The sequence below is a fragment of the Vulpes lagopus genome, chromosome 10 (genome assembly GCF_018345385.1).
Source record: "Vulpes lagopus strain Blue_001 chromosome 10, ASM1834538v1, whole genome shotgun sequence".
NCBI classification, from domain to species: domain Eukaryota; kingdom Metazoa; phylum Chordata; class Mammalia; order Carnivora; family Canidae; genus Vulpes; species Vulpes lagopus.
Window position 1 is genome coordinate 84,019,095 of NC_054833.1, and position 70,405 is coordinate 84,089,499.

Sequence of the window (70,405 nt, forward strand, 5' to 3'; positions counted from 1 at the left end):
CTGGGGAAGGCTCCTGAGGTGACCACCCCTGGTCTAGGGCGAGGTCTCCCTGGAAGGGGGTGTGGGGTTTCCAGAAATGGGCTCTGTGAGGCCCAGACCCCTCGGTATTTAGTGACGGTGGCCCATGCTTCTGGGGGTCACATCCAGGCCTAGGAAGACCCTTCCCTGTCTGGATGCTGGTGCTCGCTCAGGGGCCCTGGCTCCCAAGAGACCCTCCTCGGACAGAGACATCCTAGTCCTTCTGAAAGTCTACGCTGAAGGGGCAGACAGCATCTGAAAGTCCCCAGCCTCCCAGGGAGCTGGTGGAAGGGCTGCTGGCCGTCCTGCCAGGGGGGTTCCCTGGGCCAGTCTGGAGCCCTTGGCTTGGCCTCTGCATTTCGGTTCTCCTTCCCCAAAGGCCAGCACTGCTGCCAGGCAGGCAGGGTCCATCCTCTGACCCACCTGCCCGGCCTCCACTGACCACCCTGTTCCATGGCCGTCAAGATCCATCTCGTTGGAGCTGGGGGCCAGCTGGAGAGGGGGTGAGCCCAGGTGAAGACCCATGCACCTGCTCCTCCCACATGGAGCTCAGTCAGAGGCAGTCTGGGCGTGGGCCGCAGGGAGCCAGGGGCCTGCCCGTATCTGCGTACGGGTCAGAGGACGCGGCTGAGAGCCTGCAGGACAGATGTTTTCTGGGGCAACAGACCCATGTTCATTTACTCTCCATAAATGTGGGCTGGAGAGGTTGGAGCTGCCTCGTCTGTGAGCTCCATCCAGTGTCCAAATGGAGGGACATTGATTTCTTTATCAGGTAGAAACGAGATACGAGTGCCTCCCAGTGGGGCAATTTGCACTCTGCTAGGTGCCCCGATCCGCACCCGGAGACGCCTAAGCACAGGGCTGACCCCGATACACTTCGGGAGCCACTTGGGGAGCCCCGCCAATGCCGGTGCCCGGGGGGTCCTGGCTGTCCTTGGTGCACTGGACCGGCACGGATTTCATTTGTTAAATTTAGTGTCAACTTTCAGGAGCGATCGATCCATGATTTTAAAGGTTCTGTTTGTTGGAGGCCGAAACAACAACATGTCAAGCTCTGAGCTGCAAATTCTTGAAAGTATATGCAGTAATGTTCACTTTGTTAGTGGTAGCTGGAAGGAGCTGCCCACGCCCCCAACCTGAGGTCAGGCCTCCCCGCTGCCACCAGCACCCATATGCCACATCTCCCAGTGATGAGATGCCCAAGGCCCACAGGGTGTCTGGGAAGGTGTTTTCCTGTCAGGCTGGGGCCCAGACTCGTTGTGGGAGGCCTACCCTTAGGGACCTGTCCCCCAAGGATGCCCCTTCCCTGAGCTGGGGCTTGGCCCTGGCAAGGTCTGTGGCCCCTAGGATGGGGGTGGGTGGGAGTGGGGTGGGAAGGGTGTGTGGGAAGCCAGGACCTAGTGGAGGGTATGGGACTCCCTCAGGCCGGGGCAGGACTGCAAAAACCAGGATGCAGGTCCTGGAGGCAACAGACAGTGGCTCTGAACCGGTTTGAAAATAAAATGCTGACTTATAAGGGTGGCAGTAGGAGTGTGTGCCCCATTCAGGGCCAGGGTGCCTGGAGGTGATGGGCTTTAGCTTGGCGTGGAGTGGCCAGGGGAGGGGGCGGGGCACATCCCCACTGATGCCTAATTGGGCCGCTGAGGTGGGCAAAGGCTCCGGGGGGCTTGTAGAGGGGCCTCTCTGCTTGGCACCCGAAGCCCTACCACCTCAGCTTTGAACCACGTGGGGGGGCGGGGGGGGGGCGCTGCTGATTCCAGCCTGTTTCCCTGGATTCAGAGGGGCTGCAGCTTCTCCAGGAAGAGAAATGGATATATCAACAGACTTCACCTGAAGATCAAACTGCTTCCTCCCGCCGCCCCGGATCTCACGTCCTCTCGGCCCCTGCCTCCAGCTCTGCATGTGGTGGCAGGTGAGGGAGCCAGCCCAGCCTGCCTTTGTAACACCGCCGGTCCACGGGGTCCAGGCAAGGGGGACACTCGAGCCAGGGCCTTGTCCACTGGTGCAGGGTCGGGGGGATTCTGAAAACCCAGCCTGGGGAGCGCCTGGTCAGCACAGCTAGGATCCTGCATCTCGGCCCTGGGCACCGGCTGCCCCTGGGGCACTGCCTTCTGGGCAGCGGCAGGCCTGCCCCCCGGGTCCAGGGTCCCCAGGGTCCAGGCGGCTCTGCACAGTCAGGCCGGGCTCCAAAGGCATTCTCCCCCTCACGTCAGCTTCCAGACACGCTCGTCTCCGCTGGGGCTGCAGGGCAGAGCGCTGGCCTCATTCATCAGGGCCTCGTCCAGAAAGTGGGCGAGTGTGCCGTGTGGGAGGTGCAGCCAGCCTGCGAGGCTCCTGTTGTGACAGGTCCCTAGGGGCTGAGGGACATGCCCAACACAAGTCAGGTAGGGTGCTGGTGCAGTCCTGGTGGAGTGTGGGCCTGGCTCAAGACTCCCACCCACTCACAGTCCCCCCCTTGGCCCGGACGGAGGGCTCCTTGGGGCCTAGGTGCGTGTGGCAGACCAGGCCTGTCTCTGGAGCTCCAGTGGAGCTCAGGGAAGGGCAGGGGGCAGCGTGGGTTCTGAGCAGGAGAGGTGGCCCTGGACCCCAGTCAGTATGGGCAGAGGGCTTGCGTGTCCCACTGGGGGAGGCCCTAGGGACAGGCCCCGGTGAGGGAGGGACCCATGGGAGGACCCAGAGGATGAGGGACAGTGGTGGCCCTCCCTGACCAGCCCTGAGAGTGCTGGGTGCCTGGGAGACTGCGAGGGGCTCCTTCTCACAGCTCATGCGGTGCTTGTGAGGAAGAGGGGGCACCCCAAGACCAGGTGGGAGTGCTGCCAGGCTGGCCTTCTACCAGGTATGCCCGATAGTGGGGAGAGACAGAGATGTGGGGAGAGACAAGACAGGAGGAGAGACAGAGAGACACGGGGAGACACAGAGATATGGTGAGAGACAGAGACATGGGGAGAGACAGAGACATGGGGAGAGCCAGAGATACAGGGAGAGACAGAGACGTGGGGAGAGACAGACACACAGGGAGACAGAGACACAGGGAGACAGAGACACAGGGAGAGACAGAGAGATGGAGAGACAGAGATGTGAAGGGAGACAGAGACATGGGGACAGACAGAGACACGGGGACAGACAGAGGAAGGGGAGGGAATGACGCTGCCCCAGATGGTGGTTCTCAGACCTGGCTCAGGGTGGCCTAGCCCCTGGGGTTCTCCCGACACATTGGGGGCTGCGGCTGGGGCTCCTGTCAGGCTTCCCCAGGAGATAGCAGGACCCGTCCCTCCCACCCATATCTGAGTGCTGGGAGGGCTACTGTGGAGATGGGATGGGGTCTGAAGACCTTGGTCACCTTCACCCAGCCCAGGCCTGGGTCCCGCTGGCCACCTGGTTGGGGGCGGGGTCATGCGGGTTCTCTAATGCAGTGCTGGCACTGGTGACCATTATGACGGTGACTGTGGCCAAGCGGCCTTAGAGGGAGGGCCCACTGAGAGCCTGGGCTGTACCCTGATCCCACCGCCCTACACGTGCACTCGCAGAGGGGAAGGTGGCAGCTCCGCGAGGCACTGTGATGCGCTTGGGGGGGTCACCGGATGCACCTCCAGGGGGTGGGCTCCCCCGAGTGGGCGCCTCCGGTCCTCTGGGCCAAGGCCGCCCGCCCGCAGGTTGACGGATTAGCTGGGCTGCCTGGCCTGGCTCGGTGTCCTCGCCCCTTCCTACGCCGGGGAGAGACGGCAAGCTCTGTTTATTTAGACTTTTCCTAAAGCTGACAGCTTGAATCAGGCTAATTTACCTGAAGTATACCAACCGTCCTTGTATTTATTTTACGATACTTCACCGGCGTAACCCAATCCCCGCCCTCTCCTGCCTTGTTTACGGGGGCTGCGCGCACATCTGTCTCCCGCAGCACTGCCGCCACTGCCCTTTGGTTCAAGGACAACAGAGAGGTTTCCAAAGGGGGGGGGGGGGGCCCGGGGTTGAGCTCGGCTGGAGCTGCACATGCGGGCCCCCTTCTGGATTTGGGGTGTGGCCAGGCCTCGGGGTGCCCCGTGAGCAGCAGGAGGGGATTGGCACCTGCATGGCCTTCCTAGCCTCACCTGGCAGGGGAAGAACCGCAGGTGGGGGCCCAGCAAGGGAGGGTGCGGCAGCCTCCCTGCAACACACTGCTGAGTGTCCCCCGTGCCCAACGATTCCTCCGTGCTCAGCAGTTCAGGGTTGTCAGCTCCTTTTACAGAAAGAAAAGACCCTCCCCAGAGTCACACGTTAGAGTTGGATTCCAGCTCAGGCCGGGTGCTCAGAAGGCCTGGCCAGCTCACAGGGTCATGCCCCTCAGGCGCAGGAGGCAGGTAATACGTGGGACAGGGAGCAATGGCACAGTGGAGCCGAGGGAAGGCCTCACCCTTGGGCCAGGAGCTCCGGTTCAGGAGACGCTGCGGCACCCACCAGGAACACGCTGCTCAGCCACCTGAGCGCATTGATGCCTCCCCTGCTGCCACGGGGCCTGGGCATCAGCTGGGCATCAGAGGGGCCCTAGAGTAGCATGTGGACACACTTTTAGGCCCGTGGACCCAACACTGGTGCTGGTCCTGACACAGGGGTGCAGTGACTACTGGGACACCCCATGCCTTGTACTGGGCCTGACCTGGGGGCGAGGCAAGCAAAAAACATGCCAATGATAGGTGGGCACACACTTTTCTAAGGATGGTTAAAGGAAACAAAATGCTGGGGCCTGGGTTGGTGGTAGTCAGGAAGGCTTCCTGGAAGAGGTAACATTTGTGCATGGGAAGGTCTGGGCAGTTCTAGGCAGAGGTACAAAGGCCTTGGGTGGGACTCATCTTGGCATTGGAGGAAGAGAACCTTGTTTCCCCTAAAGTATTAAAAACACACAAACCCTAGAGCCACCTGTTCCCAGACCCTGAAGTCGGAGCCCTGGCAGGGTGGGTGTTCCAGCTGGGGTGCTCGTCCGTGGGTGGCAGGGTCCAGCCTGCCTCTGGGGTCCCCAAGAACTCCCTCAGACCCCTGGCTGCCCTGGTCAGGCCCCCTCAGGGTCTGGCCAGGAAGGAAGATGGGCTTTCACCACCTCTCTGGTGCTGTGGATACCCTGCAAGACCCCAAGGTTCCATGCCTCCCCCACCCAGGCCCTGGGGGCTGACCGAGGACTGTAAGGGGCTCCTTGGTGGCTCTCGGATCACAAGCAGGGGTGGAAGCCTCCAGCCCTCCCACCCTCCACTCCCTGCCCCCCACTGGGCCTGGCTTTCTACATTGGGGGATGTTGAGCGAGCCCCTCCCCCTGATGGGGCAGGGGCCAGCAAGTGAACAGGGAGGTCCAGCCATGCCAGCGTGGGTGGGAGGGGGCCAGCCCCGGTGGACACCATCCGGCCTGCCCGCACGCCCGCTCCCCTGCTCTGCAGCGCACTCCCCCCGGGAAGGGGCCAGGGCTGCACTGTGCCATACATCTCTGTCAAAATCTCTATGAATAAATTAACCTTTTTAAAGATTAGTGCACTCTAATACCTCAGGGTTTTTAAACAGAACAAATGCTAAAAATATTTTGACAGAGCTTGCCGAGTTTACAGAGCTTGCCGAGGCTCATCGACAAAGCCTCGGACCCCAGCTCTGCTGGCCGGCACTCGTGGGTGGGGGCGTAGGCCTGGATGCTGACCTGCCCAGCCCCAGTGCTGGGGAGAAGGCACCCTGCAGAGGGGAGCGGGGTGCGGGGGAGGGAGGGAACATGGCTGTGGTGTCTCTGCCTCTGAGTCTCCACGTGGACCTGCCTCGCTGGTCCTGGCCAGCTGTCCCCGTCAGTCGTGGGCCGGGTGCCCGAGGAGCCTGCTTCTCCCCAGGGCCGGGGAACGCAGGGTGTCCCAGGCAGGGGCTCAGTGTGGACTAAGGCCTGGACTCAGGAAACAGGGTGGGACTCCTGGGAGCTTGGGGAGGGGAGGCTGTGCCTGGGGTGTCTGTGAGCCACAGGGTGTGGGGGTCTCTGAGCAGTGGGACAGGAGGACAGGATGCAGGGGGAGTAGCTGGACTCTCTGCTTGAGCCCAAGGGAGCTGGTGAGGGCTCTGGAAGAGGGGGTGTAGGGGAGAGTGGGGAGAAGGCATGGGAAGAGCAGGGGTGGTGTGGGCCCCTGGACCCCTGGGTCTCCCCCTTGCCCCACAGACAGCTGACTTGTGCCTTTGCGGGTTCTCAGCACCCCCTGGTGCAGAAAACTGAGTGTGCCCTGGGGCCTGAGGTCCTCCCTCTGTCTCCAAACCACCCATGTTCCTGGGGCTGGGGTTAACTCCCGGGGGTCCAAGTTCCTGGGGTCCTGGGTGGCCTGGGGGGTGACAGTGCTAACCCCCCTCCGCTCATGAGCTATCTGCTGAGAACCTTCCATGAGCCATCACCTTAGCTCTCGCCCTGGTGCCTCCACCACAGGGACATGGCAGTAGGGGGCGATTCAGAGGAGTGGGGGCTCTGAGGAGCTCAGGGCCCATCAGTGGAATGTCCCAGGGTCCTCTCCTTGCTGTCAAGAATAGTGTCCAAGGAGTGGCCACAGGGGCCGCTGGGGGCTCTATCCTCAGAGCCCACGGGGGCGGGGGGGGGGGGGGCTGCTTGGCCTACCAGAGGGCGCTCCTGCTATCCTAGGGAAAAGGCCAACCCTGGGGGGAAAGGGAGGGACACAGGGCAGGAGGAGGGGCCTTGGGAACACTGGGGAGCTGGAGCCCCCCTCTCATGTGTGTGAAGCCCCCCGGGCTGCACCCTAGAGGGCCTCTACTGCCCACCTTTGACAAATGCTCTCTGCTGCCTGCTGGGCTCAGCTCTGCTCCTCCTGGGGTGGTGTCAGGACCCCTTTCTAGAGGAAGTGAGGCCCCGCCCCTCACTGCTGGAGGCCGTAGGGCCTGGCTTGGACCCCTACCTGTCCCCGACCTTGCACGGCCAGGTGCAGACCCTCTCTGGGGTTTCCCATCTTCTGGATGTTGACTATCCTCCTCCCCACCTCCCCTGCTCCTATGTACCCAGCCAGCTATTCTCTTGCTTCCACCAAAATGCCTCTTCCTCCAAGAAGCCTTCCCTGATCCCATGAGGCTGAGTTAGCTCTCGTGACATCTCCATGAAATTACAGGGTCTTCTCTTAGAAGACTCCTGTCCTGGACAAGCTTTTCTGGGGTGGGGGCCTTGATTCACGGCCTTGATTTGAGGCCTTGATTCACGGCCTGGGGTTCCTCTGTGAGGCTGGCTGAGACCGTGCAAGGAGGCTTTCCTCTGTGTGTGTCAGGAATCTAGGGACAAGGCCCAGGCAGCCAGACAGAGGTGGGGCGATGGGAGAGCATTGCCCCAATGGGTTCTCCCAGGGAAGCTTCTCAGGGGAGCCTGCGGCCAGGCAGGGAGGGGCAGGGATTTGGGGGGGAGGTGAAGCTATGTGCACAGGTACCTCTTAGGCCATTATCCACCTGCAAATCTGGGACCCGGGAGCCAGCCTGCCCCTGATGCTGAGCTTGTGTTTCCTTGGGTGCTAGGGCATGATGGCTGGCCTGGCCCTGCTGCCCGGTGGCTAGCAGCCTGGGCACCCCCTTGTCCTTGGTGAAGCTCCTTCCCCTTAGGTCATGTGACTTCTGCCAGGTGGGGAGGTGGCATAGTGGGGGAGGGCCACAGCCTTCCTCCTCAGGCCCTGGGAGCCCAGCCTGGTCAGAGGGAGAGGTCAAGGTCAAGCCCAACCATCCTCATGTTTGCTCTGGAAGCGTTCCTGTCTACTCTCAGACACAGGGGCAGTCCCTGGAGCTGGGTCCACAGGCCACCTTTGCCCTTCTGGGTGCTGAGATACCTGCCCTCCCTGTGACATTCCCCAGCTGGCCACCCTGGGGAGGCTTTTAGTTCCTGAAAAATGTCCCAAATCGCAGCTTTAGTTAAAAGATGGTATGAATTTAGGGAACTTGGCATCTAGGCTGCAGCTCCACCTTGGGATCTCCCCATTCCCCCATCCCCCCCATCCTCCTCATTCTCCCTATCCCAGGCAGGCCCAGCTTTCCTCTGGTGGCCCAGCCACACCCTGGCCTACTCCTTGCTGTCTGTGTGTCCATCTGACTGCAGGTCCCTCTGTGTGTGTCAGAGCCTGGGGTTAGATGCTCTCCCTGTCCTAAACGTGTCTGGGGGAGGTGCTCAGGGATTCCTCCCCTTGTGGGCATTGTCTCTATGGGGACATCCCCTCCAGGAAGCCCTCCTGGAAGCCCTGGGACTGGATCAGCCCTCCTCTTCGAGTCTCTGTGGACTGTGAGCTCCCTTGGGTGTGAGAGGGCCACCACCTTGCCATGCCCCTCCCAGGCTGCCCTGGGGAGGACAGGGGCCACCACCACTCACATCCAGTCCCCCAGGCCTGGGTATAAGGGCAGAGGGTGACTTGTGGGCTGTGAGCTTGTGGGTTCACGGGGCAGCCATGGGGCTGATAACAAGGGGGCTCACGACACCTGCCATTCCCTGTTCAATCTTGAAGAGCCTACCAGGCAGGTGCCATCACCCAATTGTCATGGAGGGGGACATATCTCCTATCCCAGCCCTGACTGCCCTGGGAGGGCCATGCTGGGGCAACTGTAACAATCCACACAGGGGGCAGATGAAGCCCCCAAAACCCTCAGAAAATGAAAATAGAGGTAGTCCCTGCTGGCAAGTTTGCTAGAGTTACTGGGAGTTGGGACCCAGATGCCAGGTGTGGCTCTCTGAGCTCCATACAGGGGTGACGTCTGTCCATGTCAGATGATGTAGGCTTGGCAGGACACGGGTACAAGGTCAGGACAGAGCTTCATTTGTGGCAAAGGCAAAAATGTTTCATCCTGAGTTATTTTATTCTAAAAATGCACCAAACACTTTGATTTGGAAAATGACAAGGCCCCTTGCGGTGTACCTTCTGTGTGCCGGGGGCTAGGTATGGAGGTGTGTGGTGACGGTGGCAGGGCTGTAGGAGGAATGAGGGACAAAAGCACAGAGCCGCTTGGAGTAGGAGGGGTGGTCAGGATTGGGGGTGTGAAATCAGGGAGGCTTCTTGGAGGAGGTGGCATTTGAGCATAGGAGCAGCCTAGGCTTTTACTTTTCAGTGTTCATTGTCTCTCCTTCCTCAGGATGTTTAAGCCCAGGTTAGAGAGGGAGGGTCCTATGCTACCCTCACGGTCAATGCTCAGATGTGCAGGGGAGGTGGGCAGGGGGAGATGCACTTCTGGATGTTCTGTTGGAGCAGGCACCATGGTGGGACCGCACGGATGTCCTGGGCCCCACAGGTCAGGTTTGAGGACCAGGGTGAGGGAATGATGTGGGTGTTTGGGGGAGTGGGCGAGGGCTTCCTGAGTCCTCAGTTTTCTGTGGTGTCGTGGTGTTGGCCCCTCCAGCTGGTCTTGGAGTGACCCGTCAGTGACGGCCACCTGCCAGCACATTGTCCTACGACCCAATGTTGCAGGGGGGTGCGGGGCTCGGCCCACCAGGGGATGGAGAGACTTTCTGCTCCTGGGGAACTGCCCACTCCCCAGACCCCCGCCCCCATCCCTGCCAGAGATTTTCCGTCATTCACATCTGTGGGACAGCCAGATGGGGCACCCCCCCCCCGCCGCTGGCTCAGGTCAGGCCGCCCTGGAGGGTCCCTCCCGTGTCCACCCCAGGCTGGTGGCAGCAGCCCATCTCACAGCTGCAGGCAGGACAGCGCTTTCCTGACCAGCTGGCTCCCGTCTGTCGACTGCCCTCTGTGCCTCGTGCCCCCATCCCTGCCTTTTGTCGCGCCGAAGAAAGAGATCCATGTGGGCTCTGGGCCTCCTGTGTGTCTGTGCTGGGGCGGGGACCCCCTGGGAGGGATGGCCCAGCGGGTCCCGCGGGGCGGGGCTGCTCTGGGGGGGGGCTGGCCGGCGTCCCCCGGCCCCCGGCCCCACCCGTGACCGACACACACACAGGGAGTTCTCACAAAAGGTAATTCAACAAGCTCTGGACCGAATCCCGAAATTTGCTTACAAGGACCTCTATTTATAGAGCCTCCCTCTTCTCTCTGGGGTCGGTCAGCCATCCATACACTTTCAAGAGTTTATAACTCTATTATTAAATTTAAAGTTGGCTGCGGTTTTAATTCAGAGTGAAAACTGCATTCTGTGGGGGACTCACGGAATGTGTTTTAGGGTGGCTGCCAGCAAGTGTGTTTCCAGCGGTCCCTCCCCTGGAGGCGGCCCAGGTGGGTCCGGAGCCCCCGACCACGGGCTTTCCGGAACCCCCTGCCCGGTGGTGTTCCAGCAGCTTTTCTGACTAGGGCGTCTGCCGCCGCGGGCAGCCGGGAGGGTTTACAAGCCCGTGTCTGGTAGCAGCCGCTCTCAGGGAAGTTCCAGCCTGGACACTGGCTGCTTTCCTCTGCTTTGAAGGGAGCCTGAGAGCTTGTCACCACTGGCTGGGGACAGGGGAAGCCGGCAGGCTCCGGCCCCGTCCTGAGCGTGCGCCCAGCGAGGCCGCCTTAGCGCCCACTGTCTCCTTAGGGCCAAGCCGGGGGCGCGGGCCAGGCCCTGTGCGTGCTCGGTGTCGGGATGGGGCTCAGACTCTGCACCAGGGCCGAGGGAGTCCCTTCGGGTTCCTCCTGACTTCTGCTTCTTTGGGTGATCACGGCACACCGCGTATGCTCTTGAGACCTCAGGAGGACAGCCGTGAGGGGCTCCTCGGGCTGCCGCGGCCTGGGGTGGCCAGAGAGGCCGGCTGGCAGCAGCGAGGAGCCCTGACCCTGCACACAGCGGCCTGCTCCCGCCCCTGTCCTGGGCGGTGTGGATGGAGGCCGTCCTGCAGCCCCCACCCGACCCGGAGCCGCCTGGCTGTGGAGCCGCGGCTGCAGCTGCCACGGGAGGGAGCTGAGGGACCGCTCCAGGCCGCCAGTAGGTGGTGTTCCCGGCCTGCTTTCGGGCGCCACTGCCTGCAGCCCGCCAGCCGGCACCTCCGAGCAAGCTGGGCACATCTGGAAATGTTTGATTTGATAGAGTGTCGCTTTACATTGCAGAAATGAGCGTAAGCGGTTTTTTGACCCACCAAGTGAGAAATGTGATCTGGGTTTTACTGCCGACCCTTTAAATAAAAAACAGATCGCTTATTAAACCATTATCTATCAAGGGTGGGGAGGGGCCCGAGTGGACCCGGACGGGCGCAGATGGAAGTGGACGTGGGCCTGTCTCCCGGTGAGGCGGGTAGGTGGGGGGCGCAGGTCAGCCGGGTCGCTCCTCCGGAACGAGGGGACGAGGAAGGGGGCTGGCACCCAGCGGCCACCCTGTCGCCCCTCTGTCAGCCTCCTGGGGAGGTTTGTCACTCCCCCGCCGGAAAGTGGCTATCACCACCCTGCTCACAGGTCCCTGGATCTGGTGCTCCCGTTAGGGAGGCTGGACAGCCCTACCTGGCCTCGGTGGCTGGGACCAGCGCCAGGGTCCCCACAGGCCCTGGGGCTGGGGGCTCACTCCTGGCCGTGCCTGCGGGTTTCCCGTGCCAGGCCTTCCCGATACCTGTGACCTCAGCCCTTATGCACTTGCTCTCGGGGAACAGCAGGGTCTGGGTTGTGTGGACGGGCCCAGGTGGCCAAAGTGCTGGGCCCCTCCGTGGCTGCAGGCACACCTTTGTGGGGGGGGGGGGCTGCTCTCCTGTGGCCTCCCCGCCCTGTCCTGGGGGTCCTGACTACTGAGAACCGGAGGTGGGTGATTGGCCCTTACTCTGTGGGGTGGCTCCCATTCTGAGCTGTTTTGCCTGATGAATTGGGTGTCACTTTCTCGTTTTACAGCACACTCTAAACATGGTTCCTATATTACCTCCCCTTTTCCTGCAGCATTTTTGGTGAATGAGTCTCAATCTTGACTCTGTGGATATGTCCTGAGTCAGCTGACTGAAAGGCCACCTGCTGTCCTCCTCGGGCACATGGCAGGTATGCCATGTTGCAGCCTGAGCAGACCCCACCCGGCGCACCATGGTCCTCCCTAAGGGGACCCGGGGGTTTCCCGAGCTGGACCCAGAGGCAACGTGGCCAGCGTAGTCAGGCTAACCAGGCCAGGGACAGAGTTGGGTGACACAGAGACAGCAGCTTGGGGGCCTGTCCAGGAGGACAGACACAGAGTGGGTGGGCGAAGATGGGTCCAGGGACACCAGCAACACATGGAGGTGTGATAGTGTCGTTGAAGGAGCTGGGGACACATTCTGAAGATGGAGGCCTCAGGAGACATAGAAGGGACAGAGCCAAACCGGCCAGGCATGACCAGGTCTGTTCTGCTGCCCTGCTGGGGGCATGGCGGGTCCTTCATGTCCCAAGATGACTGCTAGGGAGGGAGGAGCCCCTGAGATGGGCAGCAGGATGCCTGGCACTACAAGCTGCCTGGGAAGGACTCACTGGGAGGCTGGGTGACCCCAGGACTTGGCAGTGTGGCTGGGGGCACATGGCTGCATCTCAATGCTTTGTTTTCAGCAAAGCCCTGTGGGGGTGGGGAGCCCTGAACTTGGGTAGTCTTGGGGATGTGGAGGGAACCCAGGGTGCTGATCATCACATGGCCCCTTTCCGGTGGGGACAATTTGTAGCCGCCCAGCCTGGCAGCTTGGGCCCATCTCTGGCTGGGCTGGCTGGGCCTAGGTGCTGGTATTGGGGCTCCAGACATGGTGGGTGCTGCTGCTCAGGGGTCAGTCAGGGGCAGCTGGGCAGGAAAGGAAGTAGACCAAGGGGTGGGAGGAGACCCTATGGTGGGGGGGGACCAGTGGGGGCTGGCCTTCACTGGCCTCTGGAGGGATTTATGGAGTTCACATGTGGGGTTTGACTGCGTTCAGTCTGACAGCAACAGTGTGGGGGGTCAGCACCCCACCGTGAGGAGGAAGGAAAGGTGTCCCAGAGAGAGTCAGTGACTGGCCCAGGGTCATACAGCCATTCTTAGCTGTTTGGGACAGCTATAAGACAGGACCCCAGGGGTTGGGCATCCCGGTCAGGGACCTGAGTCCCACTCCAAAAAGGCATCGCTGTTGGGGCAGGACAGGCAGTGGGGAGAAAGTGGCCTCCATCAGTGACACTGGTCACAAGGTCACGCCCCCACAGCCTCCCTATCCTGAGGGTCTTCGGCTTGCTAGCACCCACCTCAGGTGGCCACCACCTTCTCCGACACGGCCCGCTGCCCACGGTGGATTGGCCAGGGCAGATTTATCTTTGCTGTCATGACCAATAGAAATACGGCCCTGCCCGAGTCACTGTAGTTCCCGTGACAGCTGTGATAGGAACACGCGTGATGTATGGGCTGACACTCATGTGCCCAGATGCACCATGGTCCCCACTCAGCAGACCTCACGGGGCTGCGCTTGACCTTGAGCGGGGCCTGCAACCACGGCAGGGACTCTGGAGGGCGCGTGGGGCTGTCTGGTGCTCCCACACCAGTGGGGGCTGCATCTGGTGGGGCTTCCAGGCCCAGGGTGGCCAGAATTCGGGGTCTCCAGGGGGTGGCCTGGTCATGGATTTGCTCTGCTCAGCTGGGCACAATCCCCCGGCTCCAGGTCTGGGTTTGAGTCAAGACAGGTGTTCCCCAATCCTGCCCCCTGTCTGGGATGCCCCCCTTGCTCCTCTGGCCCATTATTTCCAGCCACATGTCTATCTTAATTTGGGGGGTGCACAATGAGGGTACCTCAGCTCATGGCCACACTACTGCTGTTCATCTATCCCTGTCACCGAGGATGGTGGACCTTAGCCCAGGTGTGTCCTGCTGTGTGGGCTACTCTGCACGGTGGCAGTGCCTGGTCGGTAACTCAGGCCAGTCAGGGGGCTTCCGGGCTCCAGGAGCACAGAATCCCATCAAAGCCTGTCTGGAGCCACACCGATTTGCTCCCTGGAGAATAAAACCCCGAGTGGTACTGGCTGCTCTGGGACAAGGCTAAGGAGTATGGGGCCCCCAGAGGCCACGCTGCTGAGAACTGGGTGGGCTGGCAGGTGGCTGAGTGCTCCGCAGGGCACTAGGAGGTGTGGAGAAGTCATGCCTTGCCCAGGAGGTCCCCTATGCCTCTGTGCCCCCATGGGACTTAGGAGGGGACACCCCAGCCGTGGCCTGGAGGTAGGCAGCCCCCTTCCCTGGTAGGTTTACCTTGCCCACTGTGCAGATTGGGAAGCAGGATCAGGACCCCTCCCCACTCCCTGACCCCCGATGGCTGCTGTGGAGGGAAGAGGTCAGGAAGCCAGCATCATGGGGTGGGGTCTAGGCTTAAGTGGAAGCCCTGCCAGGGGAGCCATGGGGCTGGCACCCAAGCTATGCCAGGTGGGGCAGGGGCAGAGAGTGTCCAGGGGAGGTGGAGTGATCCCTGTCCCTGGAGCAGTGTGGACAATGTGGGGCCTGATGCTCAGTCACAGGGGAGACCCCAGGGAATGCCTCCTCCAACCCCCACCTCCCATGGCTCCTGGTGGATGGAGCAGCACCTGCCATGGCCTTGAGGTCCAGAGGACACAGGCACAGAAGGACACTTGAGCCCCAGGGCAGCCCTCCAGGCAGAAGGGCAGTGAGGCCTCGGAGCGGGGGCGGGGGGGGGGGTTGCTGCACAGTGGAGCCACCGCCTCTCAGGTTCTGAGGGAGAAGGGAATTTGATGTGGTGGGTGAAGGAGGCAATGGAGGGCAACCAGGGCAGAGGGGCAGTGGAGGCAAGAATGGCCTCATGCACCACTGTGATGCCAGGCGGAGCTTGGGAGTGGCCAGTGGGTGGGCAAGCCAGAGCTGTGAGCTGGGGGGGCAGGGCTCATGGAGGGGCGTGCTGCCCCTCAGGTTAGGCAGTCACACTGGTGAATCATTCGCTGCTATGAGACACTCTCCAGTGGGGTCCCAGAGAGGCCGTGACCGATGTGCTCACTCACTAGGGACACCCTGGAGCTACAATAGGTGCTCAATGAGTATTTTCTGGAGGCACCAATGGAATGGGATAAGGCAGCTGTCTTGAGGGGCCATGTGAGCACCTCAGTATCCTGCACAGATTCCCGAAGCCAGGGCTCTGGGGTATCAAGCCCCAGACTCCAGGTCAGCAGACATGGACATGGATGCACACGCTGTGCACGCAGCACACTCATGCTATTCTTGCATGTGCACACACACTGTGAGGGCATGCACACTCACACACCCTTGTATGAGCACACACATTCACACACAAACACTAGTGACTGCTCACGACCCACATGAATGCACACTTGTGCACATGGCACACTCATCACCATACCTGTGCATGCATGTGCTCGTGAGGGGATGCACGCTCAAGCAGTTGGGTGAGCACACATAACCACGTGCACCCTTGTACATGTGCACACTCACACACAATCTGGAAGCACACACACTCGCATGTGCATGCTTTGCAAGCACAAGAGGCCTGGCTCAGACCCTCCTGCCACCGGCACATCTGTCTCTCTTACAGCAACCCCCCCCGCCGCCCCCATTCTGGCTCCAGGCAGTGTGCCTGGGTTAAACACCGGAGCATATTCAGGATGAATGATTCTAGTGGGAAGAGCCTATGTCTATATGGGGAGACACCGCACCTAGAGGGTTACCAGGCAGTTCTGCTCCTCAATGAACAGAAGAAATCAAGCTATTTCAGTGGCCAGACCCCGGGTGGGGCTAGGACTGCTGGAACGTCCCCCAGGGGATCTATGTGATGACTTGTGTCTGGGGGGAGGGCGGCCGTGGCAGGCAGTGATTGGGCAGGGGCTGTACGGTAGGCTCCTGGCCTGGCCAGAAGCAAGGACACCCACCCTCTCAGGCCTCCCCCTGCATCCAGGAAGCAGGGGGGGAAAGTAGGTGAGGGGGACAGATCAGAGTGTCCGCAGCAGATCTGTGGCTGGACAGCAGGGCCAGCTGGAGAGGCCGGGCACCCCAGCCAGTCCCATTGCTTGGGCCTGAGGAGGCCAAGCCCCTCAGTGGGGGAGACCCTGGCCATCCCTGAGAGGCCCTCTCTATCCCAGGCTGAGCACGAGCCAGGCCCAGAGACCAGGAGGCTCCAGGACACTCAGCAGGGACCTGGCCTCCACCCTGCTTGCCGACCTCAGGGGAGGTCTGTGATGAAACCACATTGTTGGGGCCTCTGGGGAGGGTGCCTCACCCTCCTTACTGCTGTGGCTGGGTAGCAAGGACCTGGGATGCACTGGCCAGTGCCAGGCTCTTGCTGGGCAGCCTGAGCGGTGTAGCCTTAGAGCAGGGTCCCCCCAGCCCCCGCTGTGTTCCTGGCCTGGTCACTGCTGTTGCCAGAGAGTGTTTGTTGATTGAAAGTACCATGAACAGTGTGTCTTCAACCCACCAAGATGTGGAGGGCAGAGCGAGCCCTGTGGGTCCACAGGGACAGGAGTGCATAGGGTCTTCAACATCCAGGCACCATGGAGCTGCGTGGGAGGTACATGATGTTCGCTCCTGTACCCCATCTCACTGAAGGGCTCCGGGAGCCCATGGGGGCTGCGTGGGGCCCGCTAGCTCTGCTCCATCCTTCAGGGGCCAGGGTGGGCCACCCCGTGGAGGACTGGGACAGTGTGGGCGCCTGCCCCAAATGCATGTCCTGGCATCCCCAGTCAGCAGCCCTGTGTTTCATTACTCCTGAGTGCCCCCCAGCCCCGGGAAATATCCCAAATGTAACCCATCCCTGCAGTGTGATCATATCGGGCCTCCGCAGGGCTGAAAACATGCTTCCTTCATCTGGTTTCCATACTTCACAGCTGTGTGGACGTGAGCAGGAGTCAGGTGGATGAGGTCTGGACACAGAACCTGGTCAGTGCCGTCCAGCCCGACCCGCCTCTGGCCACAGCAGAGGCAGCCAGCGGGGCACTGTGGCGGGAGGCAGCCCAGGGCTCCCCCTTGGACTCAGGGCACAGAAGGAGAGAGCCCTGACAGGGTCGGGGTGTCCTCCTTGAGCCCCTCTTTCTGGCTGGGTGTCCTGTTTAGCTGAAAGTATATCTCCGGCTGGTGTGAACGGGCCTCCTGGAGAGCCTGGGTCACAGACCCCTGTCACCCCAGAGGAAGGGGACACCTCAGGTCTGGAGTGGGTGTGTGGGTCACAGCCTGTGGCTGTCCCAGCCGCCCCCTGTGGGCACCTTGATTTACCGTCCCTGCCCCTTTAACGGCCTCCTCCGGGCGCGGGCTGCGAGCCCCTCCCGGCCGGGCTGCCCCGTGCGGCTGAGCTGGGAAAATCTATTACCGCCGAGTCATTAATCTGGGGCTGCCGCCGCAGGCGCTCAGGGCCCTCTGTTTAATGGGCTGCTTCCTGAGCTCCGGAGCCGTGCCGCTCGCCTCCCTTGATCAGCTTTGTTTAATTATCAAAATATTTGATGCAGAAAATTGACATTAGTTCTGAAGGTTCTGCCCTGCTCCCCCCACCCGGCTCCTGGTGACATTGAGTGCCTCAGCCACTGCGCCCCTCACCTCGAAATAGCAAGTGGGCCGCCCAGCCTGCGCCCCGCCAGGCGACACGGCAGCTGCCCGCCCGCCCGCCCTGTGTGTGGCCGCGGGGACCCCGACCCGGGCTGCAGTACTCGGCCACACCCCACGAGCATCCCCCGTGTCTGTGTTGTCCTGGGGACTCTCCCATGGTCGGGGCGGCCACGGGGGTGGCTGCAGCCAGGACGTGGCTTTGCCGGGCTGTCGTGGGAGCTCCCGTCCCTCTCTGGGCCTGCTCTCCTGAGCCAGAGCCCTGCCCGGGCTGCTCCTGGTGGTGGGCACTGGGCTCCCAGCTCGTGGCCGGCGGCAGCGCCGGGTGCCAGACTGTGTCCTGCTGTCTGGTTGTTGTCAGGACCTCACCCGTCTGCAGAGGCCCTGAGGGGCCCTCCCTGGCAGGGGCCAGGTCCCCCCAGATAGCTGAGCCCCTCCTTGTGGGACAGGACAGGCCCTCTTGGCCAGACACGTGGCCGATGCCCAAGTGGAGGCAAGGTAGACCCATGAGAACCTGGCTGTGTTGTTCCAGGTCTTCAAGGCTCAAGCAGTTCCCTTCTGTTTGCTGAGCCTGGAGCCCCGAAGGCTTCAGCACCTGGGCTTGGACTGTGGACAGACAAGCGGCCCTCTTTGCATTCTGGTCCATGGTGGGTGCTGCTCACCAGGCAGCTCTGTGCTGGTCTTGGAGCCCTCTCTGTGTGCATGCATGTACACGCGTGTGCATGGGTGTACATGCATGTGCATCTACATGCCCTGTGTGTACCCACTCATGTGGGCTCCATGTGTGTGCCGGTGGGTCCTGTATGTATGCACATGTATGTGGGAGACCACACCTGCATATATGAGCATGTGCAAGCCTGCACGTGCCCTGTGTGTCCTGGACACATACTCATATGTGTGCACACATGTGCCTATCACAGGACAGTTAATATCAGCCTCAGGGGGGCACTTGATGGGATGAGCACTGGGTGTTATTCTATATGTTGGCAAATTGAACACCAATAAAAAATAAATTAAAAAAAATATCAGCCTCTGGGAAGCCTGCTCCTGCTGCCTGATTCCTGATCTGGGGCCATCTGTCTGGGGGTCAGTCTTTGCTTCCAGAGGTCAGTGGCCCCCGGTGGCTTCCCAGTGTACCTGGTGCACTCAGTCCAGGTGGGGGCAGTGGGAGCCACGACGGGCTTTTGAGTGGGGGCGGGCACACCAGAGCACCTGGAGAGACGGACGTATTAGTCCAGTCTCACAAACAGCCAGATCAGCAGACCCGAAACTCATTTATTTGCTCATGGTTCCTCGGTCTTGGGTACACTGGCCAGCGTTTGTCCTCAAACGCAGATTATTTTTAGATGTCAGATAATTTTCAAAACAGAAAGTAGTTTCAAGGTTGAGAAGAGGCCATTATGGAAAACAAATAGTGCTCAAGCTCAGACTTGCGGGTTTCACTTGCACTCAGTGTCCCCCAGCGAGGGACAGGACTCAGGACGGTCTTGCGTTCAGGGAGGCAGAGCTGGGTGGCGACTTCAGGTCCACCTGTGGGAAAAGCAAAATAAGTAACACACGTACCGTGGGCCGCTGGAGGTGAGGGGCAGCTGCTGCAGTGGGCACTGGGGTCCCTCTGGGAAACCACACGGGCCTGTCTTTACCCCCATGCATACTGTGCATTCGTGGGTCCAGGCATAGGAGACCCTGACCCTGTCTCCTTTCAGGAGCTGGAGTGACACTGTCTTGTTCCTACCCCATCGCTGGCTGGTGGCACCCACTGCCTGTCTCTGGTGGCAATGGACACACCAGCCTTCCCACTGCTACAGCAGCTCCGCCAGCCCCATTGGGTTGAGACCAACTGCCATGTCTGTCCAGACACCTCCACATCAGGGGCCCTCCCAGGTGCAGTGGCAGCACACTGGGGCCTAGGAAGTGGGCGCCCTGTGTTCTGGGGAGCAGAGTCCTGGGGCCCAGGAATGGGAGCGGAGGGGGGGTCTGTTTTCTGCATCGAGTGGGTGATGTTCAGTCACAATGATTCCACAGGGCTGTGCTCACTTCTGTACAGCCTGTGGTGGGGTGGGGGGCTTGGGCAACCCGATGCTGGCAGAAATTCAGAAGGCAGGGACAGGCTTGACTCGGGCCACGCAGGTGCACAGGTAGGCCTGGCTGCACCCTGTGCTGCCCTGGGTACGACTGTCCTGGGCTGCTGTCACAGAGTCATGAAGTGGGGACTTAAAACCCTCTCAGTCTGCAGGCCAGAAGTCCCAAATCCGGGTGTCATCCCTCCAGAGGCTCAGGGGGGCTCCAGTGTCCCTCTGACCTCTGCTCCATGGTCACGTGGCCTTTTCCCTGTCTCCCCCTCCTCCATGACACCGGCCGTTGGATTAGGACCCACCCTAAATCCAGGATGATTTCACCTTGGAATCGTTAACTAACTACACCTGTAGGACCCTATTCCTAAATAAGATCTTATTGTGGAATTTGAAGTAGACTTGAGTCTGGGGGACCCTGGTCAACCAATTGCCCTGTGGGAAGTGGTTTCCCTGTGTTCACTGCGATGCTGACCCAGGGAGGCAGTCTGGGTGATGGATGGGGAAGCCACGGCTCTCTCTGCAGAGAAATGTGGGTACCAAGTGGCGTGCAGAAGGGAGCTCCCCCCAGAGCAGCGGGCCTGCACAGGGGTGCACGTGGGCTGCATCTATTACGGATACCCGTGCACGCACGGTGGACACTCTCTTCAGTCCTGGTGGGACGGAGCAGGGGGTAAATGAACAAACTAATAAATAACCATGGTAGCGACCTGCCATCCCGCTCCTGGCTGAGTGGTCTTTGATCTCATTATTCTGGATGTGGCTCCAAGGCCGTGGGCAGCTGACCTTTGTTAACACTCACCGAGGCCTCTGCATTTTTCCAGTGAAGGTACAGTCTGCTTGCCGTGTCGGGGCGTCTCAGTGGGTGTAAGGGGGGAGCATCTCCACACCCCCAATCCCTGCACCACTCGTATTCCTGACTCCCGAGCGACACCTCCAGCTGCCTGCATAGCCTGCCCCTCCTGGGAGCGGAGCCCAGGGGTGCTGTGTCTGGGAGCCAGGCACTGCCCTGGGCAGTGGGGGGCATTTGGGAGGCTGCGCTCTTGTGGCCCTGGAGGGGCCTCTGTAGCTGTCTCCGGGAGGGCTGGTGCTCTGGGCCCCATTGCACTGGCCACCCGGGCACTCGGGGGTTAAGCTCCTCGTGCATCAGCGCTGGCGCCCCGGGCTATCGTTTCCATATATATTTGTTTGTGGTCAGAAGTTGTCACAGACCAGGGCTACGGAGACCTTGACTTTTCCCTGACACTTACAATTACTGCCGCCCCGGGGACTCATTTTCTGTGCGGCCACCTGCTGACCCGGCCAAATGCAGGCCGTCCTGTTGCCCATAAGCCCCATCCTGTACTCTCCCCGTTGTCCCTCACCCTCAGGCCTGTCACAGTGGCTGGCGGCCTTGAGCCCCCACTACAGCATCTGCCCCTAAGATCCGCCCCTCAGGTGCTGTGTCCCCCTCATTCCTGTTGCAGGATATGAGGAGACCCCTGCCCCCAGAACCTAACTGGGTCCCTGGGCCCCCTGGGCACCTCTGCAGCCTTTTCTAGCTGGTGTCACCCTGGTGTGGGGGGAGGAAGGGCAGGAAGGGCAGGAAGGGGAGGGGAGTGTGTGGGATAGAGTGGGGGAGGGGGTCCTCATCACCCCATTGTGCTGGTTCCTGGCAGCGACATGTACCCCTGCCTGGCCCGCTGTGGCACCCCTTCCCTGACACACCCGGTCACTGAGGTCCTGCCCATCCACAAATCCAGGTTCCCCAGGATCCCAGTCAGATGTCACCCCCAGGGCACCAGGGCCAGCTCGGGGAAGACGGGTGCTGGGGGGCCAGGGCCTTGTGCCCAGGCAGATGGTGGCCTGGCCTCCCTTTGGAGTTCATGTCTGTGGTCCCAAGATCCTTGCTGACCTCAGTCCCTGTGGGCTCTCTGCCTGGGAGAGCTCCTGCCTGATTCCCCTCAGGGCTGCTGACAGTCCGTGGACAGACGGCCCCACAACCCCTGCCTGTGCCTGGACCAGCCCCGTGCAGGGGACAGGTGGAGAGGCTCTTTGAGGAGTGGCCCTCTGGGAAGGAGGGACAGCTGGGGCCTCAGCCTGACCCCAGGGATGTTCAGATACATCCTGTCTGTAGAGTGTCCTGTCCCCTCCACAGAAGGGGTGCCATGGCCTCTGCTTGGGCTAATGGGTGACCCTGGTGGGGGGCAGGAGAGTGACCCCCTGGGAGCCTGGCTCCCAGCACCCTGGCCACTCCTGTGATGTTTCTTTACCAGAAGTGCCAGCACAATTCACCAGAGACCATAACTCTGCCAATAACCTCTTCTCAATGTCCCCCATGAGGCCCGAAGCACCCCACGTCTCAGGCTGAGCTCGTCCCTGCCCCAAATGCCCTCCTGACCGACCTGAACCCTTGCAATGCCCTCCCTCCTGGTGCCTGGAGGGGGCGGGTGGTCACCGTTCCTCTCCCCTCCCCTGTCATGTTGGGTTGGCTGCGGAGTTCTGACGTTCCCTTGGCTGCTTGTCCCCAGTCCAGCCGTCATTCCTGCAGGCTACACCTGGCTCCTCTGCCAAGAGTCCTGCTGCCCTCAGTTCAGCTGGCTTCCATGTGTCACCCCTGCCCCACCCTGGCCAGAACCTCAGCTGTCCTCAGAAACTGGCAGGGCCCAGGGACACCACAGGCCTCAGGCTTTAGCTGGCTTCCAGGGCCTCAGAGGTTGCCCAATCCCTGTTGTAGCCTTCTGCCCACTGTGTCCCATGGGCCTGATGGCCCAGCCTGGCCGATGGCTCTGTGTCTCCTGTGTCCCCACAGGGGTCATTCACTAGCTCTGGGCATGCCCAGCTGGCTAGCCTTTGCTCCCTATTCAAACGCTGCCCCAGAGCCCCTTGCCCACCTCGCTGTGCATGTGGGAGCAAGGTCTCCCCCCCATGAGGGTGGGACTGACTTGTCCACTCTCTGATCGTTTTGTTAATCCACCCACTCATGTTCCTCCACAAGCACATACTGATGCCCCGTGTGTGCTGGGTGCACCCAGCCACTGAGGCCATGCGGTATGTGATGAAGACTCCAGGTTCTGGGCCCGGGATCCCCCAGGCTCTCTGGGAAGGCCAGAGAGGGTCCAGAGATGAGGCAGCATTTAGGGGGCACTTGCAAGAGGAGCAGCCCTTTGGTATGGGCTGGGGGAGGATAGGTGTCCCTGAGGAAGGGACAGTAGGAGCAAAGCCACAGGCTGCAAGCCAAAGTGAGAACAGGATGGCTGCAGTGATGGTGTCACCCAGGCTGTGTTCTCATCTGTGAGCTGGGCCAGGGAGGATTCCACTTCCAAGCTCACCAACACACGGGCAGCACTCATTTCTTCATGATTATAGGACAAAGGTCCTCATTTTCTTGCTGGCTGTCAACCAGGGGTAACTGTCAGCTCAAGGAGGCCACCTATAGCCCCTGCCCATGGGGCTCTCCCAACACAGCAGCTCGCTCCTCGGAGGCCGCAGGAGACCATCCCTCAGGATCATATGAGTCCTTCTTACCTAAGGGAACTACTGTCCCCTTTGCCATATTCCATTGGCCAGAAGTGAGGCAAAGCTATGTGTGCATTCCAGAGGAGGGCTCCTGTACGGCCATGACTCGTGGCGGGGGGTCATGTTGGGTGTGTCAGCCACACCCAGTAGCACCCCCAGATTCCAGACTTGGGGAAGCACTGCCAGCGCTGGAGCTGGGGTGGGGAGGCTGGTCAGAGGGTCTAGATGTACATAGGACTGGAAGCTGTAGTGACCTTGAGGATGGAGGCAGGAGAACAGTCCCCAGACTCCTGTATCCCCCACACTCTGGATGCCACCTCCCCCAAAGGCAGACAATGCCCAGGAACATGGTTGGGCACAGTCAGTATGCAATGGGGGACAGGGCCAGGGGCTGTTCCAGGTGGAACAGTCATGGCGCCCTGAGGCACAGTCTCCAAAGAGGCCAGCAGCGTGGTGAGGACCTGGCTCTGCAGACAGAGGCCCAGAGCTGGGCAGTGCCTGGAATGTTCCCCTGGCCCCCATACTCTGAGGCAGGGTGGAAAGCAGTGTGGGGGCCTGTCTGCACCCAGTGTGAGAGGGAGGGCTTCCTGTCCTCACCCCAACTTCCCTCTCTGGTCCCAAGCCACTTCCTGATACAGGTGGGGTTAGGCCCCATGGGGTCTCAGAGGGCCATGGGGTTCAGGTCCTGAGAGTTCTTTGGGGACATGTGTGGGGAGGAAGACATGGTGGGGAGACTCCTTTGGGGGCCCCAAATCAGGCAGACAGTAGAGGAGCCCCTCCTGTCCCCTGTCCCTGCCCTGAGGGCAGTGTTGGGGTGAACCCTCGCTAGGTGTGGGCAATGGTGGCCAGAGCCCTAACACAGGCCCAACTGGTAACCCAGTGTTGGGGTGACACAGGCCATGGGGGCTCAGGTAGGGAGGTTGGCCCCTGAAATTAGGGGTCATGCTCATGGATGGGCTATGGAATTGGGCCGGGATGAGGCTGTGTGGACAGAGATGGTACAAATCTGGGTTCTGGGGACCCTACCAGAAGAGGTTGGGGAGATAAGAGCCCAGACCCAGGAGGTGGGGGAGGGGGTGGGGGGGCATGTAAGCCGTGGGAGGCTGTGGCCTGTCAGATGTCACTGTGAGGTGACCAAGGAGAAATGGACATTGATTTGTGTGTGGAGGCCCCCACTGACCCTGCAAGGGTTGGGGGCCAAGGGGCTGGATCGCCAAGGACCAGGAGTGCCTTGTGGTATCTTCCTGGGGTGTCGGGGTGCCCAAGAACAAGACCTCATAGAGCCCAGGGGCCGGTGAGGCTCAAGGTGCAGGGAGATGGAGGGGCCCCAGCCAACCCCCTGTGGACTGTGCCCTCTGTGGGGACATCAGGGCCGTGGTGGGGCAGCTGCCTGGGAGGGCACTTCTGGCTCTTGGCGGAGCCTTCACCAGCCGGTCCAGCCCAGGGTGGTCCCTGTGGGTCACTCTCAGAGAAGGTTCTGATTTCTGTTTAAAGTTTCACGGGGTGGAGCCTTGGGCCGGCTCCTGCTATGCTAATCGAGCTGTGCGTATTCGCTGTATTCGCTGAGTGTGTTGGTCTGTGGCCGCAGGCAGGCCCACGCTGGCTGGTGGGTAATGGGCCCAGTGGGGGTCCCAGGCCTCATCCGTCAGTGCCCAGACGCACCCCCACTGGGAGGCCTGTGCATGCACCAGCCCCCAGAGGCGAGAGGACTCACCTCACCCACGTGGTGTTGGGAAGGGCCTTGGTCCTGGAAGCCGACCTGGTTCAGCTCCCTGTCTAGACTTCATGGCTGTGTGACTCTGGCACCACCACTCAACCTCTCTGAGCCTTCATGCCCTGAGCTCTGCTAGGGGGCCTTTTTTTTTTTTTTTTTACATATATTTTTTTTAATTGGAGTTCAATTTGCCAACATACAGCATAACACCCAGTGCTCATCCCGTCAAGTGCCCCCCTCAGTGCCCGTCACCCAGTCACCCCCACCCCCCTGCCTTTCCACCACCCCTTGTTCTTTTCCCAGAGTTAGGAGTCTCATGTTTTGTCTCCCTTTCTGATATTTCCCACTCATTTTTTCTCCTTTTCCCTTTATTCCCTTTCACTATTTTTTATATTCCCCAAATGAATGAGACCATATAATGTTTGTCCTTCTCCAATCGACTTCCTTCACTCAGCATAATACCCTCCAGTTCCATCCACGTCGAAACAAATGGTGGGTATTTGTCATTTCTAATGGCTGAGGAATATTCCATTGTATACATAAACTACATCTTTATCCATTCATCTTTCCATGGACACCGAGGCTCCTTCCACAGTTTGGCTATTGTGGACATTGCTGCTATAGACATTGGGGTGCAGGTGTCTGCTATGGGGCCTTTAACAGCACTTGCCTTCCAGCCTCACTGTGAGAAGAAGATCAGAGAATCCACATCCAGCCTCAGTCCAGCCCTAACACGCAGACTGGGGAAGAAATGGTGCTGTTTTAACAGCTCGTGGAGCCCCTTGGTGTTCCATGGGACATAGTTTGGGAAGCACTGTCCAAACGTGATTCCTTGCAAAGCAGAGAAGAAATGGCCTCCCTCACAGGCGGGCTTGGTGCTGCAGGGGCGCATGGCCACCAGCGTTGGGGGACCGTCCTCTCTGTGCATCTGGGACTTTCCGGAGGCTCCCCACGGAAGCAAGCATGGGCTGGCCCTTTCCTGCAGTGTGGGTGCCTCTCCTCAGAGAAGGTCAGGTCGGTCCTGCAGCCTGAGAGTGCCGGTGGCTGGAGCAGGGGCACAGGCCCGGTGAGGGGTCAGCGGGGGCGCTGGCTGAGAGGCTGTTCCGTGGGGAGGGTCCAGGGCTGGGTCCTGTTGTTCCTCCATCCAGGCTTCATTCAAGGGCAATGGGTCCCTCCAGGTCAGCCTGACACCACCGAGGAGTGTCTGCCCCTCCGGCCCAGCAGAAGGTCCGACAGCTTCGGAGGGAGGCCCTTAGCCTCTGTCCAGTCTGGTCACAGCACCCAGGACCCTCCATTAACATCTTCAGCTCCTGCTTTGGGGAAAATGTGAATCCTTGACATTTTTACACCCCCTAAGCACATTCCGCTATGTCTCCCGGGGTCTCCCCTGAAGGCGGCATTGTGGGTTACTAGAACGCCCCCCACATGGGATTCATGTGCTAGTGCTGTCTGGACGTGTGGCCTTGAGGAGGGATGGGAGGTGGCCAGGTCCATGTCCCCGGCAACCCCTGGGTCCAGCGGTGGCCACACGGGCCTGGGCTCCTCCCTGCTTGCACCTGACCCGGGGGCTGTGCCTTGCACTCCCCTCCTGTACCCTCTGCACCTGACCAGTGTTTGTGGGGCAAATGCAAATATGAGCCTGAGGGATGAAATCTGTCAGGGCCTGGGATGCGGTGGGGCCCTTTCCCTGTCTTTTTATGGCCAAAGGACCTTAGGGTTTGGAATCCAGAGAGAACACCAGGCCATTGGGTCCAGGCTTTTCCCATATGGGGAGGAAGTAGGCCCTGTCCCCACCAGGGTCACAGAGCAATGTGGGTGCCACTTGTTCCAGAGGAAGTGTCTTCCTCTGGGGGGCAGGTGTTGCTGAGCCTCTGGGAGCTACAGGCTCTCAGAGCCCAGCGTGAGGGGTTTGGGGCTGGGGGAGGGGGGGTGCCCCTGGAAGCCCGCCCTACTGGGCCCCGGTCATGGCCATGCTATCCTCCTGACAAGGGCTTTCCCCTCTGGTCAGCACAGCCCTGGGCAACGGGAACCAGGGACCCCCATGTTGGGGAGTGGTCCCCACACCACGACAGCCTGAGGACATCTGTGATGGCTCTGTGTAACAGAAGTCGGGACCCAGGCTGGGGAGTGTCTGAAACAGGATAGGCCAGAGCTTGGCCTTGGGGTCCAAGTGTCCTGCCCGTGGGTCCTGGGGGCTGGGGGTCCATCAGAACCCACCTGGAACAGAGTCTTTGGCGCAGGGAGGCTGCTACCCGCCCCGGCATCCTCTGAGGGTGTCCCCCAGACCTGCCCTGAGATGACCCCGAGCCCTTGCTTGCCCTGCTTTCAGCCTGTCTCCAGGACAAGTGAGTTCAGGCTTCTCTGGTGTGCTGGAGGGGACCCCCTGGGGGGGCCCTCTGGGGGCCAATGTGGTGGCTTACAACAGTGCAAATGTGTCTGCTCGCGGGAGGTCAGGAGCTAGACATTAGGGTGTAGGCAGGTCTCAGCTTCTCCAAAGTCTCCAGGGGGGATCTTTCCAGCTACTGTGGTCACATGGCTGCAGGGCCTGCCTCCCTCTACTTGTGTCTGCGTGTCTTCTTTAGGGAGGACGTGAGCATAGGATGGGGACCTAGTGTGACCCCACCTTCACTCGATCACATCAGGTTCACAGGTGCTGGGGTGGGGGCTCTAGTGGGTCTTTCTAGGAGATACAATTCAGCCCAGAGCAGGGAGTTCGCTGTGTCCTCAGCACACAGCTCCGCGAGGGGCCCCAGGGGAGGGCTGCCCCCGTTAGAAGAAGAAGAAACGGGTGCCTTTTGGGGCAGAGTGTACATGGGGGGCCCCAGGGGTGGCTGGGCAGCGGGAAGGGTGGTGTGCCTGGGTGCTCCTGGGCCCCAGGCATCTATGGAGAGAGGGGGCACAGCCCTGACTTCCTGCAGGTGGGGTAAGGTTGGCGGCCACTTGTCCACACAGGCCCCGTTCTTGGGAGGAGAAGCCAGCTCTCCAAGAGCATCGGGGGGCTCATGTCCTCACCTCCTTCCAGGCACCCTGGCTGGAGGAGGGTAGGGGCAGATCCAGGGAAATAAGACGCAGGATGCCCACTTGGATTTCTTGAGTAGAAGGACACCCTGATGTAGCGCAGGACATACTTCTGCTCCAATTCAGTGTCTCTTTGAGCTCCACACGTGCCGGTGTCCGGGGTGTTCTCTGGTAGCCCCGATTTGGACCTCACAGCTCTCCCAGGGCTCAGACCCGCTCCTGATCCTGCGATCCCTGCCCCAACTTCAGGCACGGGCCTGGGTCCCCACAGGCCTGGGGCTTCAGGTGGGGGTGCTGTCCCCCCTCCAGGGCTCCCAGCCAGAGCTCCGGGGCTGCGGCCCTGCCGTGTGGACCGAGGCCTTCCAGGTCGGGGTGGTGCCCGCCTGCCTGTCCTGTGGGCTTGAGGGCTCGCCCGGGCCCCACTCCTGACCCAGCACCCGTGTGGCCAGGACAGGGCAGACCCCTGTGGCAGGTTCGGCGCAGGCGCCAGGCAAGTGCTCGGCTGCTGCCCAGGGGCCGCGCTGCATCCTAAGCCACTGCGGCTGCTCCGTGGAGGCCGGACCGTCTCCGGGAGAGAAATGTGGAAGCAATTACTCTGAGAGCCGTCGTTTGAGTAATTCCCAAAGAGACACCAGGGCCGGTCCTTTCGAAGCCTGGTGCACGGCGCCCTAATGAAGCAATTAAGGCAAGGATCCTCCGACTTTGATCTCGATGGGGTAATTTTTACAAAAACATCACGGAGTGATAGATACCCATAACTCAGAGTCTTTAATTGTACTTAATTTGTTTGGAATACGAATGTGCATTTAATTAAAGCCCAGCTCGGCCTGCAAGCTTCAAGCAGGGCTGTCAAGGAAAATTAAGACCTAGTTTGCTTTCAAAGTTACTGGTTTTTATCAGGCAAGGACAGCGGTCTTCGAACAGAAGGTTAGAGATAATTAGGCTGAGAGCTCCAGCCGAGGAAAGTGGGGAGAAGGCACCGCAGCGAGGAGGGGGTGGGGAGACGGGAGACCCTGGCAGGGGGATCTGGGGGGTGGGCTGGAGCTGGGGGGCTGTGTCCACGGCCGGGGGGCTGCCCAAGGCCAGGCCTTCAGGGCATCCACCCTCGGCACCCCCATCACGCGGGACCTGATTCCCTGCCTATTGGCCTGGGAGGGGGGGACTCAGCCACCGAACCATTGCTCTGGGAGGGCTGTGATGACCCAGGCTGCTCCTCAGATAAGAGATGGGGAAGTTGAGGCACAAGCCAGAGCCTGAGCTCACCCAGCTCACACGGGCCTTCCCCTCTGTCCGGCATCTGCCATCACCAGTGCATGTCCCAGAGCCGGCGTCTTGCCTGGCCTTGGATGCTGGGCCGCAGTTGGTTGATCTTTGGGGGGAGAGTTGTGGGGTGGTTCCGAGCACAAGCAAGGGCCTGGGCTCCTGGATACCCTGAGGTTTGCAAGGGACCTGTGGGGATGATGTCACCACTCTGCTGGGAGAACCCAGGCCTGCTCTCCCCAGAGCCAGTGGGGTGAGGATAGGGAGCCAGGTCCATGGGGGCAGGGGGATTTCTCTCCTCCCTCATCCCAGACTTCTGCCAATGCCCTAGGCATCCCCGGCCCTGGAGGGGGGATGGTCCCACCCCAGGCTGGCCCTGGCAGGGTCTGCACACCCGGCACCAGCTTGGGTTCTGCCCCCATGTCCTTGTGATGTCACGCATCTTTGCGCCATGATGTCCCTCTCGAGCAACGATTCACAGGCCTGTTAGGAACCGTCTCTTCCAAGTGTCAGGAGGTTAAGTAACTGCCCAAAAGACCCAGCTAGTGACCAGAGGAGACCCATTCGAACTCCAAGTCTAGGGCCTCACATTGCTCAAACTCCTCGTGTCACTGCCTCAGCGGGAAAGGGCTGGTGTGGGGCCCTGAGGCCAGGACCATGGGGGGATGCTGTGCTTTGTAGGCCAGGCAGTTCCTGTCACTGTGACCCCTGAGTGCTGGCTCACCCCCACCCCTCCCCATGGGAACCCACTGCCTTGTCTGTCTGTCCTTGGGGGCTGCTGCTTTGTTGGGGATGTTGTTAGCAGTGACCCCCAGGGACACCAGTGCGTACCTGCTGACCTGTAGTACACAGCAAGCTCTGGGGTGCGGAGAATTTGCCAGTATCTAAGGGCACCAAGCACCGCGTACCTGGCTGCCCACCCTGGGCACTCTCTTGCTGTCCTTGAGGCTGAAGCCTGAGATCCAGGTATGGATCTCATGGGATTTCTTCCCATGTGTGTATCTGTGTCCACATTTCCTCTTTTAGAAGGACACCAGTGATGCAGGATTAGGGGCCCCTCAACCCTGTGTGACCTCATCTCAACTAATGACATCAGCAAGGACCCAATTCCCAAATAGGGTCCTGTCCTGAGGTCCTGGAGGTTAGGGCTTGACTGTGTGGACTTGGGGGACATGATTCAGCCTCTGACAGGATTCCTGGGCTGCTGGGAGGATTGAATGAGAGGCGTGTGTCAGGGAGGCACACGGAGCAGTTGCTGATACAGGGACAGAGGCATCAGTGTGGCTCCGAATTGCAATGTCCAAGGAGTGGGGCCTCCCCTGGTTGGCACCTGGCACAGTGGTCTGTGCAAGCACTGACTTCCTCGGCACTTCGAGCAGGGTCTGCTTGGCTGGGGTCCTGCCAGGAGCTCAGGAGCACCACGTGCTCCGGCTAAGGGGTTCAGAGTGCTGGAGGGTGGGAAGGGCCTGGGGGTGGGGACAGACGGCCTGGGGATAGGAAGTGCAGGGAGTTACAGAGGACCCAAGGGGGCACCTCTTTCCTGAGCAGGGGTGCTGGTGCCTCTGAGAGGGCACTTAGGCCGGTTCTGGGAGCACCAGCAAAGCTGGAGGCCAGAATCAACTCTGCCACGAGGACAGGGCCCCTGCTGAGGCAAAGGTAACAGGATCCACACACAAATGTCCTCCTCCCACCGACTGTGTCCCTCCTCCCACTGACTGTGTAGCCTCCTCCCAACAAACGTGTACTTCCTCCTATTGCCTGCCATCCCTCCTCCCACCACCTGACCTCCCTCCTCCCCCTGCCTGCCATCCCTACTCCCTCTGCTCCTCCCTCCTTCTAGGCAGAGCATAACCAGAAGCCAGCTGACAAGGGAGTAGCAGCACAGAGTACAGAAGGCTGGGCTCGGGGCTGAGGGACGGTGGATTGCATGGCAGCACCATCTACCTCCACGGCGGCCGTTTGTCTGTGCGTACCTTGTGTCTGCATGCCAGGCTCCAGGCCACACCAGCAACTTGGTCGTACTACTGCCTGACATGGTGCAATTACCGGTCAGAAAAACAGGCACCTTCCCCCTCTCCTGAAAGGGGATGAAATCACAGTCGTGGAACCATTTCCTGGTGACCGGGTGGCTCTTGTGTTGGGGTATGTCAGTTTCTCTTCTGGTTGGGCTATGATGTGAATTCTGTATCTTTCTGAGTGAATATTTGCACATGAATATTTTGTAGAACACAGAATAAATTGCCAAGCTAAGCACTGCCAACAGCTCATTGGTTAAATAATAATGGAAGAGGAAATGGGAGGAAGAAAGCAATCCATGTGTACACATGTACACGCACATACACGCACACACAGAAGCATATGCACGCACACACACGCACGTGTATACACACAGATGCACACTGTCCACATGCATGCACATAGATGTGCACATGCATACACACATGTACATGCACATAGGTGTGCACCCACACACAGAGATGCACACATGCACACAGATATGCACACATGTGCACATGCACAACATACACACAGGCCCTCCTCCCACACACACGTACACAGAACAGTATGAATATGCACAGGTAGTTGTCGCCATGGTTTCCATCACAGGCTTGAGGCACAGCCCATATTTATGGAATTCCCGCATCCTGCGACTCACTCTGTTCCCTTTGCCCTCTCCTGGCTTTCCCCTGTGGGGCGACTTGAGACTCGAGCTAACGTTGCTAATGTGTCTGGGTCCTCAGGGGCCCTCCTTTTGCCTCCTCCTGGCTGCTGAGGTTCCCCGCTGATTTTCACCCCCCTGCATAGAAGTGCCAGCAAGCACAAGGCCTGCCCTGGGCTCTAGCCCCATCTCCCCCCCTACAGAGGCCACACCCTAGTGTCCCAGAGGTGACATGTCCAAGAGGTGGCATCAGTGGCCCCCTGCTGGGACATATGGGCTGGGTGGCATGCAGAGCCACGAACGGCCAGTTCTTTGTCTGGACCGTAGTTCAGAGGAAGCATCGGAAGCAGTCTCCAAGCAGCAGGGACAGAAAGTGAAGGCTCTGGAGGCAGATTAGCAGGTGTCAGGGTGAGAGGAGCTGTTGGTTCTATGACCCGGAACTGTCCCTTCGAGACTGGGTCACACCTGATGATGGAGGCCCAACCTTCCAGGGAGTGGCAGCCCAGCAGGTGCTGAAGCTCAGCCTTCCTGGGCCCGACAGGCAGTGGGGATGCAGCAGACTGGGGACCTGCAGGGGAAGAGCATGCTCCGGCTCCACGACTCCTGTGCTCACGTCCTTGGTCAGAAGCAGCGTGTGTGCAGCACCTCAGTGGGGATGAGGCTCAGTGCTCGTCCGTGGATGCGGAACACAGTGGGTGGGGAAGGCCGATGCGGGTCCCGGGAGGGCCACCATCACCAGCGGGTGGCATGGTTCTCAGGAATACATGCCCCACGGTTGCCCAGTGGTGGCCTCTGCTTTGAGCAAGCAGGGCACATGGCAGAGGTCGTAGGAATCACCTGGGACAGACGTGAGGCCATGCATAAGCCTGGTCTTGTCGGCTGCGATGGCAAAGCACCACAAGCCAGTGGCTCAGAACCACACAGATGGATCCTCTGACATTCTGGAGGCGAGAGGACACTTCCAGCCTCTTGTGGCCCCAGGCTTCGGGCCACATCATCCTGTGTCCGCCTCTGTCATCACGAGGTGTTTTCCCTTCTCACAGGGTCCCTGGTCATGTCAGCTGAGGGCCCAGCCTGACAAGCTGCCTTCCCCGCTTATATCTGCAAAGACCCCACGTCACACCTGATTGTGCTGATGGGTGCTGGCAGTTAGGACTGGCCCGTATCTGTGCTGGGGACACAGATCAGTCCCTGGCAGCCACCATCCTTGCCACCACGGCCACCTTGTGAGGTGCCCTTGAGCAACCACCGGGGTAGCTGAGGGTTAGTGGCACTCCCTCCGAGTCACTTTGCCTGGATTTTGACAGCACCCTGGACCCGGGATGCCCTTTGGTGTCCTCCCACGGGGCTTCAACCTCTTCATGCCTGTGCTCTGCCCACAAGGCCCAGCCCACATCCTTCCCTCCTGCCCACCCCTGCCCCCATCCTCTTTCTAAGGCCCAGATCGTTGGGGCAACCAATGGTGCATCTCCTGACTGGTGTCCATCCATACCACTGTCCACCTCTCTGTTTGGACAGAGTGTACACCCAGGCTGGAGCTGGCCTTTTGCCTGGTGACAGAAACAGTTCAGAGCCATCTATAAACCAGGCCTGAGACTTTTGTCTTCGGTCCAAGGTCATTGGAGAATTCCCATGGGCCTGCGAGCATATGTGGGATGCCGAGGAGTGGCAATATGTCAGGAACAGGGGTTGCAGGTGCCCTGGCACCTCCCCAGCCAGCATGTCTGCGCCTTCTGGGCCAGCTTGAGCTCCAGGTTGCTGTTCCTGATGAAGAGGGACTGCTGTCACCATGCCCACCTGGGGCTTCCTGCCCCAAACACCACCGCTGGACAGGGAGCACTTGGTGGACAGGGAGCACGTCGGGTGGAGGCCACCTGGTGTCCCCTGTCGGCATTAAATCCCGAGCACCACAGGAAGCCAGGAGTGGGTCCTCCAGAGAAGAACCTGGCTCTTTGGCCTGCTGGCCTCCTGGGTCTCTGGTTCCTGTTCCAGCTTCTTCAGGATTCCAAGCAGCATCTGCTGATGCGAGTGCTGGTCATGAGGTCAGCAGAGCGGGGTGCACGCAGCCCAGAGCCCCCCTCAGCTGGACTCTGGAGCTGCCCGGCTGGGTGTGGGATGCTTTTTTCTTATGGCTTGCCAGGCCTCCACTTTGGAGAACCTGTGCTCTAGACCATGGGCCCCGGAACCCTCGCCCCTGCATCTGGGTTTTCATGGGTTTATTGCCTGCCTTTGGTGCGTGAGTCTTACTAAGTCATTCAAGACATTTGCCAGTTCCAATCACCAGCATCAGCCCATGGAATGTCGTGGCCAGATAGAGCAGGCCGCGCCCCCAGGGACCCCGGGTGAAGACCTGAGGTCTTCACAGGTAAGAGTGCAGCAACAGCAGGAGTCCACGAAGGTCCAGGGCAGGACGGCGGTGGTGGGCGTTCCATGTTCTGGGTGAGAGTGAAGTCTCCACACAGGTGGGGGAGAGCCGCCTCACCAGGGCACTCGTGGGCCATCCACAGGGCTTTTGGGGGTTTTCTTCAGCTCAGGAGCAGCACCTACCTTGGTCACCACCTGGTTGAGTGTAGAACAATCCAGAGCAGCGTTCCTGACTAGGAATGGCTCCCCCCTGCAAGAGGGCACCAGGCAGTGTCGGGAGATGTAGTTGGTTGTCACTGACATTTAGTGGGGTTGGGGCCACGACGCTGCTGAACACCCCACAGTGCAGGGCACGGCCCCCACCACATGTCCATAGTGACACCTGTCAGTCATTGTCCCAGGCCTGTCTGCCTTCTGCATGCCCAGGCCACAGGGGTCACCACCTGTCTATGCAGAGAGTGGTCCTAATTGGTCACTCTGGGTTCACGCTCGTGGGGACAGAGGAGTCCCAGGGCTTCCAGAGGCTCTTCTGGCGGTGAGACATGTATCTCTGGACAGGTGCAGATGACAGTTCTGAGAGTGTCTGGGGGACGGTGGTTCAGGGTCCTCCCTTAGGGTACCCATCTTCTCTTAAGCTGGGGCTCAGACTGTCAATGGCCCCGGGGGCCTGAGAGAGATGGGACTCTCGACGGTGATGGTCAAGGCAGAGAGGTGTCCTGTGGTGTGCATCAGGTTGTGTTTTGCTCGGCCATCATTTTATCCCCAGAGACGTTGCCATCGACTAGCCTTGACAAAGGGCACTGAATGCTCAACTGTCACCCACTCACAGCTCAGGGAAGCTCTCCTTAAATGCCACCACGTGTCTTGTAAGAGGGGAGGGACAGTATAGAGGAGGGGCCACATGGACATGGAGCAGACGCAGGAAGAGGCTGGTGTCAAGGCTGGGTGACGTGGCCACAAGCCACGGGATGCTGGCAGCACCAGGAGTGGGAATGGGGGACAAAGACTCTCCTCTCGAGTGTCTGGAGGGAGGGTGGTCCCACTGACACCTTGATGGTGGCCCAGTGACACCGACTTCAGACACCTGGCCTCCAGAGCTTGGTGAGAGTTTCTGTTGCTTTAGGCGGCCAGCAAATAGTCCCGTGTTACCGCAGCCCCAGGAGACCAGCTCAGGGAGCCCTGTCCCATGGTCCTGGCCTGCAGAGGATGGCAGTGACAGGCTGGCAGCCACACTGGGATCCCTCATGGATGTGTTTCCTTGGCGGCCAAGGGCAGGTGCTCCAAGCCCTTCCCCAGAGGAGGGATGCAGGATGCAGGATAAATGCACTGTCTCCTCCTCCTCCGCATCCTCCTGCCTCTGCTGCAGAGTGTGGACACGTGGGCCAACCAGTCAACTCACACAGCTGCTCCAGCCTCTCCAACGAGACCACCGTGTCTAGTGGGTAAACCCCGCCAGCAGGCTTGGGGGGAGTCAGTACCATGGCTGCAAGGCTCGGAAACCAGCTTTGAGGATTTCCCTAAAGTCTTTGTAGCAAAAAAAAAAAAAAAAAAAAAAATGCCCTTCTTAGGGCATTTAAGCTGTGTCCTCCAGGTCAGCACCCCCTGTCCCTTGTGCCAGCTGAGGTGGGGGCCAGGGACAAGACAGCTGTGGCTGGGGCTTGGGGCAGCTGGGAATCCCACCCCAGAGTGACTGCCCAGATGAGGTTGGCACAGGATCTTCCATGAGGGGAGAAGAGTTTCCCAGACACGGGGCGGCTTCTCTTCCCAGCCAGAGCCGCAGAGACACTCAGAGCGCCAGGACTTCTGTCTCTGCCCACGGCTGTCCAACGGTCCCGGCTCCACCCCAAGGCCCTGCCCCTTTGTCCAGGACGCCCTCATCTTCTTTAGGCTGAGAGTTTCAGGGAAGTTGTTCTGGGGACTGAAAGAAATGAGATTATTTGGTGCTGATGCGGGTGTCTGTCTGGGTCCCTGGTGGTGCCTGGAGCACATTAAATCCTTGGAGATGGAAGGCAGCTCCGCCTTCGTGCGGCCGTGTCCACTCCCACGTCACAGTTGAGTGCGGCCACCACGTGGTCCCCAAGGCATGTGCTTTGTGGGAACTTGATCACCGTCAAACAAAGGTAGACAAGTGCATTTGTTGCAACACCACCATGTGGCACAGACGGCTAGTGTCCTGTGTCTCCTTGGCAAGGACGCCCTGAGCTACTGGGGCCCCAGCTCTGATTGTTTAGATCCTCGGGGAGGCACCAGCCAGCCCCCACTCTGTGCTTCTGTAGACCTCCCCCAGGACCACCTCTGCTCTGTTGCTGCCCCGGCTCCTTGTCCTTGAGCGTCACGCTTGAGGGTCCTGCAGGATGCACTTGCCCCTCATGGTGTGTGGGACTCGGCTTCACCCTGTCTGCCCCATACTAACCACTCTCTGGCGTGTCTCTCCTTTGTTTGCTGAAACCCTCTGTGTCTCCACACCTGCCTGGCTACGCCCCCAGAATTGGCCCCGATCCCTGGGGCCCGGCAGGTGCTCAGACACATGTCTGCTGCTTGAACAAGTGAATGAACAGATGAAGGGGTACAGGTACACACATGGTGGATCAGGGACATGGCCTTGCCCTCCCCACTCCCGCTGCAATCCCCAGCTGCAGTCCTTGCTGACAGTCACTCACGCTGGGCACAGCAGGTCCCAGAGCAATGTGGCAAGTGGGTGACAGCCTCCAGAGCTGGCAAGCCCCCACCATGGACACACTGCAGCTGGACATTGCTCCTGGCTCTCCTCCTCCCCTGCCTGGCCCCGTGTCCCCAAGGACACTGTGTCACAGGGATGCCTCTGGTCGTCCTGCCCTCGGTGTCCTATGGGGACTGGCTAGGGAGAGGCTCCAGCAGGCAGTCAGATGCAGGACAGAGGCTTGGGGTTGGGGGTGGACATGGCTGTCACTGAGTCCTCATCCCTCAACCTTGCTGCACCCATATAAGGGACCCTCACAACCTGCCTGGGCCTTCTCTTTCTTGTGAGGACCTTGACTCGTCAAGACAGGTTTGAAGGTTGTGCCCAGGCCATGGCTGACCCTCAAGGCCTGGGCATCCATTCTCTTCTCTTGATGGCAGCTCAAAGACGAGGCAGTTGGGGGGCTGCCCAGGGGCTCCTGAGGGCCCTCACAGGGATGGAGATGCAGGGCCGTGGCCCCTACCTGGAGCCAAGCGCCACTGGACCACTTCCTCCTCTGCAGACATGTGGCCCTGAATCCACGGAGTGCACCTGAGCTCCCCGCTGGGGCTCATCTGCTGCTGTCAGTGCAAATGCTCGCCTGCACATTCACTCGGCTGTGGGGAGGGGCGGCCGGGGCGTGTGGGAGGGTCTGTCCCCACAGAGGGGCTCTTCCGGGGCACAGCCCCTAGCCCTGTCATCTGGGGATTTTCCTGGTGTGCCGCTTTTAATAGATGTTATTATCCTTTGGAGTCTGATATTCGGGCAATTATCTTCCTAGGCTCCATCCTGTGCCCTAATAATGCCATTAGGGGCTCGATGGGAGAGCCTTAAAATAGTGATTATTTATAGTGTGTGCTGTTCCATCTTGAACAATCCTGACTTCAGTGGTGCTGGGTCCCAGGGTGAGGCTGGGGCCCACGGTGGCTGTAGGAATCCTGCTCTAGCTCTGAAGCCTCGGTCAGGCCTCTGTGAGGCCGTGTTCACGCAGATCTGTGCCCGAGCCGCTGAGACAGAGCCGTTTCTGGCAGGGCCCGGGGGTGCTGTGCGCTGCTTCCCCCAGAGGCCACAGGCCGCAGAGAGATCCAAAGCGGGGCATCCAGCTGGCTGCACCCAGGACCCATGTGTCAGCTTAGCTGGCTGCTTTTCCTGTCCGAGTCTGTAGAATGGGCATAACCAGAACATCTTTAAAACTTAGATGCGGCCAGTCTGCCAAGGCTGCACGCCTCCAGCGATGAGGCATTCTGAAGAAGTCTGATCTCCAGAGATGGTAAAGAAACAAGGGGTGGTCAGAGGTTGGAAGGGGGAGGGATGCACAGGTGGACCCCAGAGGACTTCGGAGGCAGGAGTCTGTTCTGCATGATCTCTGATGATGGGTGTATGTCCTTATACGCTTGTCCAAACCCACACACTGTAGGTCGCCACGACTGACCCCAATGTCAACTGCGGGCGCTGGGGAATGGGGACACGTCACCGCAGGCTCATGGACTGCCACAAACACACCCTCTGCGGGGTGTAGATCATGGGGCAGGCTGAGCGCTCAGGCAGGGCGCACGGGGGCGTGCTCACATTGGCTCTGAACTTCGGACTGCCCTAAAACATAAAGTCTATGAAGAATAAAACCTACCTTGTCGGGGGTGGAGGAGGCCTGTGTGAGATGGTGTGTGCCTAGGTTATGTCACGGTGAGTCTCAAGGGCAGCGGCCAAGTGGTAGCTTGGCCCAGAAATCATTGCCTGTGGAAGCTGAGCAGGGGGCGGGGGGCGGGGACATAGACCCAGTTGTCCATCAGGAGGCTCGCAGCATGGGGCCAGTGGTGATGCTCAGACCCTGAGGGCCGGGAGAGCACACTGGCCCCCCCCAGTCTCGCCCCCTCCTCTGCGCTCTGCACCAGGGTGACAGGCTGCAGAAAGGAGTCCCCAGGGGCCGTGGCACTTGGCGGCTCTCAGAATCTGGAGCTGGTTGTGGAATCTTTGTTAGCAGCTTGGACATACATCTTTTAAATTATAAATCGATAAATAGTTAATTCAATAATAGAACTCTCTTGAATATTTCATGCTGCCCGTGCACCACGGAGCTCAGCCTGGATGTTGATGGAGCAGGAGCAGCAAAGGGATTCAAGGCAAACTTCCCCCAAACTCCCATTAGAGGCTGGGACTCGGCGAGGGGCAGGTATGCAGCCCCTCCGCTCCCCTGGGTCCCGCCGGCATTTGTGCGGTGCCCAGGAGATGACTCTCAGGAAGCTCGGCATCTTCCTCATAAACCACTGCTGCTCAGAGGACAGACAGAGGTTTGATGAAATGAGGTGTTTGGGGGCTTCCATCCCCCAAATTTGTATGTTGAGGCACTCAGTCCCAGTACCCCAGGATAGGTGGTATCTGGGGCTTTAAAGAGGTGATCAAGGTGCATGAGATCTGCTGGGTGAGCCCTGATTCAATTTGATTGGCGTCCTATAGGAAGAGGAGGTCAGGGCACAGACACAGAGGGACAGCCATGGGGGGGCACAGGGGGACGGGGGGGAGCACAGAGGCCTCAGGAGAACCTGACCATCCCACACCCAGCTCTTAACCCTAGTCCCCAGGACGTGGGAGCTCACTGGTCTGCAGCGCAGTGTGGCCTCCACCCCAGGACACGGATCCTGCGCCCCACTCCCCGACCCTGCACCTGTCCATAGGCCTCGGCCAAGGTGGTGTCTGTCTCCCTCCCTCTTGGAGACCAGGCAGGAGACCAGGCCCAGGCCCAGCAGAGGGGTCACGGCATCCAGGGAGTCCTGTCCCTGGAGACAGGTGGATCAACCAGAGTCTCCATTCCCGTCTGTCTCCATCACAGTCCCCAGGCCATCTGGCCCTGCCAAGGTCAACGTGTGGCCACAGGGAGAGAGAAAACCAGTGCTGGTGTCAGCACATCTGTGTGAACCGTGCTCCCCTCCGTCCCGGCTCCAGGCTGTGTGGCTTGGGGTCACCTAGGAACCTCAGGTTCCTCATCACTCTCATCACGAATGACTCTGAGCTTGGTGCAGTTGAGTGGGAGCCTGAGGCCATCCGGGGCCTTCAGCCTGGACCATGGTCCAGGAGTAGGCTCTGGTCAGGAAGGATAGGACCCGTATGTGTCTGCTGGGTGCCCATCCTGTGAGTCCGTGGAAGCCCTGGTACCAACTTGCCCCTATGGACCCAGGCTTTGCCCCAAGGAGGGTCCTTGGGGGAAGCCGCCATGACACGGGGATGACCCCAAGGGACGGAGGGATTGGCGGTGTGGTTTGGTTGAGCCTGGTGATTTTCTAGAAAGTCAGGGGGCCTGGGTCAGAGATCAGGCCCCTCATAGCTGCATGTGATTCTTGCTGGCGTACAGGGCACCTTGTAATGAGCTGTTTGCTGCTCACACATCTGCTTATTGCCTATGTCTCCAGCACACTCAAGGCCCCCTGGGGGTGCACCTGGCTGGTGGTAGGCATGGAGCACCTGGAAGGTGGTAGGCTTGGAGCGCCAGGGTCAGTCCGGAGGTGGGTGCTGTGGCACCAGCCTATTGGTGGGGGATCATGCCAGGAGTTGCCTTCCTGTCTAGTCAACCTTTCTGGCAACCAGTCTTCGTGGAGTCTTTGTCCACGTGGTTTGGATGGGGCTGCAGAAGCTTCCAGCTTGGTGCAAGTCACCCTCCTGCCAGCATGCCCCCGGGGTGGCCTACTACCATCTGTCCCCCCCAACTGACTCTGCTGCTTGTGTGGAGAGAGGGAAGGAAGTGACATTTGGAGGCTTCTGGTGGGCAGAGTGGACCCTGGTCTGGCACATGCGCCTGGGGTGGCCTCAGGTGGTGTCTGATGGCTGAAGAAGCCACGGAATGCAGGGTGCTGCCCAGGGTGTCTTGGTGGGTCATGCTCGGCTTGGGCTGCTGGTGTGGGAAACAAGGCCTGGCCCCTGGCAGTAGGACATGGGGTAGAGGAGCATCAGTCCAGGTGGGGGAGGGACAGCCAGCACCAGGCTCCCAAACCTTTCACTGGGCCCATCAGGCCGGCCTATGCACCCCTTCACTGCCTGACCTCTCCCCTCCCCCCAAAAAAAACTTGAGAGGGATGTGCCCCCCGGACTCCTGACCACGGGAGGCACTCCCAGGGGAGCTCGGTTGGCGAGATATTCAGTCAGTACCACGTCACGGCCCCACATGTCACCTGCAGAGCACTCTGCATCGGGGATGCTCAGGGATGAATGTCCAGACAGGAGCGCCCGCCCCAAGGCTGGCAGGGGTGAGGATGCTGCAGGTGAGGGTCTCTGAGGGAGTCTGAGCCCCCAGGGGCCCACAGGTCCACTCCTGCCAAACTACCCTGGGTTTGCTTAGCCTCTTACCCCTGTGGCCGGTTTGGATGCAGGTCTAGGGTCATGTGTGTGGGGATGCAGGGCAGGTGCATGGGTGAGCGCTACAGTCCGGGAGGGGCAGGCACCACCCCCAGAGACAGACAGAGGGACCTGGGACCTGCAGTACTTCCTCTGCACCCTCAAGGCTGAGAAGGATGCACATGATGGCTGAGGGCGGCCTCATCCCTGCGCAGGTGTCCTCGGAGCAGAGCGTGCACCGTGTCGCCTCTGTGCGCTGCCGTCCCCACAGCAGCCCCGCCTCCCCGGCCTGTTAGCTCTGCTGCCAGCGCTGTGACACTGACAGTAGATTAATGTCTCTTTAATCAGCCAAAATGAACGCGGCACGCTGCTGACAGTCCAATTTTCTGCTAACAGATTGTAGCCTAGCGAAGCCCGGTGCTCAGCTGATTTTTATTTCTGCCAGAGATAATTCAGCAGGAGGACCAGCCACCGTCAGCCCATCCGCCGCCTCGCCGTTCAATAAATCTTGCCACTGAGGCGTTTCTTACCCACCTGTCAGGCGCCGGCTGCCGGGGACGGATCGAGACTCCGCAGGCTGGTGGCATTTAGAGGCTGCGGTGGAGCCGGGAGGCACGTGGTCTTGGCTGCCCACGCTGGGTCTTGCCCCGCCAGGGGTCGTGCTGCTGAGGATGTCACAGGGCACCGGGGCCTATGTGAGCATGTGCATGTACCTGTGTGTCTGTGCACATGTGGGTGTGCATGCATGTTAGTGCACACGTGAGCATGTGTGAGCATGTACCTGTATGTCAGTGTGCTTGCGAGTGTGTGCATGTTAGTATACATTCAAGTGTGTTGTGAGGGTGTGTGTGTAACTGTATCTGTGCGTGTGTGAGTGTATGTTAGTGTACACTCACGTGTGTGTACCTGAGAGTCAGTGTGTACATGCATGTCGGTGTACATTCAAGTGTGTGTGTGAGTGTAACTGTGTGTCAGTGTATAGTTGTGCATGTACATGTGTGTTAGTGTACACTCGAGTGTGCATGTGTGTGTGCATATAACTATGTGTCTGAGTGCATGTGAATGTGCGGGGTGTGTGTGATGTGTGTGTCAGCATGCATGTGTGTATTTGCGTGAGTGTGTGTGGCATGTGTCAGTGTGCACCCCAGTGTGTGCATGTGAGTGTGTGTGCATGTGCCTGTGCACACGTGTGGGGCCAAGGCCCTCCCAGGTTCATGTGGCTCTCTGGCCACCTCTCCCGGCTGTCACCTCTTGTTCCTGTTTTCTTTGGGGAGAGTGACCCTTGGTCCACCTGCTCCAAGAAGAGCGTCCAGTGATATGGGAGGTGGATGCTGGGCGTACAGCTGGGCAGGGTGTCTTGCCCAATGACAGACTCCCCAGGGGCCTTCTGGGTGCTTCTAGGAGGCTCTTCCCAGCAGCGGCCTTCACGCTGTGCCTCCAAATGAGACCATGTCACCAGCGTGGCCCCTATATCTGCCTGCCGCTCCCCCCAGGGTGGTCTGGGCGCCCACAGTGTGCCAGCAGCCCGACCTCTGAAGGCCCCTCCCAGAGGCTGCACCCCACCCGGCTTTGCCTCGGGACCTGGTTCCTGGTGAGTCAGTGGGCAGATGGGGCCTCTGCCTTTGATCCTCCCCAGAGTCTGAGCCCTAATTCCCTGCTGTCTTTGCTGTGTGGGGTCTGGGCAGAGAGGGGTGCTCTGGGAGCTGGGCCCAGGCCCAAGTCATGAGAGCCCTTCGATGGGCCTGGTTCCCTGGGGAACTCAGGGAGCTTCCCTTCGGATCCTTGCCACTATAAATTCTTTAAAAAAAAAAAAAAAGGAAATGATTGAGCACAAGAAACAACTTCGGAGGCCATGCTTCCAGCGCCTCTCCTCTGCAAGCTGACGTGTGAGATGCTGGTGCCAGCCTCTGGCCAGGCTGCAGGCAGTCGGGGAGACATGTGTGCCGCCTCTGTGCCCAGGGCCTCTGTCTTTCCCACCTGGAACAGCCCCGAGCCCAGGCCTTGGGCCCACCCTGGCTGCACTAGGGGGGCATCCACGGCAGCTCTGCTCTCCTTGCGCCAGCTTTGTCCTATTCCTCTGGGGATGACAACCTGGAGGTGTCCCATCCCTTGTTCTACAGTTGCTCTGCCCACCCCCAGCGCTGCTGGACCTCCACAGGTGGAGCCCTCCAGAGAGGGGGGTATGGGACTGCTGAGGTGCTCAGCTGCCTCCCCACACACTGTCGATGGGCAGCTTCGCTCATTCGCTTGGCAGACTTTCCCTGAACACTCTGTGCTGGTGTCTCTGACCAGGTCAGGGTCCTGGGTGTGTTCACAGCCCAGCAGGGGGACAACACAGAAAAAGTGACCTCTCAGCAAACTGTCCCCTGCAGGGCTGCACAATTAGGGCAGGAAAGGCTAGTAGGTAGAACTCATTATCATCTCTGCCAGAGAACCTGGCTGTGTGCTGTCCTCGCACCGGGGCAGCTCACCCTCCTTCAGAAGCCCAGAGCTTTGTGCCCCAGCTCGGTCCCCTCTGCCCGGTCAGTCCACGGGTCTCCACTGGGCAAGCATGATGCACAGTCGAACCCAAACCTTGGTGGGGTGTGCACCATTCAGAACGTCTATGCTGCATACCTGCTGGCTCACAGCAGTGCTGCATCATGCTGGGCTCACCACAGCCCTCCCACCACCCCTGGAGATGTGACCTCTCACCCCAAAGGGGTCATGGGCCTTGCTAAGGTCACTCAGCTGGCACATGTGGCTGTGTGCCGAGGGCCAGGGCCAGGGACCTGGTGATAGCCTCTCTGGCCTCCTCCTCCCTTGGGCTCCCAGAGGGTGGGAGGGCTTCCCCAGTCAGTCCTGCAGGGAGCATGAACCTTCTGGCCTCCCACCTCCCCTGGACACAGATTTCTGCCTCTGGTGCCAGGGGTCCGCAGCTCTCAGGGCCCATTTTCAGAGCTGGTCCAGTCTCACTCTCAGCCACCAATGGGGACAGAGTTGGCTCTGCCCACTGGTGAGTCTGACAGCAGTCAGGCCCCTTTGGGGGATTCCAGGGTAGGACAGCTTCACCAGGGGTCGCTGGGGCTGGACCAGGGGAGAGGAGAGCTGGGGTCCTTGGCCACTCACACTCTGGCTCCAGAGCCAGCTCTTGGGGACACCGGACTCCCCAGCCTCCTGGGACCACTGGCCTCCTCTGAACCAAGTTTGGCAAGCCCTGCCTGCAGGGGTGTGGACCAGGGCTGCAGCGTCCTGGGTTAGGATTGGCAGGATTTAATGCAGATGACACAGGACTTGGCTGACCACTGGTACCTGAGCGGTCCATGGAACTGGATCAGGGGCACCCCCAGCTGGAGACAATGACAGCTCCTCAGTTCATGTGCCCTCCTGTTACCTCCACAGGCTCCTATTGGATGGAAACTTCTGGAAGCCATAGGACACAGGTGTCACTGCAGCCTCCACCAGGCAGGGGGCAGGAGTGGCCAGAGCACAGGTGTGAGGGGCAGAGGGGCAGATGTGCCCGTGGTAAGGGGGGCTCCTGATGGACTGCAGGCCTCCTTCTGCCCCCAGGAGCATCTCCCATGGGCACACACTGACCTCTGGACCCCCGCTCTGCAACTGTCCCCCCCATGAGGGTCCCGCCACCTGCCCCAGGGACACCTGGGCTGTCCTCCTTCTGGGTCAGCAAAGCCTCTTGTCCTGCTCCTTCTCCCAGTGACCTCTGCTGAGCCCCAGGGGGGAGACCCTAAGTGGGTGATTCCAGCCCTGAAGGGCCTCCCTTCTGCACACTGGCACTTGAGTGGACCCTGAACAGCTGGGCAGTGGGGGAGTCTACTAGCCACTTTATCCCCCCTGAGGACTTGTGCCAGGAACAAGGTGATGTGTCTGATAGGGACAGTGCAGGCCCAGCTCTGAGCAGGGTGGAGAGGCAGGGCGGTGGGCAGCGATTTCCATGAGGCTTGGCCCCCACCTACCCTGCCCACGGCCCTACAGACAGCAGCCAGCTGGCAGGACCCTCCAGAGTCGAGAACACTGTTTCTCCAGAAAGACGAATGTTCAGGCCCAGCCCCCCACCCCTCCATGAAGGCCCCGTGGCCCGCCCAGCTCCCCAGGACTGCAAGGACACCTGCTGCTGTGTGTTCCAGAAAGGCTGGGCCATGCTCCCTGTGGAGTCCTGAGTGCGGCCTTGGCTGGGCCACAGGCGGAGGCCTTTCCAGGAGGGCTGCAGGCTGTGCCAGACCCTATGATATGAGGGCGGGGGGCAGCCTGGAGCGGGCAGGGTGGGGTGGGGACCAGGTGGCATAGACAGACCACGCGATTGTCCTCACTTATTCTCTGGGACCCAAGTACCTGAGTTGCCAACTGGGAGCCCTTTGGGCGAGAAGCACCAGGTCTATTCTGGGATGTCTCCACCACATTTAGGTCCTTGGAAGGCCCGTCAGTTTTCTGGTTTGGGAAGCGCTAGAGGGGAGCACTGGCTTTTTTTTTTTTTTTAAGGGGATGACAGTTTTAATGACACAGCATGCACTCGCAGTCATGGCGGCTCCTCAGACAATTTGATCTTTGGGATAAGACTGTGCAGAGTCACGCTGTACACAGAAGCACCAGCAACGGAGGTGTTGTTCCAGCTTCTCGTGCGGGTGCGAGATAGCTACGATGTGTGATGCAAGTACCTGTTTATTCTTCTTAAATGAAAACCTTACTTGTTCTGGCCTCCGAAGGGGATCTAATCCCAGGCCCCCAAAGTCGTGTCAGACACTGTGTGTGTAATATTTAAACAACTCTGACTCTGGCCTGTACTGCTCAAAGCGTCTGCAACCTAGGAGGCCTTCCTGCTCGGGTCCCAGCCCCGGACACGTTGCCGGCCCAGGGCCTGAGAGGCAGCAGCTGCAGAGGCTGGGGTCCGTCCACCCCTAGATTCACCTGTTCACACATGCACATGCACATGAGCAGCACACACCTGTACATACATACAAATGCACACACACACGCAGGTATGCAGGCAACACAGAGATGCACACTTGCACAGTACACACACACATGGTCTCACATGCACACATACACACTCCTGAAGACCTCACCCAGGGCTCAGAGCCCCTCCAAGCCTCCCACAGATCACAAGCACAGATCCTCCGGGGGGCTGAGCACCACAGGCCCCACAGGGGACAATGCTGCCAGAGGGTGTGGGTGTGCGAGACTGTAGGTCTACGCGCGTATAAGTGCAGAAGGCAGGGACAAGCACACCATGGTGAGTCTGTATCACTACAGGCGTGCACCCACGCGGCCCATCCTCACACACCTGCCGTGTCACTTCTACATGTCCTCATCCTGGACTTGTGCTCAGGTGCCCGGGCATGGGACCGAGGCCGGCAGCCATTCCAGGCTGGGGGACAGCTGCCTGGGGCCCTCCAGGCCTGTGTCCACTCCACGGCCACAGTTCTGAGTCACCAAGGATGCGGGGAAGCCTCCCCTGCTCCCCCTGGGCTCTGAGCTGGTTGCCGCCCAACCCAGGGTCGGGGGCCTGGTCCCCACGGCAGGTCTTGACCCCGAGCGGCACCCCGCCCCCACGGCCCCATCTCGACTGACAGGTTGGCATTTCCCTTCCTGTTTGCTCTTTCTTCTCCCTGACATGTCGACAAGCACAGCCGTGTTCCCTGACAGACGGAAATATCAGACCCCAAGTACGAGGACAAAGCAGGCTTTAAACTTTAACGAGTGGCCGTAATGGAAATAAAATGTAAAACTCCCCTTCAAATGTGGGGTTTCCATTTTATCAGAGAAAAAGTGCCCTAAATAATAAATAAACTACGAGTGTTTTGGTTCTTTTACATGCGTGAATATTTAAAACATGCAAAAATGTGGAAGACGCATTTGCCGGGAACACAAGGAAACGCTTATTTAACTCCAAAAATGAATAAATAAAGGAAGGTGTGGGATGGGAGATGGAGAAAACAGAGCAGATGCGTCCTTAGCGGGGTGGCAGGGTGAGGATGGTGGGAGCGCCAGTTTGGGGACCTCCATGGCATGTCCCTGGGGTCCGTCTGCACCCCTCCAGCTGCTCCCCAGGCCTGGCTCTCCTGCCCATGGTCTGCTCGTCTGTTGGTCACACATATGCCCATCCTGACTCTCTGATCTGCTTTGTTTTCTGTGTCTTGAGGCTGAGCAAGTTCCTATAACAGGAACAAAGCCCCACAAACCGGGAAACCGGGACTCCAAACAGCAGAAGTGGACCCCCCAGTCTGGAGGCCAGAAGTCTGAAATCTGGGTGTCGGTCTCTCTCCAGGTCCTGGAGCCCTCCAACCTCTGACCCATGGTCACGTGGCTGCCTTCCCCCCATGCCTCCTCCTCCAGGACACTTCACACCCTGAGGACATCCATCCACAAAGACCCCATATCCAAACAAGGCCGAGTTCCCAGGTACCCGGGGTGAAGATATGGACACCTCTTTCAATTCACCATAGCACCGATACACCAGGAAGCTGCCTGGGACCTTCTCGGGTCAGGCTCCCTCTGCCTGTGGGTGGACTGGGGGGCAGAGAGCTGAGGTCCTCTGTGGGGTTCTGCTGGGGAGGCCCTGGGCCTCCACCTGCCCACCTCCCATCAGCCACGGGGCCCCTGAAATTAACTGGCATTTGCTGTCCCTTGGACACCTGGCATTCCACACCTCGGAATCTGGAGGAGAAGCTGTGGGGTCTGAGGATACTTGGGAACTGATTTTCAAAACCCTGTTAGAAGGAAGGTCATGGGGTATGGACGGAAGGCCCCCCTGCTCAGGGCCCTGTGCCAGCATCTGCAAGCACTTCAGAGTGGGCGTGTGGTGCATGGATGCTCTGTCCACACCCCGTTCTTCGCAGCGCCCCAGGGCAGGTGTGAGAGCAGGAGGGGTAGTGGGTGGAGCCAGAAGCCCTTCTGGGGGGTGGGTGGCCAGCAGGGTCACCACGTTAACCACCTGCACCTGCCCTTTCCTCATCCCATGGCCACGGCCTGGCATCCCTGCCTGCCAGCCACCATGTCCTTGGTTAAAGGGAAGGCAGGTCGGCCAACGGAACCTGTGTTCTGAAATCCAGGTGGGCTTTGTCAGGTGTCCTGCAGAGCTTCCTACAGGTTTGCAAGGAGATGCCCCCGAAGGGAGTAATCATCCTGCTGCTTGATAAGCAGGTTCCCTGGGGACGCTGGTGTTCTAGTTTTTCATGGTTCCCGTGGCACGTGTGTGCAACGGTCCTCGACGTCCCCATCCTGCAGAAGAGGAAGTGGCGCCATGAGGCTGAGCAGGAGGGCAGAGCTGGGACGGAGAGCCGGTTGGGCCAGGTGTGTGCCTGGGGTCAGCAGGGCCCAGTAACCTGGCAATCAGCTCTGCTCCATTACCCCGCAATCCTGGAAACCCACTATTGCTTTTAATGATAATTCCTTTTGCTCACCCACCTGAGAGTTTTCACAGAGTCACCGGTCAATTATTCATCGCCTCGCCCTCCCCGTGATGGGAAGGCGGCAGGCGGAAAGGCTCCTAGTCTGCAGAGGGCTTTCTGATGTCGGTGCATTAAATTTTAAACTCCAGCGCGTCTGTGGCTGGCCCCTTCCAGACATCAGGGAGGTCAGGCCAGAGGGACTGCGTGCACTTGAGTCTTTGTGGCGAGGACAGCCCAGGAGGGGAGGAAGGTTCCAGGCCTGCGAGCATGCTGTTCGGCTAGAGAGGGAGCTCCCGCAGGCCGGGCCAGCAGGCTGTCCTCGGGATTATCGCATTTGTTCCTGCTCCCCTCAGAGGTCCGGAGGGAGCAGCCCCAGAGCCAGAAGCGGCCAGTTTGCCAGTGGGGGAGCCGAGGTGTGGCTTCCTTTGGAAAGTCCCCGGGGGCCCAGGTGGGGTGTTTGCAGGGGCCCCTGTTCCCACTCGCAGGCAGCGGACACTCCTCCGCGGTTCCGCGCAGACAGACGGGAGGCTCCGGCGGCCGGCCCAGCCCGTTCTCATTACGGCCGGATAGAAGCCCGTGAAATTCTAACACTAACAACATCATTTCTTTCAGCAGCATCGCGGCAGAACAGCTTTACAATGGTGTTTTACGCGCTACATGTGCACCATAAATATTTCCATAAAAACATGCATTAAAATATAAAAGTGGGCCCCTGAATATCAGAAGTTGGGAGGGAGAAAACCCACAGCCAAGCCATGTGGCAGCCTGCTTGGCGGGAGCAGCTGCACAGGGGCTTCCCCGTGGGTGGGGGGCTGAGTGGCGCCCCTTCCCCTCCCCCGCCCGGCCTCTGCTCTGCCGGGTGGCTGTGTCCACTCACCCCAGGGGCTGCCCCTCCCTGGACCCACATCTGGGGGGTCCTGCCCAGCTTCTGCTCGAAGCAGCCCCTCCTTGGCCCTCAACAACCTACTCCCCCAGGTGAATGCTTCCCGGCCAAGCCCCCTGTCAAGGTGGCCCTGTGTGGCAGGGTTGGTGTCCCAGACCATGCTTGCTCGCCCAGGTGCCCTCCTCAGAGCCTGGGTTGTAAGACAGGGTGGTCAATCCTTTCACTGCACCCATGTGCACGTAGTTGACTCATCCATGCTCTATAGCTGCCCCACGTGGGAGGCTGGCACAGAGAAGTTAAGCAACTTGCCCAGGGTCACACAGCCAGGAAACGGGAGATTTGGAATTTGAACCCAGCCACCTGGTCCAGACTCCTCAGGCCCCTGAGGACCCCATATGCCCGGAGGCTCCTTCTCTCTGGCCACACCATGCTTCATCATTGCTGCCCCTCTGGGGGTTTCAGGCCAAGGTGTGGGACTTTGCTGCAGATTCGGTACCCTGAGGTCTCCTGGCAGCTGAAGGTTTTGGTGCACGGATGTCCATCTCTGCCTATTCCTCGGGGAAGGGGGAGCATCCACACGGTGGCCCGGGCAAAGCCCCCCCTGCCCACAGCCTTACCCAGTGCTCTGGCCTCCCCTCCCACAAGTGCCAACCGGCCCCGCACACCCCTCCTTCCAGGCCTGGATGGTGTCCCCGACATAGCCTCTGAGACCCTCCCGTCCCCTCACACCGTCCCACTGCAACCCTCCCTGCCTCTTCCCATCCAGGGCTGCAGCCAGAGACCCCACATGGGATGACGGGTCTGACCATCTGTCCTGTTGCCCCGGCCCCTCCTTTCTGTCCACACTTGCAGGACACTTCTCTGGGTCCCCAGAGGCCATGCTGTCGCGCTCACTGTGGACAAGTTTGGGTGCTGACTTGAGGAAACAAGGGGGAGGCGCTGGAGGAAAGGCAGCTGGACCCCACCCCCACCCCCCTGGGGCCCCAATGTGGCCTGGAGAGCTGAGGACAATGGGTTTCCTGCTGGAGCCCAGCCAGGGGCAGGATAGCCTGGCACTCAGGCAGGAGTGGGGGGAGCTGAGCCTAGGTGGAGTGATGGTGCTGCAGGGGTGCCGACTGGGCATGCCGATGTCGCCAGGATCCTGGGATGACACACTGAAACCCACTTGGAAGACAAGTCAGAAGTCAGAAGATCAGGGAGCGCCCTTGGCACCCCGTTCCGCCTGCCGCAGGAAATTCGACCCCAGCCTTGCAGCTGAGTGCGGGATCGCTGGGGTCCAGGGGAGCATCCCCCACCCGGATCTCCTGGAGAGCAGTGCTGAGCTCCCAGCTGCAAATGCCAGAGAAAAGCCTGCACCTTGGCGGAACCCACTCCCCCATCGCCCAGACCTTACTGGGGACACGCGCCCAGGAAGCCTCGTGCCCGGAGCCCCCTGGTGGTGTTTGGCCGCCAATGCAGCGGGCTGTCCTGGCTCAGACCCCAGTCGCAGGTCCACAGACCTCTGATCTCTGGCGTCTGCCTTCCCTGTGTCCTGGGACCTGAGCCCGTGGCCCAGGGCCGGGCTCCAGGCAGGACAGCTGGAGTTAGCAAATAAGAATCCAGGAAGCCAGCTAAATTTGAATGTAGATCAACAAGAAATGGCGGTTCCTCGTAGGCTGGTCCCTGCAGCATTCAGGACAAACACTGGGCAACTCCGCACCTGGCCGTCCTGGACGTTAGCTGGCTGCGGTGCAGAGGGTACGTGGAGAGGACAGGAGGAAGAGCCTGGGCAGTGTGGGAGGTGTGTGAGCCCGAGCGGGAGCCAACCTCCCTGATTGAGGCCCTGGTGGGGGGCATGAGGTGGGGGGACTAGGAGGCTGCTGGGCTCTGTGCCCCGGAGCAGGTGTGAGCCTGCAGGGGGGCTTGTCCTGGCTTCTCTGGGCAGGGGCGCAGCACAAATGCAGCTCTGCATCCTCGGGGGCATCTTCCTGAGCAGCTGGGTCATCATAAGTGGCGGAGCACACTACACCCGGTCACGAGTATGCTTCAGAGCTTCCAGGACATTCATGGGTCTGCCCAACCATCACCACAGACAGTGTGCCAACGTGTTCATCATCAGAAAGAAACCCGCTCCCCTCGCCCCCACCCGCCAGCCCCCGATGCCCGTGGCTTTACTCCCCAGGGCTCCATGGATCTGGAATCATACGGTGCCCAGCCTCGGGGCCTAGCTTCTCTCGCAGAGTGGCCTGGTACTCATCTGCAAACACAGAGGCCATGGCTCCACCTGAGTGGACAAGGATGGGACACGCTAAGGCTCAAGGCCTCTTATGTTTGGGGGCAGATCCTTCTGTCCAGCCAGGAATCTCTTTCTAAGGTAAGAAAGTCATATAGGACCTTATGTATATACTATTACCGTTTATAGGATTATTTACTGTGCTGCTTTGCTGGGGACAATTGATAGCTAAACCATGTGACACATGGGAGTTGGGGATCATGTCTGAGCTTCGAGAAGCCCCTGTGGACCCCACCTCATGTATGTTCCTCTTTACTGGGGGGAGGCGTCCCCTTGCAGGGGACCCCCAGTCCTGTGCAGCCGGTTTTGTGGAGCCCGTGTCCAGGCACAACCCCAAAAGTGGGGGGACACCATGGAATTGTGCGGCTACCACTCCCAGGGGACCCAATGCGTCTGCAGGCAGGAGGGCTGGACTCCCCTCCTGTGGGTGCAGGAAACGGGAAGCAAGTCTCCCCCTGGCTGCTGGTGGGCTGCGGTCCTCGGGGGCCTGCTTCTGGGGGGCCTGGGGTCTCAGGCTGGACAGTCTGCTCTGAGATTTTCCACAGCTACTTCCCTGGAGCCTCTCCAGCGTCCGGAGTGCACTCACCAGGATGGGCCTCAGACGGTGGGTGGGGTTGTATCTTTTGGGTCTTTTCTCTGCTAGGAAGAATTAGGCCTGACATGGTTTCGGAGCAGCCCCTCCCTCCTGGGGGCAGTGGGGCATCCTGGGGACAGGCAGTGGCTGGTGTGTGACCCAGACCTCAGGGACCCCTGGCAGTCTGCCCTTCCTGACACTCACAGAAAGGATGGTCCTGCCTCGATGACAACTGTGTCCAGGAAGGTGCCTCGGCCTACGGCAAATGAAGGGCAGAGAAGAGCCCCGTGATCCAGCCTGAGAAAGACCCACTCCGTCTCTGGGGAGCAGGAACATGGTCTCACAGGCCCTGCGGTTCCAGGGTGCCCACCCACCGTCCCATCAGCTCCAGATGAGAAGTAAGTGTCCTGGTACACAGGGATCGTGGTTCTGTGACCCCTGCCCCTTCTTAGGAGAGTGCCAAACCAGCACCGATGCCCTGGCGTCTGTCATCAATCATCTAATTTAAGAAAGCGAACCCCCAAGAAGATGCCACACACCATCCTGGGGCCCCAGGGTACCCAGAGCCCCGCTGGCCCTCCCGGTGAGCACTGTGACCCGCTGGAGCCCGGTGCTGAGTGCCCCGCGCGCCCGGTGTCGGCAGCGATTCGCCACGCCGTGTAAAACCTCTTAGGGCCGTTAAGTTTCCCAGATTGTTTTACAGCAAAACTCGGTGTCAATGTTATGCTTTGAAACATTTAAGAAACAACAGTTTATGGTCTCAGATCTTTACGGTTTGGAAGACCAAACACCCCGCTCGCCTTGGCCCAACGGGTGTTTGAAATCCAGGAGGAGCGCCATCGTGTTACAATGGGGAGAATGTCCCGTGAAGAAAGCGCCCAAATCACTCCAACATGTTTCTGGTTTCACATCCCGCCCTGAGGAAACATGTTTGTGTTCTTAGGCGTGGAGTCGAAATACATGGGAAGGGGATATTTTCAGATAAGCACAGTTGGAATATAATCTCTCAGGGCAGAGACCATGGAGGGTCCCATACGAGGATGCGCAGGGCAGTGCCCCCGAAGTGGACGGAGCCAGGCGGGTCAGCTCCCGTGTGGACATGGTGTCCTCCCTGGCGGGGGGCTTGGGAGACAGGCCTCCTGGTGTGTGTGGCCGTTGCCCACTTGCACGGCCAGGCCTCCCCACATAGGGCTGCCGGCTTGCCCCACACGGTGGGGGTTGGCTAGGGACCCAGCTGAGTCCCCTGCCCGCTCCCCAGATTCCCTTGCGTGGCCGTAGGTTCCTCGTGCCGTGTGGGGAACATGCTAGCAGACATCACTGTGGGCTGGATCGTGCTGGATCGTGGCTCAGAGCAGTTGCCTGGTGTCTAAACTGGACATTCCCAGAACCTGTGAGCCCCTGGCCAGCCAGCATCTGTTTTCCTCAGCTCAGGAAATACCTGGAATATCATGGAGCATCCCAAGACTGGCGCCTCTGCCGCAGAGCTGCAGGGCTGGGCCTTTGTCTCCCACCAAGGTGGCTGGGGATGGCCCATGGCCAGCAGGGAACAGACCACGTGTGAGCCTCTGTCTCCAAACCCAAGCATGGCCTGCCCAAGGCTGGCGCTGGGCACTGGGGGCCGTGTCTCTCGCCAAAGCGGCAGAGGTGGGTTGCGACTCTGCCCTCGAGAGCCGGAGAGTGGGGTCGGCAGGGTGTGCACACTGGCAAAATGTGGATCCAAATAGGTAGCTGTTTAGTATAACTATGCGTGTTAGATTGCTGGGGTCCTAATGGACACCGCAGATGGGGCCCACTGACGCGTGCCCCCTCCATGTCCCGGACACTGGGGCCGAGGGGTATGTGGGGTGGTTCTGTCTGAGGCCTCTCTCCCTGGCTGTGGGTGGCCGTCCTCTCCCCGTGTCCCCACCTGGTCATCCCTCCATGGGTGTCTGTGTCCCCACCCCCTTCCTCCTGAGGACTTGGGTCAGATTGGACCAGAGCCCATGCCAACAACCTCACTTTCCTTGGTGACCCCTGTAAGAACTCTACTTCCAAAGAGTCACACTCTCAGGTCCTGGTGGCAAGGGCTCCCACATATCTTTTTTGGGGGAAACAATTCATTGGATAACAATGTGTCCTGTGCAATATTTTGGGCATCTTAGGGCTAAAATGCTCTTCGTTGTAAATTTCAAGAGTAACTGCCTCCTGTGTGTAGCTTTGCTAAGGCTGCCCACGGCCCTCTCTGCCGTCGGTGATGGCACCTGATGCACATCACGCCCTGAGGGGCCTCAGGGCTCAGACCCAGAAAACCCTGTGACCAGCCGGGCCAGCACTGGGCTTCCCCGGGGGTCATGAGCCTCTTGGTCCGAGAGGAGTTGTAGCTGGACAAGGAGAAAGAGGGTTCTGCAGGCCCACCCCTGAGCGCACACACCCCGAGTTGGCACGCGGACGCACTCCGTGTCCTCGCACAGGGACCTGGGAGCCGCCGGGAGGCTCTCCTGGGCGCTAATGAGCTGCTCCGAGGCCCCAGGAGATCGGCCCACGCAGGTCGGATTTCGGATGGTTGATGAAGGGAGCGAGGACCAGGACGGCCTCTGGTTACAGTTTAGGAAAAACACAGGGTGAGTCTCCAGTTCAAAAGGCAGAAACATGAAGGCGGCAGGGAACAGGCGGGCAGCCAGAGGGGTTTACAGTTTGGCTCCGCGTCCGGATGTTCCTCCTGGGAACCCCAGCCCGGCGTAGACCGGGGGGCCACTTAGAGGCTGGGCCCCCCACATGGCACGGTGGGGGTAGGGGGTCTCTGGGGGCCCGGAGCCTGAGCTGTAAGTGGGTGCTTGGGCTGGTGGGTCCCGGGCTGCGCCCCCAGCTGCAGCCGCCGCTCCCCCGTCTCAGCCAGAAGGTTGGGAAGGTCAACGCGAGCACGGTTTTCAGCTAAAAAACCTCCAATTTATTAACTTTGCTCCAGAAGCAAGCGCGTCTGTTATTTATGCTACTTTGATCTAAAAAGCTGTTTGTTTACATTTTATTACGTTATAAATCCCCGGAGAGCAGGCATGATATTTTTATGATGCCCAATAAGGATCCTCTTGTGAACGCGTCCAGGGGTGGGGAGGGTCTTTCCTGCCCAGCTACCGGGGTCTTCCCTCCCACGGTCCTGCTTCTGCTGACCATCTGTCCACACGCGGCTCACAGATGTGTCTCCTGAGGAACATCTGGGGTCGGGGGCGCAGCTGCAGAGCATGGTGTGGCCTCGAGGACCACAGGGGCCCGCAGGCAGCCCCAGGCAGGCCTGGGAAGGGATGTCGGTCCCTAGTGTGGCCCGGTGGCCCCTTGCAGGTCCAGGGCAGGCTTCTGTGTGGCTGGGGTGGGGTCATCCTTTTGTCTCATGCAGGTGCGGAGCAGGGAAATTGGTCACTCCCAGGACTTCCAGCTCCAGGTCCAGGGGGCCCTTCACTAGACACAGAGATGGGTCAGTGGGGCAGGCCGGGGCAGCCACCCCTGTTTCTGTCTCCCCCGGGGACGCTGACCGTGCACCAGCCTTGGCTCTCCAGGTCTTGTAGACCAGTGTGGGAGGTGCCAAGCAGCTTAGAGCCCGCCGGCTGATGCTGATTTGTGGCCAGAGAAGACCCCGCCAGGGGCAGGGTGACTGGGATCAGAGGAGTAGTTAGATGTTGTCCAAGCCGAGATGCCTAGGTGTGAGGGGCACAGGGGTCCGGGAAGGTCAGGGCCCCCTGAGGCAGGGAAGTTAGGGGGTGAGCACCTAGGTCCCTTCTGGGTCCCTCTGTTTTGGAGGAGTCACTTTAATCTGGGAAGTTTGTGACCAAGGAGCCACCAGGCTGTGGTGCAGTGCTGGCCTTGGGTTTGGGTTCTTCACGCTCCTACACCTATCATTCCTCACTGGACGGCTGTCGTTGCTGCCAGACCACACGTTCCTTGAGCACGGGGACGTGCTTTATTACCACGGCATCCCCAGGACTTAGCAATCAGCCATGTACAGGAGTCAAGTAACCCTTTAGAGCCAGGAGGAAACCCTCTCTGGGACAGGTGGTCAGTGTGAACATGGGGAGTGGTGCACACAGGCAATGGGCATTCTGGGGACCACCGCGACCAATGGGGAGTGAAGGCAATCAGACGACCCCCAGTCTGTGAAACTGCTGACCCCATGGGGCCAGGGCACGGGCTGCACGTCAGGCACCTCCATCCTGGAGACGGCTGCTTCCACTGTCAGAGCCCCCATGTGGCTCCACGGCCTGAGCCCCCCCCCCCATCTTCCTGTGGGTGCACAGTAGGGTCTTCCAGACACCTCCTGCCCAGCCCTAGCTTTGCCACACATGGGCCTGGCCTCTGAGGGCTCCTCCCCACCATTCCACATGCATCCTTCTCAAGGGTGGGTGCACCATGTTCTTTGAACCCATCCTGCTGGGAAGCAGGGGTGAAAGTTCTGAAGGTCAGGAGTCCGAGATCAGGGCATCAGCAGGGCTGGTTTCCTCTGAGGCCTCCCTCCTGGCATCACAGGGCTGTGTCCTCCTTGTCTTCACAGGCCTGCCCTGTGTGTCCCTGCTGGTCCTTAGGAAAGGCCCAGACTTCACTGTGTTTACCACGGCCAGGTGGTGTGGGGCATCATCATAGGACAGGGACTGTTGGACATGGGACAGGAACCCAGGATGTAGGACAGGGGCTACGCGGGGCACAGGATGGGGTGGCAGGCTGGCAGGGTGTCCTGTGACATGGGTGGGAGCCCCAAGTGGGTGTGAGGTGGCACCTGCCAGGGTTGTGGGGGACAGCATCCCAGGCTGGGGACCAATGTGACCCCAGACGTATGATGTGCTCTAGAGATAGCAGGGGTGGAGTGGCTGGCGCCTCAAGGGGCAGCATGAGGGGGCTGGGGAGCGCTGTGAGCACCATGGGGGATTCTGCGCTGCCTCAGTGAGGGCAGGACCACAGCAGGGCCCAGCACGGCTCTGTGGGCATGGGAGACTCAAGCGTGGGGGCTGTGGCATGGGTCCTGGGGGAGGTGGTCAGAGGTGGGCTGGTCCAGATGTTGGCAGGAACAACCTGTGCTATGGGCTGTGGTTCCCGCCATGGACTGGCAGTCCTGCTTCACGATGACAGAGCCATGGTTGTGAGGGTCACTCTGGGCATTCTAGTCCTTGCGTCTGGACAAAGGCCCCGTGTCCACCATCACAGCATCGTACAGAACAGTCTCTCCCCTAAAGACAGGCGCCTACCTGTTGTTCCCTCATCTGCCCAGCAGTCCCTGCTGCCGTCCCTGGGAATGCCTGGTGTGGAGCAGAGCCTGGGCTTGGCCTGGTCACCCTCCAACCCGGACAGGAGCACTGGGGTCCCCGCTGTGCCGACTCCACTATGCACATTTGCCAGAGCTTCCCAGGTGTACTTGAGGCTGAGGCCACCCTCAGAGCTGCTCTGCGACCTCCCAGCTGGGAGGCATGTGCCAGGCCCCCCGCCCCCATCTCCCAAGACTTGCTTGTGGCCGCCGCGGCATCAGGCATCAGAGGGTGAGTCGGACAAACACGAGCCCAGCAGAGGGTCCGGGTCACAGGAGGCCCTCAACACAAGTCCATTCTCTTCTTGCTCCCCATCTGCCTCTCTGTTGTCAGAAATTCCTCACTTCCCCGGAGCCACAGATTAGCTTGTCAAAACCGGGGAGCCCCGCTGTGGGCTCTGGGGTCTCTGGTGCCTGCCGACTGTGCCTGCAGGGGCTGTGGCCCGGAGCCTTTGGGGAAGGATGAACAAAGCAGATTCGGAGTGGGCACAGCATCCTCCGTCCAGGGGAGGAGTGGAGCCTGGTGCCCATTTATGGGCTCCATATGCAGTGGGGTCTATGGTGCTCTTGACCCTCCACAGCGAGGTTAAACTGTGGCGAGCCCGCGGAGAACCCTCTCTTCATCTTTTATGCTGGAAGATTTGCAGACAGAAAAGGATAAACCCAATACGGCGGGTAAGGAAAGCAGTGAGCTTGCACATCTGCGTCTGTGATCTCCAGGGCCGGAGCCGTGTGCACACACGCAATTATACACGGGCTCGACGGCCGGCCGTGGCTCCGGCGTGCCACCGACTTTCAGGAAACTGGAACCTTGGAGTAAGTATCAGATGAGTTGCTAATGTTGGAAAACAAGCAAAAACCATGTTTAGAGGCTCTGTTTTATGGCTGCTCTTGAAGTCAGAATTTGCGACTGTAACCCAACGCCACCTGACCGGCGCGTTGGCAGCATTGTCGGGGAAATTGAAAGTCCAGATGACTGTGGCCATTATCTCACGGAGCAGCTGATCCCACGTTGGCCCCAACGGCAGAAGCAGGGGGAGCTGCCTCAGGCGGGCTGTGGAGCTGTGCTGCCCACCCCCGCCCCCCGCCACGAGGTGCCGCAGCCTGGGCCCCCCACGGGCCTGGCGACCAGGGCAGTGTGCACACAGAAGGTCCTCTCCCGTCCATGTGGAGGAAGCCTCATGACTCTGTGGTGGGCCTGGCTGGCTTTGCAGCAGGACCCTTGGAAGGGGAGTTGGCCCGGCCTCTGTCTGGGTTTGCTCCTGCCTAGGAGGCCGGTGTCCCAACCCGCATGCTCCTCAAGCTGGGCAGGGCCTTCAATGGTCTGGGAGCCCTGGCTTCTGCTATGGGCTGAATCATGTCCCCTCAAAATTCTTACCTTGACGTCCAACCCCTCGTGCCTTGGAGCATGACCTTATTTGAAATCGATTCGTTGTCAATAATGAGGAAAACTGAGGCCACCAGGGAAGCCCCCGATCCCACACGATGTCACAAGGGGAGAGTAGGATGCAGACACATGTGGAGAAACGTGTGAAGGTGAAGCAGAGCCAGAGAGACGTGAGACGCCCCTACAGCCGAGGGGCGCTAAGGATTGCTGGCCACTGTCAGCGGCTGTGGGAGCCTGGGACACCTCTCCCGTGGCCTCAGAAGGAACCAGGCCCACCCATGCCGGGACCTTGGGCTCCAGCCTCCAAAACCAGGAGAGACTGGGTCCCTGTGCTTTAAGCCTGGCCCCGGTGCAGGGTCACAGCAGCTGCGGGGCATCACATAGCAGCCAGGTGCTTCTCAGAGCCGAGTGCACTTGGTCCGCGCTGGCAGACACGACCCCGTGAGCCCGCACCAGCCTGGCAGACATGCAGGCTGCATGCCCCCCCCCTCCCCCACTCTGGGGGACACGACCCACAGTCAGGCTGCGGGCAGTGCCTGGCTGGGGCGGGGGCAGGGGCAGATATGTGCTCCATTTGTTGAGATGCCTTTGCTGCCTTCCTGACTTGCAGCCGCACCTTGTGGTTGTGTGGACACCTGACCCAGACCCCAGGGTCAGGCTGCATCTTCAAATCACACGATTGGGATTGAACAAACCCCTGTCTGTGCCTGCCTGCCTTCCCTGGTAGGATGAGAACGGCCCTTGAGACAACAGGAGGGGTGGACACCCTGGCACCCAGGCCCACTTGCTCGTTTGCAGTGGTGGGCAGGCAGGGGAGGGCCATGGGGCCAACTCCGCGGTTAGGGAGTCACCGGTGGCCTTAGCTTCTGTGCTAGAGCATGGCAGCTGCAGTGTGCTCCCCACACCATCCTCGGGTCCTCGCCCTGTAATCCCTGCCGCCCCTGCTTCTCCCAGCCATGCCCATGTCTTTTGTACAACCCCCTGGCTAGCCTTCCCTAACTTACCCCGCAGAGTGACCTGTCGGCACCCCAGGGAGCCCCCCATGCCTGCCCCACCACCCCAATCTCTGTCCTTCAGCCGCAAACCTTGTGGGACATTGCAGGACCTGCCTACCTCACCTCTTCTTTCTCCAGACTGCTTCACCCCACAGACAGTCCGTGGGACTGAGGGCCACTGTGATGTGCTCACCGATGGGACCCCTGCCTCCCACCTCCAGTCTTTGTGGCCACTTGGTGGCAGGACACGAGCGCACAGCCAAGGAGATGTCTCAGAGTGAGCCTGGAGAACCAAGGACGATCATGGTGGCAGATCTTGGCTTATCTGTTGGAGGCCGACTGTGTGGAAGATGCCTGTCCCCTACCTTGCTGTGCTAGATGTGGCTGCAGAGGTGCTCCTGGAGGCCGGGCCACGGGCGCTCTGGGAGCCAGAAGAAATCAGACCCTCCCCAGGCAGTCTGCCTCTGTCTTGGAGGGAGCAGCTATGCCATCCGCTGGGGGGGCAGGCAGGACAGACGGCAGAGGGAGGCAGGAGTGGAGCGCGTGGGGTGGGGAGGGCATCCCCAAAGTTCCAGAAGCCTGAAGCGATGGGCAGGAGGGGGTGGGCTGCTGCTAAGAGGGGACACCACCCAAGGGTGCATCTCAGTGCCCGGAACCAAGGCATCTAAGGCACCAGCCTGAGGCCAGGGTTGCCCCACACCCCCTCCCTCCTGGGTCCTGGGACTACCCTGGAGATGTGGCCTAGGTGTGGCAGGGAGGGGACGCCTCTCCAGACCCAGAGACAGCCAAATCTGTGCAGAATTGACCGAGATAAAACACACTTTACATGACTGGAGAGACTCAGGTGAAGCTCTGCCCGTGCTCTCTGCCCGCGACGTTTGGTGGCCTAAGGTTCTCCTGCCCAATGGCCTAGGTGCATTTTCTGATGGGGGAGGGCGGGGGCAAACGCAATCTCTGAATCTGAGCAGAACCGCACACCGGAGTGCAAACCTAAGAGGAAGATTAAGTGGCCCGGAGCCTGTTTTCGAGGGGACAGAACCCCTCTGCTGCCTGCCCCCAGCACTATGTGCTGGCATCTCCCTCGTGCCTGGATTCATTACCCCGGAAATGTGCCACGTTGGAGGGGCTGGCCCCTGTCACACGATTTAACAATTAGCTGTTCGGTGCACACCTGGCCTGGGATTCCAGAGAGGTGGGGAGGCTAGGAGACAGATGGGGGACTCGTGGGGTGACGGTGCACCTCCTGTGTGGATAAGAAAGCAGGGAGGACAGATACGCCTCTGGGGGGCAGTAGGGCCAAGCCCTGTCCACATGCACCCCAGCCTCCACCCCCAGCCTCCACCCCCAGCTGCGGTGGGTAAATCCCAAGGGGGCTGGTCGGAGGCGCAATGTGTGGTGTGAATCGCACCTTTATGAGCCTGCGGCACTTGCCTGGGAGATTCCTGGGCCCGGCGCCCTGGCCTCTGGGTTATGAATGGGGCCCTCAGCCATTTCCTCTCATTTAATTTATCATTTGTGCCATCTTTCAACACCAGGCCTCGGCTAGCAGTGCTGGAATGCGGGCCTGCCCAGAGCGCTCCTGCAGGAGCCGGGGAGAGGAAGAGGGGCTCGGGGCTGCCCTTCCCCCAGGGCTGGGCTGCCGAGTGGGTCCCCTCCAAGCCCACCCGTCGTGCGGGAGCCAGGCTCTCAGAGGCCGAGGTGGCGCCAGGGCCAGATTCTTGGCGCTTGGAGCCAAGACCCACAAGCGCAAGTTTCCAGGTGACATCACCGTCCTCCTTTCCCGTGCCAGTCACACCCACAGCGACCTCAGGACGGGCGTCTCCTCTGTTTGAGTGTTTTGTCATTTTTGGTTTAGGAAGTCAGGATTCCAGGGGCGCCTCTGTGGCTCCTTCGGGGAAGTATCTGCCTTCAGCTCAGATCGTGGTCCCCAGGTCCTGGGATTGAGTCCTGGGTCGGGCTCCCTGCTCAGCGGGGAGTCTGCTTCTCCCTCTCTCCTTCCCCAGCTCATGCTCTCTCTCTGTCAAATAAATAAAATATTAAAAAAAAAAAAAAAGAAGTCAGAATTCCCCACTGTCGTGAGAAGTGCATGAAGAAGAAGGGGCCCAGCTTCCTGAGGCAGCGGGAGGACCTTGGCCCTGAGGAGAGATAGGAGGTCCGTGCAGAGGCCCTACCAGGAGGTCCCAGCTCGCTGCCTGCCCTCGTGGACCTCAGTGTGCTGCTGATGGCACCTCAGCTGAAGGACAGACGAACCCGTTCTCTGTCCTCTGTGTCCCTGTACCTTGTTTCCTGACACCTCACTTAGCATAAGTATGCACACCTATGCACACTCGCACCTATGCACACTTGCAATTATGTACAGGCGAACCTATGCATTCACACCTATGCACACACATCCGAATACACAGGAGCACACATCTACCCACACACATACGAACACATGTCAGCAAGAGGCCCAGTCTCTCCCAGAGGGAACCCCATTGCTAAGGAGGGTGGGAAATCAGTGCTAACCGTGGAAATGGGAGCTGGAGACCCTGCAAGCTGGTAGTCGGTCCCCACGGGCTGCTGGAGGGTCTCTGTGACGTCAGGACCAAAGGCTCAGCTGAGCCCACTCGTGGTCCACACAGACCTGGCCTCACAAGTGAGGATGACGCAGGGCTCCGATTGTGTGAGGCTGACTTATCTCTGTGGCCTGACCTGCCGGCCTCTGGTGTCCCAGGAAGACCCTCTACATCCCCTCCTTCTGGAGTTTATGGTGGAGTTGACTCCACACCAGGACCAGCTCAGCAAGGACAGCGGCTCCTCGGTGTGGGTGGTGAGGGTAGAGCCCGAAGAGGAGGGTGGAGGGCAGGTGATGGAGGCCTGAGGTCTGAAATCGGCCCCATGTGCCCGGCTTAGTGTCACAGACAGTGGGCCCATGAGAGGCTCCGTCCCCTCAGCGTGTTCCTGGGAGGCCAGCTGTTGGGGACCTTTTGGAAGCTCTGTCCAACCTCCCAGTGACCTGGCCTGGTTTTCCGCTCCTTCACCTTCTGGTCAGGGGGTGGGGGTCGGGGCCCTGGGGGCGGCAGAGGCTCCCTGTAGCATGGGGCATGTCTATGCTTCCTGGGTGGGACCCAGGCAGGCAGGGACGCCCACAGTATGTCAGTTACATGTCGAAGTGTGTGTAGTATGACATGCTAGTGAGGATAGCAGGTGGCTACTTGCTCCTCTTGCAGTTTTCTCCATGCTCATCTTTGGAGTTTCCAATGACGGCCTCACACCCCTCATCACCAACACATCACTTCAGGTTCAAAGCTTTCCTTTCCACTTGGCGCTGCTGGAGGGGAAGCTCCAACCCTCTGGATGCTCGCCTACCAATTTCAATCACTTTGTTGGTCGGTCCATTTTCGGGTTTGATTTTCTACGAATATGCAGATAACATGGGCGGCCAGGGCACATGAAGAATGGATTTCGTTTCATCTCTGAAGCAGCTCCTTGGTCGGCCAGCGTTAACCGTGGCCTTATATTCTCATTTGCGTTGGTTTCTACGCAGCTGCCACTGATTGATCCTTAACTACCCTACAAAACTAACATTTCTCACAACACGGCTAAATGCATCTGCTTTCTGTTTCTCTCATTTACTTTTTTTTTTTTTTTTCCTGGTGCTGTCCTTCCTTCTCTCTACACTGTTTTGGGTGCTCATTGAGTGTTATCCTACTCAGGACACATTTGGGAGCAAAAAGGGGTGCTCATCAACATTCCGCTGGGGGAGACTCACAGTGGGGCGGTCCTGATTCCCCCATGCACAAGGGCCCCTGTCGGTCAGCCACCCGCCTTGTGGTTGTCTTGGGAACTCCTCCGTGTCTTGTGTTTTGGATTCCTTGTTTCCTAAATGTTCCATTTCATTTATTTTAAGAAAAAAAAAAAACCCCCCACATTGCTTGTTTGTTTGTTTATGCCCTTAGTTTCCTGGAGCACATGCTCAAGTAGCTTTCTGAGAGAGGGTTGGTGGGAAGGAAACTTTGAAGCTGCTTGATCTGTGTCCTCCCAACACTTCTGGTTGTGCGTTTGCCAGCACACTGGACCCAAGAGTGCAAATCACCTCCCGTCAGAGCTCAAAGAGGGCTGTGCCCCGTGGTCCTCTCACTGTCAGGTGCTGTGAGGTCTGATACAATCTCATTCTTGGTCTTTTGTTTATGAGCTGCTTTCCCCCAGGGATGGGGGTTGGCAATGCTGCATTAGGCAGGTAGGTAGGGGGTAAATTCTCATGCCTAGGTCTTACTTGTCTTTGTTCTCCCTTTCTGTTTGCTCTTCTGATTTTAGTCCCAGTCCCTGTTCTCAGAGAAGGCTGAACAGCAGGTGCAGGGGATGGTGGGCTCCTGGGTGTGATGCCAATCCTGCCACCGGTTGAGTCACGTGGCATTTGGCAAGTTGCTTACATCCTTTGCCTCAGTTTCCTCATCTGTAAAATGGGCTCAGCCCATGGTCTTCCTTCACAGGGTTCTTGGGGTTTAAATGGAACTAATTCATGATGGTGATGATGATTTAAAGCAGACCCATCAGGGGCTTTAGAATTTTAAGACCATAAGGGTGAGATGCTCTGGGAAGACAGTGACCTTTGTGCTGCTGCGTCACTGTCTCTGCAATCCCCGATGCAGTGGGAGAGAGCGTGTGGCCCTAGGGACCCTGGTCTGATAGAGGGTTGTCTAGCCTTGTCCCCATTCCCAGGGGTTCACCCTAGACACATGGCCATGACCTGTGACCTAGCAGTCATGCTGGGCAGCTTTGTCTGTCTGGGTCTTACATGTGGGTGTGCCTCTGTTCAGGCTCCCTGGGTGGGTGCAGGTGCCCACCCACCCTGGGTAGTGCGGGGGCTGAGTCTAGTCCTGGGGCTGCCCAGTGACATTTGTGTCACCTCTTGGTTGGCCTCAGTTTCTCCCATGTGTAACCAGAAAGGCCCAGACTTGCTGACCCCAGAGGGTCTTCTCACCTCTGCCCCCTGGATCCATGTTCACAGCCAGGGGACCCCAAACCCAGCAGCCCTCAATGTAGACATTCCCTTCGCTGATGGCACATTCCTTCCTTATAAACTTCCCACCCCAAGCTGACCACAAATTCTTGTCAGAGACAAATCTAATATGTTTCTCCCCTCGTCCCACCACCACCAGCTCCCGAGCCACTGTAGACACGGGGCTGCCATGGCTCCTGTTGTCCTCAGCCCCTCTCTCCACCTTGGCAGGGCGCCAGTCTGCAAAGTTCCTGATTTATTGTCTTTGAAACGACCCGCAGATGTGGCTGCGTCTGCTGGCTGTTGGCAATTAAAGTGCTGGAGGGCACTGGCCTGCTTGCTGGATGGGCCTCCCCCGCCCCCCCTTCCCCCCGCCGAGGGCCTGGGACTGGGCCCATCGTGAGCACCGGGAGGGCCTTGCAGGGGCTCCTGGGGGGTGCTGAGGCCTCAGCCCTCAGTGGGATCACCTGCTGCCAGGGAGCCGTGATGATGGGATTACCCCATCCTTGGAAGGAGGCCCCAGTGGTCTGCCACTGACCTGTGCCACCTGGATAGAGCCCCCTGAGGGTCCCCCTTGCTCTGGACACCTGCATCCACAGGCCCACGAGACACTAGGTTTGATTTGGTGGTAGGATTCCAACTCTGGAGAGAAAATGCAATCCCCGATGCGGTGGGAGAGAGCACACAGCATCTCTGTGCACCTACGATAATCCTGAGCTGTCGCCGGGACCGTGGCCATGGACCTCACATGCTAGGGCACTTGATGCCCCACCGCAGGTGCAGTGCAGCCCCTCCAGGCCAGCGCCACCAGCCAGAGACACGCTGCAGACCTCCCACGCTGTCAATGTGCCTACACACATGCTTGAAAGTAAGTGACCCATGAGACACAAGAATGCTTATTATGATGAAATCTATTGGACTCTTCATGTTAATAGATCCGCTTGTTGGGAAACCCATCTGCCAGGTGTGTGTCCCCTTGGGTTGACAGTCCGGGCATCTGGAGAGGCAGCTGTGTGGATTTGGGCCCTAGGGCAGGTCCTAGAGCAGCTGTGTGCTCCCACGTTTACTCTAATCCTTCGGGAGAAGGGTCAGTCCCGCAGGGTGCAAGCGACCCAGGGCCCTCCCGCTCACCTCTGCCCTGGCCCTTGTCCCACTGTCCGGTGAGACAGCAGGTCTCCACTCACTCCTCTGTCCCTCAGGGAACACCATGGGGTGGCTTGTCCTCCATCAGCCCCTGGAGGAGAGCGGACCCCGTGCTACTCCCTCTGCCCCTTGCCTGGATAGCAGCATGGAGGCTCAGGTCAGAGCGTGAGTGTGCTGTCGGCCTGGCTGCCCACCCACTGGGCAGCCGAGGGCTGGGATCACGGGTGGTGCTCAGAGTTCAAGCTGAGCGTGGCCCCTGGTCTTCAGGATGGGATAACTCAACTGACTTTAAAATTCTCTTTTACTAAAAAAAAAAAAAAAAAAAAAAAAAAAAAAAAAAAAAAAAAAAAAATCTCTTTTACTAAAAAAAACAAAACAAAAAAAATTCTCTTTTACTAAAAAAAAATAAAAATAAAAATAAAAATAAATAAAATTCTCTTTTACTAACAAGGGTGTGTGTGTGCATGAACACAGGTGTGCATGAACACGGGTGTGCATGTTAGTTGTGTGTGTGTCTGAACATGGCTATGCATGTGAACATGGGTGTGTGTGAACACAGGTGTGCGTGTCAGTTGTGTGTGTGTGTGGCACTTGGCTGGCTCCGTGGGCTTCACCGGGTGCTCTCTGCAGGACAGGGGAGCCGGGGTTTATCCCAGTGGCAATCTGGGGTAAGAGTCGTTGCTGACAGATATATGACATTTGAGAACTTGGCTAAAATCCTAATAACCACATAAAAGACTTTTTAATTTTTCTCTCCCGATTTAGCTAGGATTTTGTTATGAAAGTGTGCTCACGCATTTCCATACATGTACAAGGAGGAGTGAGCCTGCAGTACCGAGGGGCTGTAGTCAGGGCTGGCCTGGGGGCGGGGGTCGCATGGGGGCTCAGGGGCAGGCCGGGCGTGATTTCAGTCCCTGTGCATCACAGAATGCCGGCTGGTGCTCATCCAGGGTCCATGTGGGAAAGGCCCCGGTGCCCACCTCGCCCCTGGCCCCAGGAGCCCCCGGCCCCTCCCCCAGCCTGGCTCTGGGTCCAGCCTGGCTGCAGGTTGGGACGTAATGGGCACCCTGCCCCTTCCCAGTGGGCCCTTGTTGGGGAGGCAGGTCATCCCAGGGGAATCACCCTCCCCAGTACATGCCTGGAGCATTGAAGCTTGTTACCCATGGAAGGGTCATTTGTAACCCATGGGCGGATTGGCTGTACTTCAGGGTGGCAGGCGGGAGTCTTGGCTCTGGCCTTGCCCACCGGGGAGCCCTCTGCTCCAGCTCCATGGGCACCAGTGTTGGCAGGGCCAACACCACAGGACCAAAGCGAAAGTGCCCTCAGCAGCCTCTTCATCTTGTCTGTGACCACAGAGTGGTCCACCTGGCTGTGTGGCTAGAAATGTTCAAAAATTGAATTCATGAAGAATTTGTCTACACGCAGAAGGACCCCAGACAACCAAAATGAAATAAAATTATCAGAAAACTGTGACCACAGGTGCAAAACAGCCTGGATGAGGCCACCAGACAACACCCACAGGGTTGCATGTGTGGTGATGCTTTTGAGACTAACCTGTTCTGCTCTTTTTTTCTTAAAGCACGTCCCCCAGCTGTATACACCACCGGCCCCCAAGCCCTGGATCCATCCAGCTGATGGGAGTCTGCTTTGCTCAGGTGCCCAGGGCGTGATTGACCACAGGCTATTATTTCCTCGGCTTCAGGTGGAAGAGATCCACCGGACCTGGGAGCCGGTGGGTCCTGGCGGAGGGTGCAGCCTCAGGCACCCATCTCCCAGGCTCCCCCACATGGGGATGGCCAGGGCGGATGGAGAGGGATGAGCGGCCCCCAGGGCCAAGGGCGGCGAGGATGAGCATAGGGCCCCGGCCACCCCAGGACAGGCTCTAACTACCTGGGTCACTGCTCCGGGTGTTTGAATAATGCAAGGAGGTGGAGGTGCGGGGCGGCCGCAGCTTCTGTTTCTGATAGAGCCCTGGGCACCACGATTTAATGGATTAGTTAAAATGATGTGAAAAAATGGATCTCTGATTTATGACCTGCAATTTTTTGCTGACTGCGGCATGTTTTTTCCAAGCCCTGCGTTTTAAGGTCTTGGGCACATAAGGCCTTTTTTGTTTGCCTGGCTTTGCCCTCAGGGCTCATCCGCGGACCCTTTGCCCAAGGCCCCTCCAGACCTTTAAAACAGGAAGTTTAATTTTATAGAATTAAAAAAGAGAAAACGGTACTTAATTATCTGGCCGTGAAACAGCACTGCCCTTTCTTAATTTTAGTAGCTAATAAAATGTCGTTCCTGGAGTTAACTACTTCTGGTCCAAACGCCCTACAATTTTGGCTATTTGGATAGAATATTTTATGAACTGTTATATATTGCACTACGGTTTTTAAGCTCTGCTATGACATATTTCTCTCAAGATTTATTAGGAATTTTTATTTAAAACAATATATTAAATAGAGGGGAAAAAGTAATCTTAGGTAAAATTCAAATATTAGAGAAACGTAACAGGGACGAAAACCTCTTTTATTTGAAGTCGCCCCTCCGCCCCGCTGCCGCTATAAGAGCACCTGGGGAGCAGCGGCCCGCAGCTGCATCATTAATTCAACATGGCTTCCAACCCGGCTCCAATCAGGAATCAATTTCAAGGCCAGTTGCCACTTAAGTGACTTTATGGAAACCGAACGGTGCACCGCGCCCACCGAGACCGGATGCCTTCCTGGTTCGCACTGGCCACTGAGGCTGCGCACGCAGGCCCACGGCCCTGGGGCTGCCTCTTCGGCCCACCTCCCCGGGGTGCCAGGATCCGTGGGACCCCCGCCCCCTGCTCTGCTGCAATCCCGCCGCACATATTCTGTGTCCTTTGGGACACGCGTTCTATTGTCCTCTGAGCGCTGGCCCTCATCTATGGAGGCGCCCCTGGGTGCCCGCTCAGGAGACCGGGGCTTGGTGAGATCCAGCCTTGGAGGCAGGGAGGGGGCTGAGGCCAAGACCCCTCGGGAATGACGGCTGGAACTCCGGGAGCCCCTCCGGCATCGGGCACTGAGGCAGCACTAACGCAGACGGCGTTGTGGGAACTTCAAGCTGCCAACAGTGGGGCCCCATCCAGCTGAGGCTCTTCTGAGGGCCCTTCGTGTCGTGCTGTGACCCCGGCCCTGCACGGGTCCTGTTGTGTCGGGGACAGAGGCGCTGCAGGAAGGCTTAGAACAGAGCCTGGGACATGGGGTTCCAGGTGGGGACATGCCCAGAGCCCCCCACCTGAGCCTCTGCTCTCCCAGGAGCCATCTGTTCTGCACCAGCCAGGTGCACAGGCTTGAGGGTGGGCCAGGGACCCTCCCTCGTGGGCTGGTGAGTGCGAGGCGCAGCCTGTGGTCACTCATGGTGAAGGAAACCAACAGGCCAGTGACAGAGGGGCTGTTGCGGGGGGCGGTCCTTGACCCTCCAAGGAATTAGTATTTCCGCTGAGACCCCACAGGTTGACCCAGGCAGGAGGTGTCCAAGGTGTGGGGAGGCAAGTGTGAACACTTGGTCCAGGCCGGGGGCAGGGGGCAGGGGGAGGCAGGTGTGTGACAGAGGTGAGAGGTGGCAGCCTTGGGAGCTGGGTCAGGATCTTCGTTTGGACGAAGTGCTGATGCTTCTGCCAGGCGGGCCCTGCGCAGGGCAGGCGACCCTGTTTGCAGACGGGCCACCCTAGAGGGCATCTCTAGGGTCACTGGACGGTGGGGCAGGCCCGGGGCCTCTGCTCCACCGCCTACGAGCCGGAAATTAGAAAGGAAATCATCCTCGTAAGCTGTGGCGATCGATGCTTCCGAGGAGTCCTCCTTCCCAGCTGTGTGCCGACCAGTTAGTCGTGTGTGGTTAGTTAATTGGTGGGCATTCAGGAGTTGGAGCAGGTAGCGATCTTCTGAGCCGAATGGGCCCCCCAAATCTCTCTGCAGGGTTTTATTGGGCTCTCACCAGGCCTGCTCAGGTCAGCCCGGTGCAACATCTGTGTGCTGCGTGTTTAATAAATAGCAACAAGGCCATCTTTGTATGGCAGTGGGCGTGACACCCACTCGGAGGTGGCTGCAGGGCTGGGCTGATTCCCCCTGGGGTTGGCACTGGTGGGCATGTGAGTGGGTCTCACGGTGCTGGGTGGGGAGGCTTTCAGGAGCTCCGCCCATACAGAGGCTAGCGTCCGGCGTTATTGCATATTCTGGCCAGCCAGGAGCACTGAGGCCCCGAGGAAAGAGGGGTGCCCTGGTTCCAGGACCCTGCCAGGCATCCTCGGCCAGTGGCCCTGTCACTTGTGATCCTGGAAGCCCCCTGCCCCTTGTGCCCACACTTAGGACGTCCCTCTGCTGGGAAGGAGTCCAGCGGCAATAGGCCTGTGCTGCCTCTGGGTTCCAAGGTGTAGCTACGGGGTGTCAGCGCATGCCCTGGGGCTGCAGGCTGGATCAGAGCAGAGTGTTTTTGTCTTAGGGTGAACAGCCCCACCCCCTGAATTCATGTCCACCCTGAACGTCAGAGTGTGACCTTATTTTACTTGGAAAGCAAGTCTGTGCAG